General features: G+C 37.5%; 8 protein-coding genes and 1 pseudogene across 10 annotated transcripts; 7 read left to right on the plus strand and 2 right to left on the minus strand.

Moving 5' to 3' along the window:
• Nucleotides 1–4,761: 4,761 nt before the first annotated feature.
• On the minus strand, nucleotides 4,762–6,625 carry LOC126627089 (LOB domain-containing protein 15-like). Of its 2 annotated transcripts, none has more exons than XM_050296597.1 (3): nucleotides 6,205–6,625; nucleotides 5,734–5,986; nucleotides 4,762–5,411 (listed from the first exon to the last, which is right to left on the minus strand). In XM_050296597.1, exons 1-3 carry the CDS (start codon nucleotides 6,216–6,218, stop codon nucleotides 5,007–5,009), a joined length of 672 nt encoding a protein of 223 aa, XP_050152554.1. In that variant the 5' UTR covers nucleotides 6,219–6,625; the 3' UTR covers nucleotides 4,762–5,006. The 2 variants fall into 2 exon arrangements, with proteins under 2 accessions (XP_050152554.1, XP_050152497.1); XM_050296540.1 differs by having other exon boundaries at nucleotides 4,762–5,414; nucleotides 6,205–6,620.
• Nucleotides 6,626–8,939: 2,314 nt separating this feature from the next.
• Nucleotides 8,940–13,902, plus strand: LOC126614882 (TMV resistance protein N-like; annotated as a pseudogene).
• A 202-nt stretch (nucleotides 13,903–14,104) lies between these two features.
• Nucleotides 14,105–15,204, minus strand: LOC126590837 (uncharacterized). Its single transcript, XM_050256667.1, has one exon. The coding sequence runs from the start codon at nucleotides 14,998–15,000 to the stop codon at nucleotides 14,359–14,361; it is 642 nt and encodes a 213-aa protein (XP_050112624.1). The 5' UTR covers nucleotides 15,001–15,204; the 3' UTR covers nucleotides 14,105–14,358.
• Nucleotides 15,205–17,495: 2,291 nt separating this feature from the next.
• LOC126588840 (uncharacterized) lies at nucleotides 17,496–20,104 on the plus strand. Its single transcript, XM_050254016.1, has 8 exons — nucleotides 17,496–18,208; nucleotides 18,649–18,716; nucleotides 18,819–18,887; nucleotides 18,959–19,015; nucleotides 19,313–19,366; nucleotides 19,434–19,496; nucleotides 19,609–19,671; nucleotides 19,956–20,104. Exons 1-7 carry the CDS (start codon nucleotides 18,202–18,204, stop codon nucleotides 19,639–19,641), a joined length of 351 nt encoding a protein of 116 aa, XP_050109973.1. The 5' UTR covers nucleotides 17,496–18,201; the 3' UTR covers nucleotides 19,642–19,671; nucleotides 19,956–20,104.
• Nucleotides 20,105–32,522: 12,418 nt separating this feature from the next.
• Nucleotides 32,523–35,084, plus strand: LOC126587712 (WEB family protein At2g40480-like). Its single transcript, XM_050252818.1, has 2 exons — nucleotides 32,523–32,808; nucleotides 33,304–35,084. Exons 1-2 carry the CDS (start codon nucleotides 32,554–32,556, stop codon nucleotides 34,816–34,818), a joined length of 1,770 nt encoding a protein of 589 aa, XP_050108775.1. The 5' UTR covers nucleotides 32,523–32,553; the 3' UTR covers nucleotides 34,819–35,084.
• Nucleotides 35,085–38,393: 3,309 nt separating this feature from the next.
• LOC126588486 (high mobility group B protein 7-like) lies at nucleotides 38,394–40,857 on the plus strand. 2 transcript variants are annotated; one of them, XM_050253616.1, is made up of 7 exons: nucleotides 38,394–38,509; nucleotides 38,615–38,770; nucleotides 39,335–39,422; nucleotides 39,521–39,607; nucleotides 39,849–39,905; nucleotides 40,021–40,127; nucleotides 40,331–40,857. In XM_050253616.1, the coding sequence occupies exons 1-7, from the start codon at nucleotides 38,436–38,438 to the stop codon at nucleotides 40,356–40,358; spliced, it is 597 nt and encodes a 198-aa protein (XP_050109573.1). In that variant the 5' UTR covers nucleotides 38,394–38,435; the 3' UTR covers nucleotides 40,359–40,857. The 2 variants fall into 2 exon arrangements, with proteins under 2 accessions (XP_050109573.1, XP_050109631.1); XM_050253674.1 differs by having other exon boundaries at nucleotides 40,021–40,106.
• Nucleotides 40,858–41,736: 879 nt separating this feature from the next.
• On the plus strand, nucleotides 41,737–44,630 carry LOC126622211 (5-amino-6-(5-phospho-D-ribitylamino)uracil phosphatase, chloroplastic-like). Its single transcript, XM_050290887.1, has 11 exons — nucleotides 41,737–41,904; nucleotides 41,973–42,092; nucleotides 42,329–42,397; nucleotides 42,520–42,624; nucleotides 42,793–42,847; nucleotides 42,994–43,067; nucleotides 43,218–43,301; nucleotides 43,391–43,531; nucleotides 43,722–43,787; nucleotides 44,012–44,121; nucleotides 44,298–44,630. The coding sequence occupies exons 1-11, from the start codon at nucleotides 41,800–41,802 to the stop codon at nucleotides 44,464–44,466; spliced, it is 1,098 nt and encodes a 365-aa protein (XP_050146844.1). The 5' UTR covers nucleotides 41,737–41,799; the 3' UTR covers nucleotides 44,467–44,630.
• Nucleotides 44,631–45,310: 680 nt separating this feature from the next.
• LOC126622217 (uroporphyrinogen decarboxylase) lies at nucleotides 45,311–48,232 on the plus strand. Its single transcript, XM_050290899.1, has 6 exons — nucleotides 45,311–45,544; nucleotides 45,977–46,098; nucleotides 46,201–46,311; nucleotides 46,443–46,631; nucleotides 47,052–47,177; nucleotides 47,679–48,232. Exons 1-6 carry the CDS (start codon nucleotides 45,430–45,432, stop codon nucleotides 48,192–48,194), a joined length of 1,179 nt encoding a protein of 392 aa, XP_050146856.1. The 5' UTR covers nucleotides 45,311–45,429; the 3' UTR covers nucleotides 48,195–48,232.
• A 1,445-nt stretch (nucleotides 48,233–49,677) lies between these two features.
• On the plus strand, nucleotides 49,678–51,803 carry LOC126626592 (CBL-interacting protein kinase 2-like). Its single transcript, XM_050295988.1, has 2 exons — nucleotides 49,678–49,796; nucleotides 49,970–51,803. Exon 2 carries the CDS (start codon nucleotides 50,289–50,291, stop codon nucleotides 51,636–51,638), a length of 1,350 nt encoding a protein of 449 aa, XP_050151945.1. The 5' UTR covers nucleotides 49,678–49,796; nucleotides 49,970–50,288; the 3' UTR covers nucleotides 51,639–51,803.
• Nucleotides 51,804–60,948: the final 9,145 nt, after the last annotated feature.

Below are 60,948 nucleotides of genomic sequence, written 5' to 3' on the forward strand. Positions count from 1 at the left end.
CGTGTTTTTAGACTACCGATATTTCCGACATCATCGATATTTTAGACCTTGATAGGAACTCTATGTGGTACTAAGTCACTCATGTATCTTACCATGCAATATATAAAGTGTAAAATATTGTACTAATTCATTATATATAAATAATTATGGTGTGTTTAAACTTCTTTCATTAATTACTACATATTTTCTACACTCATAATGTTTGCCAGCTCGCTATATAATTAACTTAAATCAGTTAAATCCATCATGCAATGCATTTCCTTCCAATTTTTGTGATAAACTAATAGATAATTAATTAAATAAACATCCTGCAAAGTTTCAATAAAAATTTCCAAGTTTTTCTTACAATTTCCGTGGTTTTTATTCAATTTTTATCGATATCGATAATATCCCGATATTTCCATCGATATTTCCATGTTTTTGGACTACCGATATTTCTGATATCATCGATATTTTATACCTTGGTTTGAACCCATGATGCAATAAGTTAAAAAAATATAGCCCTAATGACAATTCATCACTTCAAGAAATCATTATTAAGTTTTTATAATAAAAAAAATATACATAGTCGAAGTTAATATCTTAAAAATGCTTAACATAAGAACCGTCTATTATTTTACGGCTCCGGATTTGCTGTCCCGAAAATGATATCTCCTTCTTTATTTGTTTGACAAGTGTACTACCACTGACTCTAATTTAACTCTGTTAACTTTTACTAAACTAAAAAAAAATAATAATTAGCAGAAGCAACTCCCGGTTTACAGTCCCTCTGCCCACACCCACGCCCACCCCTCCCCCTCCCTTACGCCAGCCCACAGCCAAAACCCCTTCCCCTCCCCTTCCCTTAATCGTCGTAGCCTGACCATCGTGGACTTGAAACTTGGTACGGACGACGTCAAGGCGGCGAGTCCAGCGATGGCACCGGCACCGGCGGTTTCGCACTGCCACTACGATGCCGACGAAATTTGTATTTCACGACAGATCTAGAAGATTTCAGTGAGATTGGTGTTTGAAAATTCCAGAGAGATTTGTCCCAAACCTCTCGACTCTTCGACCAATATGATTAAAAAAACTATGTGAATCTTAAGCCAAGTGAGAGAGGGGTTTTGGCTGTGGGTTAGCGTAAGGGAGGGGGAGGGGTGGGTGTGGGTGTGGTGGGCAAGGACTGGAAACTGGGGAGTTGCTTCTGCTAATATTTTTTTTTTTACTTAAATTTTTTTTTTTAATTCAGTAAAAGTTAACAGAATTAGTGGTAATACACGTGTCAAACAAATAAAGAATGAGACATGAAGGAGACATCACTTTTGGGACAACAAATCTGGAGCCTTATTTTACTAGCAAGCTATGCTGCCATTTCTGCCATTCCTCTGTGGGATTCACTCTCAACAATTCTTAAAATCTTACTCAGCAAATAGAAGCCATCCAGAATTGTCTGATGAAATATTTATGATCTGCTTCCCAATTGCTCTGCAAACTCTATTACGTTGTAACAAATTTGTGATCAAGTAGAATGGTACACAAGTTATCCAACAATAAGGAAGAACAGTGAAGCTTACCGTTTCCAGTATTCCAGTACCCATTACAATATAAGGGTAGTAAATATTAAATAACGGCAAATATTGGTAGAAACTACGTACGTATGTATACTAAGTTGCGCAGAAGTTTATAATTTACCCCTAAAATGCTAAGGATCTCAATTCACAAGCCTTTGATTGTCTCCTCCCCCCTCTTTAATATTAATTTCTTCAAATCAACAATAATTCAGGATCCTTGATTGGCATGGATTAACATGTGCAAGTGTCTGTATAGTCCATAGACATGTACTAGATCCCGCACGCGAAATAACACCATGATTAAACCCAAATCCCAACCAAACCTAACGTCAGAGAACCTTCAGCCTCAAGTTTGTCTCAGTTCAATTCGTTTTGTTGGGTTTTCTGACATTGCTTCCGTGCATTTAGAGGAGAGATTCGTAGCTATCCACAGTGTATATGCTTATTACTAATTATACGATTATAGAGATAGACAGAATGAGATATACAACATGTTATCAAGCATATTCTACATATCTTATAGTAGGGTTTCATTAAAATCTTGATCTTACTCAATTTGTAAATAACATATATAAGGATCAAATAATTCAAAAACATGTTACATGGCAGAGAGTGTTGTGCGGAAGCGTCAAATATGAAACCAATAAGCAACAATGGCAAAATATGATAAGACAAATAATCCAAATGACACAAGGATTTATACTGGTTCGGCGTAAGCCTACGTCCAGTTCCGAGACGGCGAGGAAATTCCACTAATATCAAAAGGAGATTACAAATAGAGTTTTAACTCTCAAACCCAAATCCCACATACACCCAATAGCTCTCACTCTCACAAAGAACAAATGGAGAAGATGGAAACATATACCAAATTCCTTCTCTCCCAAAAGCCACAAAATGTAGCACAAATATCTTTGATTGAGTGATTACTAACAAACGGGGATTACAAACAAATGGGAATGATAGATAACAGCAACCCTTCTCTTTCTTCTCTCAAATCTGCCGTTCCCAACTCTCTCCTTTTTAAAGGCATAACCAAATGTCTTAATATAAACAAAAGGCCACATATTCTTTGCCTTTGTAAAAGCCACAAATCAAGGGCTAGACATCATAATGATGTCCCCCTTTTCCTTATTCTATTTTATTAGCCGAAAGGTATTTTGGCTTGTTGTCCACTTGGTCACAAATCCAACAATCTCCACCTTGACCAAGTTCCGAAAGCATCACAGAGAATCGAATCAACAATCACCATAAGCACCCAAAGTACAAACTAAAGACAACAGAAACTAAATCAAATTCCCCAAACTTACCAGTGCTCATAACAATTTCCACCTCGACTCAAATTGTACCAAAGCCAACAAAAGTAGACCATTTATTTACCGTCTTCTCCAAATTGGCAAACCATAAGTGCCTTGATCAAAACAAAAGGTGATTCAAACGAAGAACTAAAATTCTTCAATATCGCCAACAAAAGATCAAGCACACCATACCAAAGTTGGACACACAACGAACTCCATCTGCTCACAAACACCATGGTCTTAAACTACACCAATAGACTCATTCACATAGCATGGCACATTCTCCAAGTCAAAACTGATTACAAATTTGGCAACAAGGTCTAACATACCACATACAAAAAATATGCCCTTCACTCAAGTTTACCATCATCACATGAGCACCAACAGGACAACCAAAATTTTAAATTCAAATAATCAGCAGGAGATCCAAAACCATACCTCAACTGGAGTCTTCAAGAAAACTAATTGCAGATGATGGAGACCAACATACCAAATAGCAGTGGCAAACAAATCCAACCAAATATCCATAGACCAAACAAAGTTAGAAAACATATAACTTGCCTTCTACAAGAGGGTTCCACACAAATGTTCCGCATTAGGTGTCTCCAAAATAGTGTGGTGTCTCACTATCCAAACTTGCAGAACTCAACAAATTGGCCCTCACAAACTCCTCCAATGTTTCCATCAACTTGCTCCAAAGGCAACTAGTGGGAGTGAAGAAAAACTTCTCTACCGTTGAAAAAATGCCAAAGAGAAGAAAACTTAACCTTAGCCTTTTTCCCTTTTCTTTCAGTCAACAACATCATTTGTCATCATGATGTCCTTCTGCCAAAACAAATGCCGAAAGAAAAAGAACCAACATTTTCTTTTCAATTTTCAACTGCTTCTACCTTTTCTCCTTCCCACTCAACTCCTCGACAACAACCCACAAACACCTCTGGTGCAACGATGACCAACGGAAAACCCACCAAAAGCAGTACACTACACCTGCAGCCATCGAACACCAACACTTCAACAACATCGACAACAACATTGCAGCAGACACGCTGTTTCTGAAACCATTCTCCAATTGACCAAATGCCAAAGTCATTCCTCTTGTCGAATTTTTTCAAAAAAACATATTTCACCGTCATTCGAAGATTTCATAGACATACTAGTACAAAGCCTCCAAGTCGAAACCCGGAGCTCTGATACCACTTGTTGTGCGGAAGCGTCAAATATGAAACCAATAAGCAACAATGGCAAAATATGATAAGACAAATAATCCAAATGACACAAGGATTTATACTGGTTCGGCGTAAGCCTACGTCCAGTTCCGAGACGGCGAGGAAATTCCACTAATATCAAAAGGAGATTACAAATAGAGTTTTAACTCTCAAACCCAAATCCCACATACACCCAATAGCTCTCACTCTCACAAAGAACAAATGGAGAAGATGGAAACATATACCAAATTCCTTCTCTCCCAAAAGCCACAAAATGTAGCACAAATATCTTTGATTGAGTGATTACTAACAAACGGGGATTACAAACAAATGGGAATGATAGATAACAGCAACCCTTCTCTTTCTTCTCTCAAATCTGCCGTTCCCAACTCTCTCCTTTTTAAAGGCATAACCAAATGTCTTAATATAAACAAAAGGCCACATATTCTTTGCCTTTGTAAAAGCCACAAATCAAGGGCTAGACATCATAATGATGTCCCCCTTTTCCTTATTCTATTTTATTAGCCGAAAGGTATTTTGGCTTGTTGTCCACTTGGTCACAAATCCAACAGAGAGGTAATACTGCATGTTCAACATATAATATCATGAATAATGTGCGACAATTGAACAAATTAACAGGTTTGGTTTTGGTGGCTAGAGCACGAGTTTTAATTTGGACATGCCTTAGTTTCGTTGAATAACTAGGAAGAAGAACAAGTGGTGGAAATTAAATTTAGCATGAGGAAAGGAACACAACAACCAACAATATCTGGCGACAAAATAAGGACCTAAAATGGATTAAGACGGTACCTAAGAAACTAAAAACCTCCCAAGAAACCGTATATCAATTATAAAACATCTCTCTGTATCATCATTTTATTCCACTTGAAGAATCATCATAATAAGAAAATTAAATGGGATCGACATCTTAATTTCAGTCTAAAAATTAAAATTTAACCAAAGAAGGAAACATTGTCACTTGAAAGGGAGGTATAGTCCACGGCACTGGTTTGTTGATTAGTGTACATAGAAGAAGAGGAAGAAGTAGGAGGTAGAGGAGGTGGCGGTGATGGTGGCGGCGGTGGTTGTGGGGTCTGCGGCAAGGAAGCAACGGAAACAGCCCCGGAAGTAGAGAACAAAGCCATATGATGATGAGAATTAGAAGGAAGGAGATTTGCTTCCCTATATTTGTATTTAAGTATCTCGCCCCTTACTGCGTTCAGCTCAGCTTGTAAAGATTGAACTTGTTGTTGCAAAGCTGAAATTACACCCATGCATCCATACACCGGATCTCTTAGCCTCACATTTGCTTCATAAACAAGACTATTTGCTGCATCTGCTCTTTGAGTCTCCGGCACCTCCTGATTAAATGTTTAATTGCACCACACACATGAAAAAATAAATCACTAATTATCAATGTAATTAAAAAACAAGATAATAAAATCCCAGTGGCTGCTACCGGGTAGAAATTAATCTACAGTGAGGGTAATGAAAGGATTAGGCTATCCCTTATCCCTCCAAACACCAACACCGGTCAATATTTATTATATAAAACCAAATGTTAACAAAATATGGACAAGATGCAGATTGATACCGGTATCAAACGCTTTCTCCGAAATTGAATGTACATAATCAATGCATAATGATGACATAAAGAATTAGGGTTTATAGTTTAATTACCATGAGCATCTTCGAGACGTTGCTGGCACCAAAGACCTTATGGACCGAGGCAAACTTCTGGGGTTCGTGGGGAGAGAAGTAAGGAGAGAAGGGGCATTCCTGTGAACACCTTCGTCTGAGGAGTTTACAGGCAGCACAAGGAGTGATGGTGTTTAGGGTTCCAGGAGGGCCCAACATGTGTCTTCTTCCCATTTGATAATGGGAAGCATCAGTTTCTCTTTTAAACTTCTTGCCTACCTCATCAAATCTCTCCCTAGAAGCAGAAATGCATAAACAAAATTGTGATGACACATATAATACAACTATAGATAGGAAGGTGATTTCCGCACAGCACTCCTTTTTATTTCCGTTCCTCGGTTCTCTTTTAATTCTTTTCATTTCAGAAGTCAGAAACAAATAGGGGATAAAAATGTGCGTGAAAATCAGTTTCGATATAGAAAACGTTGCAATTACATGAAAATTAATTATTACCTTTCTCTGGACATCCAGGCATGCTCTCCCAGGGTAAGGATGGGGAGGTGGAGTTGCTAAAGGAGAAAGACAAGGATTGAAGGAAAGAAGGAAGTATAAAATAGGGGGCTACAAATTAATAATGAGTGAACTTCAAAGGCAAGGTACACTATAAAAAAAAAAGTGGTCCACTGTTAATATAGTTTTATAAAACAAATTAGGAGACAAAAGGGGTTGGAGTGTTAGATTACAAACTATTGACTGAAATTATAAGAGAAGCAGAAAGCTAAGAACTTTTGTTTGTTGGTGATGATAAAGATTTCTTTGATTGATGTACGAGGATTTTGAAAATTATAGTTCTCCAGAAATCATCAGAGCACTCTGAGATAAAAGCACCAATGGAGAGAGACGAGAGAGACAGGGGGAAGAGAAGCATAAATGCCAACTCTCTCTCTCTCTCTCTCTCTCACACACGTGTGGTTCCTTAATATGTTTTGACTTTTTGATCAACCATTTGATTTCATGCCTGCATGCGGTTCTTTCTTCATTCTCAGGAAAGACCTAACTTATTTTGACCAAAAAAAAAAAGGTAAGACCTAACTAGTTTTATTCTTTGTTTTTTCTTTGAAAGTTGAACACGAATTATCTTATAATACACATGTTTTTTAATTAATAAAACTAAACAAACTAGTAATTAAAATGCAAAAATAGCTCAGTGTTTAGAATTAGAGAATACATCTGCTATTTGTTGATAATGAATGCGAATCTATGGTATATATGGTACATTGTATAGTTGAACACAATCACATAATTTGTTGTTCTTCTCCGCAAAGAATTTATAAGATGCAAAGCTAATTCAAACAATAAATAAATCAATTCTACTTGAACAAGCAACCCTAATTAAATAGATGTTATAAGCACAAGCAAGGTTTCTTCTTTCTATTTGTAATCTCACCAAAGGATAAGAAAACTTAATTTCCTCCTAAAGGCTATTTTTAGAAATAAATTAGAGATCTCTCACTTCTCTTTTTCATTATTTTCCAATATGGATAACAACAATGTTAATGTATCAGAAACTATAGATTAGCATGCTCGGTACCAAAATATTTTTCTCTTTCACATCATAAACTTGACAAAATAAAATATAACTTATATCAAGTGGTATTATTTCGATTGCATCAAAGTCTTTTGTAATAAAATCTCACTTGAGTTGAGTAATTTTGAGTAAAATATAATCTCTCACCTGTCTATTTCATCAATTTCTAAATATGTATAACAACACTGTTAATGATCTGGAACTATAGATTAGTATGCTTGGTACCAAACATTTTCTTCTCTTTCACATTTTATAACCGAGGAGATATATCTCCTTATTAAGTTGTAATAGGCATGTTAGTTCCTTGTCAAAATCAAGAACCCACCTGTGATGAAAAAGCCTGTATCTGTATCTTGCTCCGAAAAGGAAATTTTATATCGGTCACCGTATGAAAACCACAATTTGTACTTGAAGATGGCTAATACCAATAAACCCATATGATTTAGTCGGAACTTGAATCTGTCAAACATTGATTGTCCCTTTCTTTACAACTAGCCATACGTATGGATCATCAGCAAATTAATTCAAACACTCCCTTGTTTCCCCTTCTGGTATAGCCAGCAACTACATGTAGGTTAATTAAAGTCAATTATACATATATTTGTCTAATTTAGTAAGTCATATTTACAAGCAAAAGAAGCACACACACAACATTAAATTTTGGGATAAATCAAAAGAATAGACATTAGAAGTCATATGCAAAGTAAAATGGGACAAATGAGGTTGATTGATGGGACGAAGAACTAATTCTCGAAAGTTACTTGTACAGATTTTTTCCTTCCCCTTTTCAGTCATCTCTTAAACTTCTACTTCAAGGAATTCACTACTCTTCTATAAACTTACTCAACACATCAGTGATGTTTACAGAAAAAGACTAGGCACCCTTCAAGATAGGTTATATATAACGACAGATATATGGATAATGGATCTATATGTGCTAATTTTCTGGACAGCTTACCTACATTTTCATACAAGGAAAGCATTGTGATTAATCTATCATGGCTGTCTATTTGAACTATCCAAATGCTGCGTTGTCCATATTTTAACTAGTGCTGTCAACAGCTTCAATGATTGTATGCGTTGTTCAATGACTCATCTGGCTAGCCGCCGGCCATCAGATTTTCTTTCTTTCTTTCATTTGATTAATAATTAGCTTACGAAGAAACCCAATGGCTTAATTTCGAGTTGTGTGCCATTATAACATGGCACACTCATGCTTGACTAGAAAAATTGTGTTGAAGAACGTGAAAAAAAATCTCACATCAAAAACTTGACAAAATAAAAATATAACTTGTATCAAGTACAATACTATTTCAAATTGCATCGAAGTCTTTGTGATACAATCTAACATCAATTGGGTTGGTATATGGTTAAGTTGAAAACAATATCGGTATATAATCCATTAGTAGTGGACCATTAAATTCCCTCTGTGAAATCTTGCAAAAAATTTCAAATAGTATCTCGATTGACTCATTCTTATATTATATATATATATATATATATAGTAACTACAGCAGTAGTGCAATCTAATTAATTAAAATCATTGAATTAAATAATAAATGATAAGATTAGACGCATACTTAAGCCAAGTCTCCAATGACCTAATTACTAAGACCAGGGGAATGAGGAATACTATTAATAAATATTTGGTCAGTAGTAGATGGGCCAAATTCTTAGTTGTGAATTTGAGGAGTGTTATGTCAAAGGTTTTGAGGAGTGTTCTGTCAAAGGTGGGTGGTGAAAGGGAGTGAAAGGGAGGGAAAGGAAGAGAAATAATAGATTTTGAAGAGAAAGGAATTAGTAAGGAATTGGAGGGGATTAATATTTTAATTTATTATGATTTGTGAAATTCATATATGTGCATTGCTTAGATTGTAAGAAAATGGCACCATCTTACAATCTTGTTTGACCCGTATTTTAAGGCTCGCAAGTCGCCCCGATGTTCTCTCATCCCCAACCTACTTTCTCACACTTTCATTCTCTAATCTCTATGCACCAAAACCCAAAACTTAATTATCCGTCATTTTACAAGTGGTCTTTTATCACAGTGCTGAAAATGAGTTGTGCCCTTATATTTCGGCATGGGTTTGAATCTCGTCGGCTCTCTAATCTAACATTTAACCACTAATGCTATTGTCTTATAAAAAAAAATAAAAAATTATCTGCCATTTTTCTTATGCCAATAGGTTTGAAGGTCCTCCAAATAAAGAGTAACTCTAGTTTTTTTTTTTTTTGCCTTCGTTGTCATACATGTGAGTAAATTGTATTTTACTTGGAACAACTTCTCACGTGATATTACTATTTTACTTAATGAAATATCACATGTGTCGTCCAACCATATCATAACATGTATAGTGATAACACCACATAACGGTGTTCTGAGTCCACACAAAAAATTCCTCTATATGCAGTGCTATTTGATTTGATATGAAGCCTGGCTAAGCTACCACACATTTTCGTTTTTGTTTTCAACTCTTTATACCGAACAAACATTCGTTTCAAATTTTTAAATAATTAAGTCAACATATGTATATGGTAGCCAACTAACCATATCAAGAAATCTGTAAGTAAGCTGTGTGCATGAACTTTGGTCGTAAAACGTTGCCATCTAGTTAAATTGTCAATCTAAGATAGCATGAGATCTCTTCCACTACTCACTAATAAAAAACCTGAGACTTCTCCATCCAGGTCCTCTGCATCCTTAATATATTTCTATTTTTATTATTCTAAAAAGAAGAAATTAGATATAAGTCTAATTAATGCCCCCTTATTAGGTAGTAGTATTATTATTAATTAAAAAATATATATTCTGTGGATGGCTGGACTGTTAATGGTTAGACTTTGCCCTATCTTGGCAAATTTAAAGGAATTATTATCTTAGCCCAACCTAAACTTAGAAGGCCCAAATCGGGCGGACCTTGCCCTCAGACGATATGAATAATGAGCCGTTGAGCAATTGTATTGACTTGGCGTTGCACATGTCAAGGATAGACTCCAGTGCTCGCAACCATCATTGATTTGGCATCCTCCACGATAGGACCAAAGTCGGACAAGTTGATGGAGGCCTCTTTCAAAGCATAAATAATCTGGAGCGAGTTACTCTCAACAATCATGTAAACCCCTTTCCGCCGCCAAAACTAAACCTTCTCTTGCCGCAATAGCCTCCACGAATAAAGGAGAAAAAACATTTGCCACAGAAGCAGCAGCAGCAGCCACAAACTCTCCTTTCCCATCTCTAATAATAGCTCTGATACCTCCAACCTCGTTTATCTTAAGTCTTCCGCGCGGAGGTTTGACCCATTTGACAATGAAAAGGCGGTGTTAACAGGGATACACGTCTTCCCTTTCCATAATTGGTTGTTTCTCGAATTCACACTGCCCATCAGATCATCAAGCAAATGTCAAAATTGGAGCTACTTAGGTTGTTGGCCAGGAACGAGCCCCGTTCATTGAGACACATTTGCTGATTTCCTTTAGGAGGGTGACCAAGTGGAGAAGCCATCCAAACACAAGAAGTAGGCATCTCTCATCAAGTGAACGGCAGATTCCAAGTGGTGTTTAGTTTAGCATGAGTAGTGTTTCTAACTTCTTGAGATATTGGTTTAAATGACGAAAATACAATTTCAATTGCTAAGATGATAAATTTTTCATAATTTTGTCCATGTGTCGTCAATATGTGATTGATAATGTCATAAATACATATCCATGATTTGATTTTGATCATTTTAGCTATTGAGATACTTATTTCAACCAATTTCCCGACTTTTTACAACCATGCCTATATATCCAATAATCATAATTTTCTTTGCGAAAACAAAATTGTATCACTCTCAATTAGACGTGGTAACATGTTTTTTTTCGTGTGTCGTGTTAACCACAAATCACATTTTAACAAGTCATCCGAACTTAAACTCTTAAGCTTACTGACAACAATTGTTTAACTCGATTAAAATTATTTATTTAATGATTCATTTAACGGGTGACCCGTTAATGGAAAAACTTTATTTGAGATACATTTTAAAGTCAATGATTTTGATTTATACTCTTGAGAAGAAAATAAGTGGTTACCAAAATAATAAGATATATACCACACATGTTATAATACTTAAAGTCACGCATAATATGCTCCATTAAAAAGGTCAGGTAACAACACAAATCTTGAAGAAGGAAAAAAAAGATTCAAATTCAAATAAATGGTCTAATGAGCAATAAATCTTAAAATTTGGCATCCCGTCATGTGTGGCGAATTTTCAAGCCTAACATGCAAACAACACAAATCGGGTGACGTAGAGCACGTGTAGCCGTTGAACTTCATACGAGGGACAACCTGTTTTGATACCATGAAGAAAGTTGAGGTTCCACCATAAAATCAATTGGTAATATGAAGAGTAGCCCAACCTCTTATTAGCCTATGTAAAATCCCTCTTCTCATCAATGTATGATTCATTCTCAATAAGAACCAGCAATTGTATCTACTCTAAAATAAGAGAAGGGCGCTGACAAAAGTGAAAGTAGGTGAAGAGTTCTTTAAGCCCTAATAATATTACTTAGCTGTATTCACTTTTATGAACATGTACAGAAGCCTATTAGATAGGAGATTGAAACAACTTACTAAAATAGAGATGATTTACAAGATAAATAATTATTCATCTTCTGTCATTAGATTATCTCATGTTGTTACATCCCACATCGTTAAAGGGAGTGAATCCTCTAAGCCTTATATGTATATTCTCATCTCTACCTAGCACAAGGCCTTTTGGGAGCTCACTGGCTTCGGGTTCCATTGGAACTCTGAAGTTAAATGAGTTCGCGTGAGAGCAATCCCATGATGGGTGATCCACTGGGAATTTTTCGTGTGAGTTCCCAGAAACAAAACCGTGAGGGCGTGGTCGGGACCCAAAGCTAACAATATCATGCTACAACAGAGTCGAGCCCAGGATGTGGTGGGGGCTCGTGCCTGGATGTGATAATTTGGTATCATAGTCAATCTCTGGCCGGATGTGTGCCAACGAAGACGTCGGGCCCTTAAGGGGGGTGGATTGTTACATCCCACATCGCCCTGGGGAGTGGATCCTCTAAGCCTTATATGTATATTCTCATCTCTATCTAGCACGAGGTATTTTGGGAGTTCACTGGCTTCGGGTTCTATCGGAACTTCGAAGTTAAGTGAGTTCACGCGAGAGCAATCCCATGATGGGTGACCCACTGGGAATTTCTCGTATGAGTTCCCAGAAACAAAACCGTAAGGGCGTGGTAGGGGGCCCAAAGTGGACAATATCATGCTACAATGAGTCGAGCCCGAGAAGTGGTGGGGGCTCGGGCCGGAATGTGACAATTTGGTATCAAAGCCAATCCTGGTCGGATATGTGCCAACGAGGACGTTGGGCCCTTAAGGGAGGTGGATTGTTATATCCTTCCAGAATTTAGGGAGCAGATGAAGAATGTGTCCTGGATTTCCTTAAGTGGGACTGCGATCGAGAAAATACCTTCATCAATTGGACATCTGGTTCGCCTCAGGGAATTGCTTGTAAGGAATTGCAAAAATCTCTTGAACCTTCCAATGGCGATTTGTAATTTGAAGTCTCTTGAAGGGCTCTATGTGAGTCAATGCTCAAAGATTGACAAACTCACTAGAGACATGGATCGCTTAGAGGCGCTTCGCTGGGGACCCATTACACAGCCGCTTGTGAGTATGACAAATCTCAAAAGTCTAGTATTTAATACAAATTTTGACATAGCCACTTGTGGATCGGATGGTAAAGCAAAGGATGGGTGGGGCCTTCGCCGCTTATTTGGACTTGAAAAGAGTCGCCCTGATCCTCCTCCTTGTTGGGGTTTGGTGTTGTCTTCTCTAAATCGTTTATGCTCTTTGACATGGTTAGAGCTAGACAATTGTAATCACCAGGAGGGGGATATCCCTGATGATATTGGCTGTTTGTCCTTATTGACAATATTGTGTCTCAGCAGAAATAATTTTGTCAGTCTACCTGAAAGCATTAGACACCTTTCTAAGCTAAAGGTTCTTGAACTGGAGGGGTGTAAAAGCCTTCAAAAATTGCCACCTCTTCCATCAAACAGAGGATTAATAGTAGAGTTGGACAATTGCACTTCCATACGAAGGTTTTCAGGTGCATTCAATTTGTATAATGCTCGTGTCACTTGCCTGAATTACATTGCATTGGTTCCAGATGAAGACTTGATTAATAGGATTCTAAAATCTGTCATTCAGGTACCCTCCCTCCCTCCCTCCCTCCCTCCCTCTAAATAATTGATCTTTCTTCTGCTACAGGGATCAGATATTGTAATCCCTGGAAGTGAAATTCCAAAGTGGTTCAATAATCAAAGTGTGCGACATTCAATAAATGTGGAGCTTCCTCCACCATCATGTTCCAACTGGCTTGGGATTGCCTTCTGTGCTGTTTTTCTAGACCCATACCCTATACAAAATGTGGAGCTTCCTTATTGCTATAGTTTCATAATTCACCGTTCAGGGAAACTTGTTAGCCCTGATATACTTGGCCCAGAGAGAGCAATCACATGATGAGTGATCCACTAGAGAACAGTAGGTTCTTGTCAATAATGTGATATCTGATATCTTTAATCTTTTTTGTTTACAGTATTAATTGCAGTCAATTAATTTAAGCACCCAAAATAAACATTCTTGCAAAGCTACGTTGTGTAATATTTCTTTATAAATTATCACATAAAATAATGAGATTTATAACTCCAGCATGCAATGTTGCATCCTCATCTCACATCCACAATGAAAAGAGTTTAACTTTACAAGAAAAGGAAATCGCAGTAAAAAGTAAATATTCAATAAAATAGAAAACTGAAATTCAAATGCATTATGTTGGAATATTGATCATGAGATATGACATCAAATATGGAACCCTCCACATGATCTTGTCATTTTTTTTGGTCAACACATGTTCTTGCCATTGGTAGTCCACACACTGCATGCCCACTTACACTTCTGGAATTGATTAAAATTCTAATGCAAAACCCAAAAATAAAAAAAAGATTTAATTAACACGACCACAGAAAATTCTATTTAAGCAGCAGCACCTTGGCCAGATTCATGGTTTTACAATGGACAGACACGCAATTTTTATTTTCCTCACTGAATAGCAGCCTCGGATCCCATGAAAATTAGTAGAAATCGTACCTTTGCGTTTACCACCAGAGCATAAAGCTGAAGTAGGTGATCCAGAATTTCGATGATGATTATCATAATAATAATCTTCCTCATAATTATTCTCTAATGGCATCCTCGAAACCGAAAAACATCGATTTTTTCTACCCTTTTTGGTTCTCAAACCTGATGAAGAATTCGATGATGATGATGATAATGAATATGAGTATGATGCCGACGACGAAGATGATGCCGATGACAACGATGGATACGGTGATGGTGATAACATGTTATGTGCCTTGACCATTTTCATAAGCCTTGGGAAAATGGTGCCCAAAAACTTTGCTTTGGAGCTAGGGTTTTGCTGGATATGTTTTTTGCTGGGTGAGGTAGTGGAATAGGAAGGTGGGGGTGTGAGAGGAGGAAGAGACGACTCCGAAAACTTGTGCTTCGGTGTACCTGGCTGTGACTCCCACATGAATGGGATAGCACCAGCTTCTCCATAGTAAACCCTGCAAGAAGCGTTGGCCACGGATGATTCCTTGGTGACAGTCTTGGAGGAAAAGTGCTTGTTTTCAGTCACCATATTGAATCTGGTTTTGGGTTCTGACGGTCTCTGGCTTAGCTACTTGGCTAGCGATAGAGCAGATCTGAATTTCAAGATCCGAAGAAGAAGCAGCGAGGTAGCTGATGATATTGAATTGAATAGAATATCTTGTAGAGTACTGGTTGCAGTTGAATGTGGGTCGTCTAGTATTAATTTAAGGTTCCACACATTGTAGGGCTTATAAAATGTTAATATATACATAAAACCATACCCCACATTTGATACTGATTTGCGGAATTTGTCTCTTATATAGGACATAAATCTCATGAGCTTAAAATTAGGGAGATTATATCTCTCAAAAGAATTTGTGAGATTATAGATATTTTTCTATTTTCTAAAACTATTTTAAAAAGAGTAGGCTATTCGCACTCCAATAAAGTTATATATACTTATAAATAAAATTTTGATACTTAAGCTTTTCAAGTTTCATTTGATCAAAGTGTATTTGTATTCAAAACTTATGTTCATAAACGCTTAACTCAAAAATAAAAAACGTATTAAAAGCCTAAATACTTCTTGGATATGTTTATTAAAGACGCATCGCTAAAAGTGTTTCTATGATCTAAAAATGCATCAAGCCTTTTCAAAAACAGTCACAAGCAAACCATTAGAATGGAGAGGTGATATTACGTTCATAATTAGCAGAAGGAGTTGAGTCATTTATTTATACGTGGCATTTTTTTATACAAATGATATGTACACTAATGTGATGGAGGAATAAATTATTAGTTGCGAACTCATCATTTACGAAATTTAAACATAAAACCGTCCACAAAAAAAAATATCACCAAATTATAGTATTAAGTCAATATTTACGTGGCATCTTCAATTAAATAAATTGAAAAAAAAAATATTATTGACGCATTGCAACTACCACAATCATAAATACTTTTTGGCAAGAATAATATTTGATGTGATTACTGAGATTTAGGAGGACCATAAATAATAGCCATAAGAAAAACGGTTGAGAAAGTGTGGGATCTGGTAGCGATGAGCACTGTATCATAAATGAGAGTTTGTCGCATATCATTTACGACTCGGCCTGAGTGGTTCTTCTTTTGATGGTAGCTACAACTCTGAGGAAGCCTGATTGTGTTGGTTCAAAAACATGTTTATCGTTACAATTTTTAGGGTTTATCTTTCTTTGGGACCACTTGCCTTATGCACAATTTGATCAATTTCTCTTTGGGATGTCACACAGATAATGTGATTTATAATGATGCTAATAATTCAGGTCAGTAGACATTCTAATCCATATCAAACTACATTTGCTGGCTCTTGATGAGAAATACGTGCACGAAATGAGTTTATGTGATTTCTTTTTCATCTTGTGATTGGAGAAATAGAAATAGAATTTCATGAGCTTGTGTTATTTAAACTATCCTAATAGCATGTTTACTTACCGAGAATAATAATTGAAATTATTTTTTCTGTTGTTACTAAAATATTGGTATGAGACTTGTTTCACTTGTTAATTTTCTCATGTGTTTACTATACTAACATATATAAAATCAGAAACATATGAGTTTTTTTTTATTGAAATTTGTAATCAAATTAATACCCTAAAATATCAGGAATCATATCAACTAATTGATCTGATCATTCTGGTTCTTTACTTCACCTAATTCTAAATTCTCTGTTTAATTCCTTCTTCCGTTTCTGTTAACTAAACGTGCACTCTCTTTATATTCTTTGTGCATGTTTTGATCCTTACTCTTTACATTAACAAGTATTTCCTTTCTTGGGAACAACATTCATCAAATTTGTACAGTCAAATTGTACATGAAATGAACTTAGCTAGCAGACCTCCTAATGCGTGTAGTTACTGCTGATGTGCCCTAATTAAAATGTTCAACAACCCTACCAGATTTTGTGCCCAAAAATTATGAGTTCATGACCCACGGCTTTAAAACCAGTCTGAAGACTCTGAACCCTTTTGCCACAAAAAAAAAACAAGGGAATAAGATGCTTTGGTTTCTCTTAATTCTTTCCTGCTGACCTGATCACTACATGCATGATGAAATCATTGGCAGTTTAGTTATTATACGTTCGTGGGGCAGTTACAAAGTTATTAATTTTCTCTATGTTTAGGTACGTAATAGAATTGACGTTTGCTTGTGGTCAGGTGTGAACTCACTCATATCGATCGACCAAGAATATATATATATATATATATATATATTCAAGCAAGAAAGCAACCATGCATGTTGCAATGCGGAACCAACGGGACTTATATCATGAATCACATGTTATTTTTTTATTTTACTATTTTTGGAAACACTACAACAAAAATGGCCTTTGGGCATAAAATTATGGACACCATTGAGGGATTTGTGTGTCTTTCAACACAAAAAGATTAAAACAGTGCCCATTCAATAAAGGACACTACATATTGTGCCCAATATCAAAAAAAATGGACATAAACACATTTTCTGACAACTTTGTTTAAAAAAATGAACTCAAATATATTATTGTGCCTATATTTTACATCTAAGGGCACGGTTATTTGTTTTTTATTATTTGTCATAAACTTATGGCCCACACCCCATTTTCCCTCTCTCCCTTTAACCCACCCACACCGCACCCCTCCTTCCCGTTCTCTCATCTCTCTCTGCCTCCTTTAGACTCTCTCTCTCTCCAACCCCCTTTCTCTCACTACCTTCCCCAGATCAAATCGTGGAGGCTTTTGAGTTCCATTGTCGCCAGAAAACCTTGGTAGGAACCCTCCGCACACAATCTCCACAAGAAAGGATCTCGGATTTGGAGGATATCTCTCGAAAAGTATTTAGTGCCCATTTCGGCCAACTCTCCATCATCTTTCTTTGGCTGAGTGGCATGTATTTCCACGGTGCTCGTTTTTCCAATTATGAATGAAAAAAAAACCAATCTACTTTGATCACCTGGAAGTTCTGTTATTTAATATTTGCCTTCGGGTTGACTTCACACTTCCTCAGTAGCTGGGGCTTGACTATGAGCTGTAGTCTTTTTTATGACTTCTTTCTAGTCTTCTTTTTACGGGACTGCTTTTTGTTTGATCCTTTTAAGGGATAAAGTGCCAAGGAGTTCTTTTGGGTAACTGAAGGGTCATCGAATGGCAGTTTCTAGGGTTGGAGTGGGAGGCATTCAAACTCATCTTCATCCCAATACACAAAGCTGGTGAAGGAAGGTTTGGGAAGATGGATGCATGGTGAGTCCGAATCAGGAATCGGGTTGGGAATCGGGTCTGGTAGGGAGAGATCAGAAGGTGAGTCGGGTTAGGAAGCGGTGGTGAGGAAAAGGCGGGTGCGAGTCAAAAGAGGGAGTGAGGAGTAGTCGTCGTTGTCCTCATTATTTCGTCACCGTAGCGTTTGAATTGGGAGTTGGCGACTTGGAGGGATGAGGGAGAGAAGGAGATGTAAGAGAAGAGAAAGAGGATGATTAGTGTTTTCATCTTTATCTCCTTTCATTTTTAAAGTACGATTGTATACTTGTAAACGTGTGTTGGTTGTTCAGGTGCCATGGATATACAATATTATTTCTTTTCGTAATCGCATGTTTTTAAGAGAAGCTGTTTTCTCTTACGATTTGATGTTATTTTGAATTGTTTTGATTAGTTCTGAAAGCTTTTAAATATCTGTGGAGTTGTAGATCAGATATCCATTCATTGTGGAGTTCTGCGATCAAGGTCCTTCATGGTGTATACAACTAGACAATCTGTAATCAAGTTTAATTTTCCATGGGTGCAAAATGTCTTTGTAAAAGCAAACTTTAGTGTAATTTAATTGGCCAATTTAATCTCTCTTTCTATTCTTTTTCAGCTTCGAAAAGTAAATGATGAACAGAAGACTGGAATTCGGAAAACTGAACATGATCTTCAAGTTGCAGAGGTTTGTTGTCCGTTTATTTACTACCTGAAACTATCAATTGCTATATGGTATTAATTTTTTTGATATCTCAGGAAGAAATGGTGAAGGAGAAGTTTGGGATTTCTTCGATATTTGAAGATTTGACTGAGGTAAGGAAATGGTAATGCTATAATTTTCTAATGCCTGCTGTTGTTGGCAACGTTGTTGTTATCACTTTAGGTTTAATTCTTGTGTCTTTGCCTCTTTTAGTGAGACTAGTCAATTAGTAAATTTATCAATTGCCTAAAGGTGGACTCTGTTATGGCCCCGTCTCTTATTAATCATATGCAAACTTTTAAGCTTGAATAACAGTGAAGCGTATCATGTTCTTGTTACCATTTACAAGTACTTTAAAATTAAGTTCACCATACTGCCAATAGTTAAATCCTGATGTGACCCATGATCAGGTCCATGGAGGATGGCTTCCACATACATTTGGAGTTCATGTAGACTATTTTCAGGTAAATCCACGCAGATTAGTTGGATAACAATGTCAGTCTAATTTCATGACAAAGTATTTATGTGCAGACGTACATTGTGACTTACTGGAATGAGCTTGGAAGACCAGCCTTTAATCTGGGAATTGAAAAGGTGTGTATGTGATATTCCAAACTTTATTCGTTAAACTTCTCCAATAAAGATGTTCACTTGCCAGGTGAATAAACTGGAATAGCCAAGTATTCATTTATTTGTTTGTCCTCAGGCCTTAAAAATGAAAGCTCATGGTGAGGATTAGGCTGGGATCATCGTTGAAAGAATCAGAACTGTATGTTATCCCAAACTCTTCTTCATATAATACAAAATACAAAGTGAGACACGAGTTGCGTTTTATGGGATTAGGTGGCAAAATTTGAGTTTCAAAACTCGAGTTCTAAAGAGGAGCATAAAGCAACAAGAGCCTATCTTACTAATAAATTCTGAAGTCATTAGACTCAGCTTTGGTGTTTAACATCTTCCTTTTTCTGAACAATTAGTGTACAATCAACTTTTCCATTTGAGATATTGAACCAAGTTGGCAACCTTTCTAATTCTTCCTCTTTTAATTTGAAGAACTGGATCCCAAGGTTGAAGAAACAGTCTTTGGAATTTAAAGCCTATCTTGAACCAAACATTTGATTAGTCACTACAAAAACTGCTGATGTATATCGTTCATCAAAGAGTTCTATATGACCACTTGTTTTCAAGGCACAAAATATGGCAAATCCTTACATTCAGGTGAGCCCCTTAAGAGAAATTTTTTAAATATATGGATTTGGTGGATGGAATTCTTTCTTATGGCATTTCTGTGTTATGGCAGGAAGCTAAGAAATATACCGAGCCATACATTGATCGGGTTGCAATGGTGACAAAAACACATTTAGATAAATTACAAGAAAGAAAATGCCAATGCAGTTCTCCTTGTTGCAAGCTAGGTGAGACATATGTACATCTATCCTCTCAAAACCTTGCACATTTCTTTTTCTTTATGAAGTTTACTTTCTCTGACCACTATGAAATATGTTTGCCCTCCAACTCATGAACTTCCCATCCTTGGTGAAAATGTGACTTGGTCTGCGATCTCTTGTAGGCCAAAATGACATTATTTAGGATAATTATCAACTTTTATTGTTGTAAGTATCAACTTTTGTCTTGCTTATCCACTTACTTATGTCCAGAATTTCAAGGTACGGTGATGTTCTTATAGTGGAAAAACTTATATTTCAATTGCATATTGTTGGAGGTTCTATTCTTATGTATTAAAATTATGTTGTTTTACATTACTATAATCATTCAATAATTGAGTTTACTAATGTTGTTGTGTAGGAGGATAGGGAAAAACTATTTGAAGGAATACTTAAACATAAATGGAAGATCTTTTCTTGATGATCATCTTCATTAATTCGTTTATGGAGCAGCATAGATTCGATGAGGTGCAAGGCTTGCTGGGGAAGATGCATCTGTCCAAAAATGTCTGCTTTCAAGTTCTTTTTGCATTAGAGATTAAATATGTAACATTACAATATATGTTTGTGAGATTGAGAATGTATTGTAGGCTTTCTACATTTTATGACAAAAAAAAACCTCAATTTCAGTTTCATTTTTTCAAGTTATGATTTTTTTTTTAATATTTAATTCATGCAGACACAATTACATTTTAAGTGCCAACATGGCTAGAAATGGTAGTCTGACAACTTTGTCAGAATGTAGGCACAAAACACCCTTTATTTATGCTAACATCATGAGCATAGAACTCAGTATTGTGCCCTCTGAGCAATGGTGACGCCCATAGAGGGCACAGACACAAAGATAGTAGCTGCACTGTTGCTATTGGTCTATGAGCACAATTGTTGGTGCTTTTTGGCCTCAAAGGGCACAAATAATTTATTGTGCGCAGTGCTCATTTTTGTTGTAGTGAAAGTTGTACAAAACTTTCGCTGTATTTTATTATTAGGATTTTTCAGTATATTTTGGAGTATCTTGTACTTTCATGTTTTGATTGTTAGTGTAAAACGTGAGTCAATGTTTAGAAAGGAAAAAAAGGAATGTAAATAGGGTAAATACTAGAAATCCTTTGTTAAGTAGGATATTGTTTATACCCTTTATTATTTGTTTCCTTATAGAACAAGGATTGTGTATGTATATATTTCAAAAGACGTAATACAAGTAATTATCCCGTAAAATTCTATTTGGCACCAAAGCCTAGTTGCCGTAACCCTAGAAACTGTAAACCATATTTGTTCTTCCACTGCTGTGCTTGTCTGACGTGGTCGTCGGGCTGTGACTGGTGCACGTATTGCAACATCTTTTTTGCTGCCGTGTTTTTTTGAAACTGTTGGAAGTATTGCAGCATCTTTTACTGCCATGCCTTTTGTTTTGAAATTGCGGCAACATTCTGTCTTGTTGCAGTTGCCGTGCCTTTTGTTTTGAAATTACAACAACATTCTGTCTTGTTGCAGTTGCCGTAAGTTGGGTTTATCAAAATTGTAAGTTTCTTTACTATTTATAAGTTGAGATGGCGAATTAAGGAGACGACTTTACCTTAATGTTGGAAGGTGGTTCTCGCAAACCAACCAACAATACGGTATTGAGTCCTGTAGTCATTCAGAACGATGCATCTGCTGTACCAAATACTATGAAGTTGAATGGATCGAATTACCCTATTTGGTCCAAGGTATTGGAGATGCATATTGTTGGACGTGGTAGAAAAGGCTTCGTGACAGGGAGTACTAAGGAACCTGCTGAGGATAATGCTGAGTATGAGACGTGGGAGATAGGGAATGCAATAGTAAAAGGGTGGTTGATCAATTCCATGGAACCGGCTATCATGGGATTTTTTATTCACCCGCGTACTGCTAAAGAAGTTTGGGAGGAGGTGGCTCGGACCTATTATGATGGTTCGGATATCTCTCAAATTTATGAATTAAAGGTTAAGTCGTTCAGGCTTCATCAAGAGGGCCGCTCGGTTGGTGTGTATTACGCTGACCTTAAGTCCGTCTGGCAGAAGCTAGATCAACGGAGACCAATTAAGATGGAATGTGTTGCCGATCTCAAGACACTTCGAGAAGAAATTCAAATTGATCGTGTGTATGCCTTATTGGCGGGTTTGGATGACATCTTTGATAAAGTACGTAGTGATATTCTACGTACTCAACCGTTACCATCTGTTGAGGAAGTGTTTTCTGTTGTTAGGCATGAAGCACAACGACATGCCACCATGATGGGTGGAAGTAACAACTAAGGGGGGCTGCCGTCCATGGCCATGGTCTCTCGGCCACCTACAACTTCCCGTCCTAACAATTCTTCTAATCAATCTTTCAATTCTCGTCCCTTTACCCGAGAAAACAAAGATGATTTGAAGTGTACTTTCTGTGGTCAAACTCGCCATACTGAATATACATGTTTCACTAAGCATGGTGTACCTGATTGGTTTCCAGAATTTAAGAAAAAACTACATGCCAAGGAACTTGGAGCCGCCGGGTCCAATGGAGGCATTGCCTCCCTTGCTGCAGTTACACCAACAGCCCAAGAGGCCGGGGATAACTCAGGTGATCCTAGTCAAATTTTGTTGACTCGTACTACTCCTGGTGATTCGTCCTCCAATACAGGTACTATGGGGCATGTTCTCTTAGCCTCTGAAAGTGAGTAACATACAGGTTGGATTCTTGATTCTGGTGCAACCGATCATATGACATATGATAAAAATATGTTTCAATATATGACAATGTCTCACAGGAAAAGCATAGCAACTGCCAATGGGACTCTTGTACCCGTATGTGGCACGGGCACTGTGCAACTCTCCCCATCTCTCCCGTTACATCGTTGCTTATTTGTTCTGTCTTTGTCCCATCATTTATTATCAATACCATAAGTTACTGAACAATTGGACTGTGTTGTTCTAATGTATCGGTCCTTTTGTCTACTTCAGGATATTCAGACCAATGAGATAATTGGGCGTGACACTAAGAGAGAGGGATTGTACTATGTGGATGACGTCGTTCTTGGCATGGCTAATGCAGTTCGAGCATCACATGATAGTAATTTGCGAGAAGTATGGCTATTGCATCATCGGTTAAGGCATGCATCTTTTGGATATTTACGGCATATGTTGCCTAGTCTATTTTGTAGAATAAATGATTCAGACTTACATTGTGAAGTATGTATTCTTGCTAAAAGCCATCGTGCTTCGTTTCCTCCTAGTATGAATAAAAGGTCTTTGCCGTTTGAACTTATGCACTCTGATGTTTGGGGGCCTTATCCAGTTGTTGCTCATTCTGGCATTAAATGGTTTGTTACGTTTGTTGATGATTGTACTCGTATGACTTTGCTATATGTGTTGAAAAATAAAAGTGATGTTGGTATGGTCTTTCGTTCTTTCTCTCAGATGATTCAGACATAGTATTCGTCTGTGATTAAAGTACTTCGTTCGACAATGGTGGTGAGTACATTAATTTTGAGTTGTCGGAGTTTCTTCGTGATCGAGGCATCCTCCATGAAACGACTTGTCCTCATACCCCGCAACAAAATGAGGTTGCTGAACGTAAAAACCGCCACCTCCTAGAAACAGCTCGTGCTCTTATGATTGGCGCCTCTGTTCCTAAGGTTTTGTGGCCTGAAGCTGTTACTTATGCTGTATATGTGATTAACCGTATGCCATCTCGAGTTCTGGAATTTCAAACACCTCTTCAAGTCCTCACTTAACATGCTCTAGTGGTGTCGACTCATACTCTTGCTCCTCGAGTATTTAGGTGTGTGGTTTATGTGCATATTCAGAAAATTCATCGCACAAAGTTGGATCTGTGTGCCCTCCGGTGTGTGTTTGTGGGTTTCTCACCTCACCAAAAAGGCTATAAATGTTATCACCCTGAGACTCGACGTATGGATGTGACCTTTTTTGAATTAGAGTTTTTTTATCCTTCCGGGCATTTATCCTCAGATCACCAGAGGGAGAACGTTCTTGGTGATCTGGAGTGGTTGGATCTAGGAGGAGACACCATTTCAAATAACACTAGCACCGAACCTGCTAGTGAATCGGTTTCTGCAGAAAATGTTGAAGTTCATGCCAAACATCAAGAGGTTCCTGTCGAGGAACCGAATACCCCTGCCGAGGAACCAAATACCCAGGAGACTGCCAAATTGGCCTCTGAGCAGCCAAGACAGTGTTCTGCCGAGCCCAGTACACAGTGGCAGCAGTCACATGCCGAGTCTGCTAATGTGCCCTCCTCTCTCTCTAGCTCCAAAGTGTCGCCCAATGCATCTTCTTTGAATATAACCATGGATAATTATGTAATTAATCCAAGTGATAATGTAAATGCATATAGGTTGCCGCAAGACAAAATCGAGGTGTGCCACCTGATAGGTTTTCTCTTGAAGGGAAGGTGAAGTATCCAATAGCCAACTATGTCTCATGTAGTGGTCTTGCTCCGGATTGCCAAACCTTGGTGAACAATATGGAGTCTGTAAAAATACCAACTCGAGTGGAGGAAGCTCTAAAGGATCCAAAGTGGGCAAAAGCAATGGATGAGGAAATGTTGGCGTTAAAAAAGAATAATACATGGTAGGTGACGTGTCTACCCAAAGGAAAAAGGACAGTTGGATGCCGGTGGGTGTTTACAATTAAATTCAAAGTCAATGGATCGATATACAGGTACAAAGCAAGGTTGGTAGCTAAAGGATACACTCAAACATATGGTGTAGATTACCAAGAAACTTTCTCTCCAGTTGCCAAGATGAATACGAGGTACGTGTTCTGATTTCTTTAGTTGCCAATCTAGACTGGCCGTTAAAACAGTTTGATGTGAAAAATGCTTTTCTCCATGGAAATTTGGAGGAAGAAGTATATATGGATTTTCCTCCTGGGTATAGTGCTTCTGGGAATACTAGAGTATGTCGATTGCATAAGTCACTCTATGGACTTAAGCAATCACCTCGTGCGTGGTTTGATAGGTTTACCCAAGTTATGAAAAAGAATGGGTACTTCAGAGTTATTCTGATCACACATTGTTTGTTAAACGAAGACAAGATAAAGTGACAACCCTAATCATTTATGTAGATGACATGATTATCATTGGAGATGATCACGATGAGATTTTGAAGTTACAGAATAATCTGGCAGCCGAGTTCGAAATGAAAAACCTAGGAGACTTGAAGTATTTCCTTGGAGTTGAAGTTGCTCGCTCTTCAAAAGGTATTTTCTTGTTTCAATGTAAGTATGTTCTGGATTTATTAAAGGAATCTGGTATGCTGGGGTGTAAGCCGGTAGACACTCCTATTGTTGAAAAGCATCATCTGTGTTTGGATCCTAATCAGAAGTCAGTTGATATCCTAATCAAAAGTCAGTTGATAAAGGGAGATATCAAAGACTTGTAGGAAGACTAATTTATTTGGCTCATACACGTCCAGATATCGCCTATGCTGTAAGTGTAGTAAGTCAGTTTATGCATTCACCGAGCGTGGATCATATGGCTGCTGTTATGCGTATCCTAGCATATTTGAAATCTGCACCAGGAAAAAGAGTTCTGTATGGGAAGCACGGGCATTTGAAGATTGAGGGGTTCACAGATGCTGATTGGGCATGTAATATCAGTGATATAAGATCTACTTCTAGGTATTTTACTTTCGTATGAGGGAATTTGGTTACATGGCGAAGTAAAAAACAGAAGGTGGTATCACGGTCTTTAGCTGAGGCTGAGTACAGGGGCATGGCCCACGGCATTTGTGAAATTCTTTGGCTTCGAAAACTTCTTTGGAGTCTTGGGTTTAAAACAAATGAGACCGTGAAACTATATTGTGATAACAAGTCAGCGAGAGATATAGCTGATAATCCGGTTCAGCATGATAGGACAAAACATGTAAAGGTTGATCAACATTTCATTAAAGAGAAACTCGAGAAGAAAATTGTGTCTATACCGTTTGTGAAATCGGATGAGCAACTTGCAGATGTTCTTACTCATGCAGTGTGTAGTCGAAAGTTTGATGACTCACTTATCAAGTTGGGCATGTGTGACATCTATGCACCAACTTGAGGGGGAGTGTAAAACGTGAGTCAATGTTTAGAAAGGAAAAAAAGAAATGTAAATAGGGTAAATACTAGGAATCCTTTATTAGGTAGGATATTGTCTATACCCTTTAATATTTGTTTCCTTATAGAACAAGGATTGTGTATGTATATATTTCAAAAGAAGTAATACAAGGAATTATCCCGTAAAATTCTATTGTTAGATCTTTGGTCAAAGATACAATGATCAATCTTACTACCAAACATTTTAATATCTTGAATACTCCATAGCATATACAATTTTTTTTCATTATCTATGCTCCAAGTTGCAAGAAATTATCATTGGGGTATCAACGAAATTATGCTCTACTGTTGTTATGCAAGGGCATGCATATTGGTATATGTATCTCGTGTTCAATTGAATGTGAAGGGGAAGTGTTGATGAGAATGAATCTCACAACGTGGATGCACTTTGTATGCGTTTATAAGTAAGTTTGGTTACTTTCTATATTATCAATTGGTTTATAGTGGAACCTCAATTTTCTTCATGGTCTCAGAGCAGATTGTTTTGCATGTTGCGTTGATCATGTGTTAAGCTTAAAAACACATTACATGTGAGGAGGTGTGTCGAGAATGAATTCCACGTTGATAGAAGGAGGGACCTACATGAGCTTATAAGCAATTGAACTATTCTCTATATTGTCAATTGTTTGTATGGTAAAACCTCAACTTTTTTTAAGTTTACCAAAATTATGATTCATTGAGAGTATTGCTCATTGAGAGTATTGTGGTTTATGGATGTGGTCCATGAATTGATGAACTACACAACATTGGCCCAAAAATGGATTCATGATTAACAGAGTATAATGCTAGAAGAACTAATAGTGCATTTTTGATGATATTATGTTATGTGGTTGTTGACATGAATTAATATAATGATCCATTCGTATGGTGTAGGGTGTTAGGTTATTGCGTTTTTTGATGAAATTAATCATGTGGTTCTTGACGTGCGTGTACTAAATTGTTTATCAATTCTTGTAGACTTCCAACTCATTTGGAGCTAACACTAGAGAAATTTTTCAGTGTGACTGTTACACGAGATGGTACATTACATGCCACTAAACAAATGGTGCGATATGTGTGCTAAAAAGTTAATAACTTAAAAAATAAAATTTCTCATCATTCTTATTAAAACACGTGATGTACCACTTGTGTTCCCGTCACAACTAAAAATTTCTCACACTGAGCTAAAAGATTGGAAAGCTAGTCGCTTTTGAAGTTAACTACAGCTTCAACTTCTCTCTTTCAATTAGCTCTAGTCTTTTTATTATGAATTATTTTTACTCGCTAATATGGTTTAGCTTAGATCACAAACATACGTAGAGACGGGATCCTTATTTAAAAATAAATAAATAAATAGGGACACACTCGTAACCATTAGATTTGACTTTAATGAAATTTAGTAGTTGAGATTAAATCACGGGTCACAGAATCTCAACCACAGAATTTCATTAAAGCCAAATTTAACGGTCAAGAGGGTATCCCCAATTTTTTGAAAAATGGGGATCCCTTCCCTTAAAGACTTTATATATACATACAAGCCCTTTAAGGGAAGGGATCCCCATTTATTTTTTCAAAAAATGGGGACACCCTCTTGATCCTTAGATTTGGCTTTAATGAAATTTTGTGGTTGAGATTAAATCACAGGCCACAAAATCTCAACCACTGAATTTCATTAAAGTCAAATCTAACGGTCAAGAAGATGTCCCCATTATTAAAAAAAAATGAGGATCCCTCCCCTTAAAGGGTTCCTATATATATATATATATATATATGCACGGTCACCATTACTAGCACATCTCCTAACTATAATCTCTCGTTTATATATTAATGACTTTATGCATGCATTAAAATTCGTATTTAAATTTAATTTTCTTTTAGTTTAGCCAAAAAATAAAAGTCACAAATTCTAGAAAATAAAATTTTATCTTTATAATTTTTCTTAGTAATCTTAAATTTACTCATCTATAATTCTCTTCCCTCCTGACTAAACTTAGGTAGCCACTATCCACAAAACTATTTTAGATTGATGTAATAGTATTTTGAGACAAATTTTTTTTTTTTTCTGTAATTTTTTTAGATTAAAATAGCTAAACAAAATGACTTAAATAGCTTATTTGGAGATGATCTTAGGCTCTTGAATATGAGAACATCTATGATGCGGCAGTTTCACTACTTGACGATGCGATGATACTCACACAGGACCCCCTTGTATTTGAACTCACCCACTATAAGTTAGTTTCACCCTATTAGTTCTAATGGTATATGCGATTGATATAGGATCGGTTGGCGGTAAATTTGAAACCCTCTTACTTTAATTTGTGGTAAGTATTTATAGTGAGGGACGTAGAGCTGTCAAGGAATTCTCCCATTCGCACAGGGTCGTAAGCATGGGTTAAGTATGACTCGTATTGGCAGTCTATCAATAACATAATAAAAGTATAATAATATATATACTATCAATACGAGAGAAATATGTTGTCGATACATTGTTAACACGAATCATGCGCAACCTATGCTTACGACGGCCGGGTGCATGAGAGAATTGTGATCAAGTGGATCATTGAACTGAATGAGGTCTGAAAAGGCCCATTTCATTATGGTTTGGGCACATTGAGTTCTAATCTGACATGGGTTTTCTAAGTTCAAGTCCAAATGACTTGTTTTGAGGATTAACTTCCATTTCCATATTTAATTAGAATTACTTTTACACCATATGATTGTTAGGATAATCTTGCCATGTGCAGGAACCTTCTTTAAATCTTTTAATAAAAGGAGATACTTTTTTCTCACTTTAATCGCTTTTACCTTTACGAGAAAAGCAAATAAAAAATCACTCTCTAATCTAATTTTACAAAGAGAAATGTTAAGAAGATTTTGTTAAGCAACATATTAAGTTGCAGTAATGTAATATCACAGAGAAGATGAAGAGGTTTTAGAGATAGAAAGATAGAGAGAGAGAGAGAAATGAATTATATTTCTATACTGCAAAGTTACTGAATTACTCTACTTACAATTGTTATATAGTTATCTATATTACTTCTTCACTAAGACACCTTATCCTACTTATAACAACCATACTGATCTTATAACAACCACACTGATCTCTTGACACATGTCAATGTATCTAACCATCTATTATCTATACTGTTAACATCCTCCCTCAAGCTCAGGAGAAGGACCACGAAGCCTGAGATTGCAGCAATGAGCACGAAAAAGTGGTGCAGATAGGCCCTTTGTCAGAATATCAGCAAATTGCTCATTAGAGGAAACAAACTGCATTTGAAGTAACTGTTGGGCAACCCTGTCACGAACAAAATGGATATCAATCTCAATATGTTTGGTTCGTTGATGCATCACTGGATTACAAGTCAGAGCAATAGCCGAGAGGTTATCACAAAACATAATGGATGGAGTCGAAACTGTAATCTGCAGAAAAGTGAGAATCTGTCTTATCCAATCAAGCTCAGCTGCTGTTGTAGCAATGGCACGATACTCAGCTTCAGTAGAAGAGCGAGAGACAGTGTTCTGCTTCTTTGATGACCACGAAATGGGATTAGAACCCAAGAAAACAACCAAACCTGTTGTAGAGCGTCGATCATTCGGATCCCCTGCCCAGTCCGCATCACTAAATGCATTTAACTCCAAGTCGCCCTTTGTATATTGAAGACCATAATGTTGAGTGCCGTTAATACCGTAATATCCTTTTGACAGCCAAGTAATGAGACTCCATGAGACACTGCATGAACTGAGCAACCTGATGTACCGAAAAAGCAATATCAGGTCTTGTGAAAGTTAGATACTGTAAGGCGCCCACTATACTTCTGTACAATGGAGGATTGTCAAATGGTATGCCATCATCCTTAAGAAGGTGATGAGAAGGCAGACAAGGAGTAGCACAAGACTTGGACTGATGCATTTCTGTCTTTGTCAATAAATCGGTGACATATCTATGCTGAGACAGAAACAACCCTTCTGTATTGGTTGTGATTTGAACACCAAGGAAATAATGGAGTGGTCCCAGATCCTTGATATCAAATTCTGTAGCCAACGCAGAAATGAGCTCTGGAATTACAGAAATGGCACTGCCAGTGATGATGATATCATCCACATAGAGAAGAAGAAGTACTATTCCAGAAGAAGTATGGTTGACAAACAATGAAGTGTCGGCATAAGTTGTGTGAAATCCCAAGGAAGGCAAGAACTTAGTAAATCGCTCATTTCATGCCCGGGGAGCTTGTTTGAGACCGTATAAAGACTTGTGAAGTTTACACACTGAGGATGAATAGATAGGGTCTACAAACCCCGGAGGCTGCGCCATATACACTTCTTCTTCCAAAATACCATGCAAAAAAGCATTTTTGACATCGAGCTGCCGTAAACCCCAACCATAATGCATTTAGTGAAGATCGGAAAAAAAACCTTTCAAGCATGTAGAGCTTGATCGGCGAATGATACCATGTTAAGCAACATATTAAGTTGCAGTAATGTAATATCATAGAGAAGATGAAGAGGTTTTAGAGATAGAAAGATAGAGAGAGAGAGAGAGAAATGAATTATATTTCTGTACTGCTTGGTACTGAATTACTCTACTTACAATTGTTATATAGTTATCTATATTACTTCTTCACTAAGACACCTTATCCTACTTATAACAACCATACTGATCTTATAACAACCACACTGATCTCTTGACACATGTCAATGTATCTAACCATCTATTATCTATACTGTTAACAGATTTTTTTTAAAAGTTAGAGTTTCTATAAACTTTGTCATTCTATTTTTTACATAATATTTTATAACGTCCGTACAAAAATTAATCTTAAAAGTTTGTAAAAAAAATTTCACTTTAAAAATCTCTTTAGTGTTTCCCTTATACAAAGTTAAAAAAAAAAAATTATCAACCAAAAATAACATTTCAAGGACTTTAAAAAGTCAATCATAACATCTGCTGGGTAATGACTTTCCCAAAAACCGCAAATCACGCTCATGATCCAAAGCACAAAAACTAGACTAGTCAACAACCACATTCTCTCATCCTCATTTTACAGCATAAGCGTATGGCTATAGAAGTGTCGTGTGTGAATGATGGAGTTTTCTATAATAGTTTTCAACAAGAATGATACTATTATCATTTAGTTGTGCTATCTCTCTAATAGAGATGAGACCCACAACGTTTGATGATTCTATTTTTATTAAAGAGATATTACAAATGATGGACAACTAGTTGGTAAGTATAGCATTACTTTCTAATCAAAATGCCAATTTTTATGCGGCATAATATAGATTAACATCAAAGATGGTTCCTTTCAAATTTGACAATTACTTTAAATTTATTTTAGTGATCAGTAAATGTTTTTCCTCATTTTTATTAATTTTTTGTTTTAAAAAATAATTATTGCAATTATGAAAAGTAAATAACGTAATAAATAATAGTTTAAAATTAACATATTTGGATGGAGAAAAAAAATTTAAAAAAAAAAATCAAAGTGCCACATAAGTGTAACATCCCACATCGCTCAAGCGGACAATATCGTGCTACGGTGAAGTCAAGTCCAGGTGTGGTGGAGGCCGGGCCGGGATGTGACATAAGCCTTCAATTTAATGGATAAAATAAAATATATGATTTTTTTTTACATATTTCATTATATTGCTTGGGTCTAAATCAAAAGACCTCTTTAATTAACATTGCCATTACTCTAAAAAAATTAACTTTGTCATAATTTCAATCATTAATCTATAAGCACGATTCGTATACTTTATAAATAGCCATTAATTTACGATTAGAAGTGATGAATTTATATTGAATCATGCACATAATCTACTCAATAAATAATCATAATAATTTAATATTAAATTTGATACTCATAGAAAGTCAAACTTAAAACTTGTTAGAAACAACATTTGTCCAAAAACAATCACTGATTTTCCCTCCAATAATCTCTCGTTCGCCACGCCGTTAATAATCACCCCCATCGCTTAAACCCCACTCACACTGAAAACCAAAAAGAATGTTTTGTTTGTCCATCATGGGCTTGTCCCAAATCTCCTCTTTAAAGCCTTCGTCTTGCTGCGGAGAACTGCGCTTCAACAATTTCGGAGCTTTCTGCAATGGCTGCCGAAGCGGTTCCGGGTACACCCGGCATAAAAGAAATGAGGTCAGAAGCCGGGACGGAGTTCCGTTTTAGCAATGGTTCGGGTCATGGACATAGAGCTCCCGGGTCCCCCTGTCCGCCGGGGATAAGGAGGGTGAGTTTAAGAGCTGAGATTGATACGTCCCCGCCTTTCGGGTCGGTCGAGGAGGCTGTTACCCGTTTTGGCGGGAAGGGGTCTTGGTTACCATTCTACAAGCTCGGAGAAAACTATGTAAGTCTAGCTTCTTATCTTTCTATATTTAAATTTTGATTACATTGGGAATTTTAGCTTGACAAATTTGTGTAACATATGTTAGAAAAATAAAACAATTTCGAAGATTTTGTGCTATGAGATGTAGAAATTCTCGGTGCAAGACGTTGTTCTTTATAAAGAACATATTTTGTATTTGATAATTTTGGTATTTGTATAATAACGTACACAATGTATGTTGATGCATTTTGTAGTGACATGTAGTTTATCGAAACTGTTGCGATACTATACTAATTGTTCATCATTTAATGTTAGTAAAGAATGAACGTCTTTGTCCATACATCATGTCCAGAGAATAACTAATGAGATCTATATACGCATTTCTTCATGTCCTGCTGAATTGTGGTATTTCCACTTCTAGATCATGCTTGCTTCTTGAATTATTCAGTCGTTCAAAAGTCTTTCGGGTGTTCAGTTTGTTTTGATTCAGATTTGATATAACATTGTGATAAGCAGAATGGGGTTGAAGAGTTTGACCTAAAGAAAGTGGAGGAGCAGGCAGCAGAGCTGGAGAAGGATTTGATTGTGAAAGAACTGGAGACACTTGATGTCCTGGAGGAACTGTCAACAACGAAAAGGATCGTGGAAGAGCTAAAGCGCCAGCTGCAGAAAGAGGCGTTGAAATGCTTGACAGTCTTGCCCCCGGATTTCCATTGTGAAGAACACATTTCATCATCCCCTGCCATCAAAGAAATGGACAAGGAAAGTTATAGGACTCCGGGAAATAACCATGAACACATGATGGGAAATTCGAGTCCCTACCCGAATTCTCCTGATCTGATCTTGATGGAGTTGAAGCAAGCAAAATTGAACCTTGGTAAAACAATCAGCGATCTTGGGGTAATTCAGTCTTCTGTCGAATGTTTAAATAAGAAGATGCGAAGCGAGAAAGTGTTACTTGAAAAGACCCAGGAGAGGCTGACTTTGCAGTTTGCAGGGGTGTCGTCGCTGGAGGAGGATATGAACAACATTGAAGTGAAGGAACAAATAGGTGATGATGCAGAAACAGATACTAAGAGCGGCTTTGACAATTCAGCATTTGTTTCAAGGGAGCATATGCAGTTTAGGAATATACCGGAAACTGTGAACTTTGAAGCATCCGGGGCAATGTCTAGGAATGAGCATGCCACGAACATTATGAAGACTGCTGAAATGAGGTGGATTGCAGCTAAAAAGATGGAAGAAGCGGCAAGGGCAGCAGAGGCCGTTGCTCTTGCTGAAATCAAGGCTTTAACAAGTGGTGGGAGCTCGTCAGGATACGTCCTTCCAGAGCCCGAGAAAATGAGTTTTAGTTCTCAGATGAAATATCCTCTAAACTCGAAAGCTCAGGAAGCTAAGGGCTTGTTCAAGAAGAAGCTAGTGGATGCCATGCGCCAAATTGATGAAGCTCATACTTCTAAACTGGCTATATTGAGGAAGCTGAAAGAAGCAACAGAAGAGGTTAAACACAGTAAGCAATTCTTGGAGGAGGCTCTGAACAAAGTAGAACTTGCGAATCGAAAGCAACTCGCTGCTGAAGAGGCTCTTCAGAGTTGGGGAACCGAGCATGATCTGAAGGGACAAGCAGCAGCTTATAACATTCGCGACCTAAACAATTTCCAATCACCAGATTATAGCCTGAACTCTCAGATGAACGGGATGAACAAGTCAGCCCTACTAAATGATGGTCCGAAGCCAGTTTTAAGGTCAACATGTTCAATGCGAGATGTACTTAGCAGGAAGCAAGTTCTCCCCGAAGATGTTGTGGCAACAAAGGAAATCGATCACGGCCAGACTGAAACGCACAGAGGAGCTTTGATTGAAATGCTTCATGCTCTAAGGAAGGATGTAACATTTCCTTCGAAAGTCGAGAAGGATGGAAATGATCAGAAGCCGGTTTTAGCACATAGGAAGAAATTCGGGTTCATCCAGATTTCCCTTCCCTTGTCGAAGCCGAGTAAGAAAAAGATGCAAACTTCGAATGCAGTGTGACAACATTAGATTGATCAACAGTTTCTGTTCAGTTCTTTTGCTCTTTGAGTTATGGTTTTGCTTATGTCAATGTCTTGGAGGTGTTGTTTTATTGTTTGGCAGTCTGTATAGGTGATCTACTAATCTGTATCATGCATTGAGGCTGGATATTTGTTTTACTTTGTTTAATGCATTGGAGTGTAGTTTTTTACTAAAATATTTTGCACGTGTAATTATAGACATTTCTTCCGACCCTTGTGAAGCAGGAAGCTTTGTTGCCTTGGGAATGTGCTTTTAGGTCATACTTAAATTCACATGGACTATTGCTATAAATTCATCATTAGTTAGAGTAGTTCCACCGGGGAACTGATAGGCCAGCACCCATCTAAAAAAACCAACCCGACACCTAGGCTATCCACTCCAGCCCAGTGTTTTGACTGGCACCCAGTCCAAACTGGTCTTCAGGCCAGCCCAAAATCGACAGAGGCGTGGGCCGGCCCGTATGATGCCATGCTGACATTAGCGTGGCTTCGGAGGCAAGGGTGGAGCCATAACCGAAGGCATGAGCTGCTAGAATCTCTCCTATGGCGTCGTCGTTGTCATCATCCCTGTCCTCGATCTTGAACCAGCCGCATTGCGTTCTGCATCTCAAGCTCTAGAGCCCGTGCCGCTTCATTATGAGGTTCCTCAATTGGGGATCGAAGAAGTCCAGTTTCCAATGCTACCACCACCGCTAGAAGCTGCTGCCTCAGCTGTAAAAGAGGAGTCTTGGGCGCTGTATCTCTAGAAACTTCTCGAATTCCAACACCAATACTTCTCTCTCCAACCAGTCTGGTAGCCCCAGCCTCAGCCACTTTGTCGCTCAAGCTGCTCTCGCCGGTGCTGAAGCCCAGCCTCAGTGAGTCCACAATTCACACCCACACACAATGTCTTTCAATGTTTTTGTTAATTTTTTAGGAATTTATGCAATGATTCGAATTGGGTTGTCTTAGAGAGGCTTAAAGTAATGATCTTTGATGTACAATCTGCGAAGAGGATGGTGGCGTTGATGATGATGAAGGTGGTGTCGGTAAGGGAAGAGAAGGGTCGTTTCATCTCATAGAAAGGAATGGGGATTGACGGCATGGGTGCTCTGGTCTGCTTCATTGGAGGAGCATTTTTTGGGAGTTCAGAAACTGTAAAGTTAGAAATTAAAAATCAAATTATTAAATTTTATTATTTTATAATAAAAATTAATAAAATTTTAATAAAATTAACTAGGCTATTTAGTTTTATCCTTATTGTACATGTCATTAATAATCAAAGACGACACATCCACTATATAAGGATAAAATATGATGACACATTCTTCACAAGTTTCTCATTTGTGACGCAACACGAGTGTATAGGGATGCAAACGTATATCCTCGAAGAGCCAAGCTTTTTGGAATCCACCATAGTTTAAATAAAACCCAAAGATTGTTTGATTAATTCCGAATTGATACATTATGTTGTACCATATTAATATTATATTGGGAGTCAAATGGCTTAAATAAGCTTAATCACCCTGGGAAAACCATGAAGTCTTAGGGAATTGAAAACGAATCAAACGTAAAATGAAAAGTCCAATTTTCATTACAAACTTTAAATACTGTTTTGGAAGTTGAAACGATCTCAGATAGCTAAAATTTACCATACATCACAACATAGTTGTGTGTTTGAACAGGGACTACGCGCTCTTTTCGAAAAGGTATCATGGGCCATAAACGGAGCTTGAACGCAAAATCTGTAAACTTCTGTTACGTCCTTTTGTCTTCCTTTAGTCTAATTTGTCTTCAATTCATTCAACCATTTGTTGTACATCAATTTTGCAAGTGAAAAAACAAGTTGCTATTGTCACTTCGGACATGATCCAAGTCCAAAATTTTCAAAACGCCAATAACAAATTCATAAAAGTTTCAATTTCTTTAAAGGGTAAATTACACAAAATTACTTCAATTATGGGTCGAACCACAATCTCATACCTCATGTTTTAAAAGTTATAATGTCATACCTCATCTTACAAATTAGTTTCAATGTCAAACCTCCATTAGTTTTTCTTTCAATTTTTTCTGTTTACCAACCCATCACCCTCACATATTTTGACGCCGGGAAGGCGTTCGAACATCCATCATCAACCTCCTTCCCCTTTCCGTCCATCCCCCACCCCTTCACCAGAAAGGTGTTCAAACAAATGTGAAGGTAGAAGAACCCGAAGTTCGAATCAGAAGAGAGGAAAGAATTGAGTTTCAATCACCACATCCACATACACCATCGACCAGAAAACCACCATCGCCAGCCGACCTGTCACATCCCAACCCGGGGTCCACCACATCTCGGGCTTGCCTCCGCCGTAGCACGATATTGTCCGCTTTGGGCCCCTACCACGCCCTCTCGGTTTTGTTTCTGAGAATTCACACAAGAACTTCCCAGTGGATCACCCATCCTGGGATTGCTCTCAAGCGATCTCGCTTAACTTCGGAGTTCCTATGGAACCCGAAGCCAGTGAGTACCCAAAATGCCTCGTGTTATAGGAGATGGACATGTATATATAAGGCATATATGATTCACTCCATTGGACGATGTGGGATCTAACACGACCCTACCAGATCTCGAAATCCTTATCTTCGTCGAGTTCTTGATATACTCCGACAACGTCACAAAGAGTAGTAATTTTGAATCTAAGATGAACTCTAATCTGATTGAGTTGTAAATTTAAATTTATATTCTTTGATTCATTATTTGAAGATTTTCTAGATTTTAATGGTTTTCATGTGGTGGGTCAAGTGGAGTTTGTTGTAAAATGTTAGTTTGCTTTGTTTTTCTGAATTTTTTGGTGGTGAGTTGGGGAAGATTATTATTGTTGATCTGCGTTTAAGTTTGCAGGTCACGTTCATGTTGATTTGGGTGGTGGAGGGAGGGGACGGGAGGAAGGGAAAAGAGGACGTGGGTCCCACACTCTTTTACAAAAATATTTAAATGATTTTGTTTTTAAATTTTTAAATTTAATTATTTTTTTAATCCAATTGGATTAGGTAACGATGTTAGCTTCAAGCCACCTCAACATTTAACAGAAAAATTGACATAAAAACTAACGGAAGTCTGACATTAAAATAAATTTGTAAGATAAGATATAACATTATAATTTTTAAAATATAAGATATAAGATTATAGTTCCACTCATAATTAAAGTAATTTTGTGTAAATGACCTTTCTTTAAATTATGAAGGGAATTACGCTTTAGATTGTCACCTGTCATTAAAAATCATTGTGCGCCATGCTGTCATTTCCACTTTTGCGTGCATTCTAATGTTACAGCGGGAAAAGTGCTTTACCCTTTTAAATTTTACAGCAACCCAGCCCGCCAAAAATCCGCGCGCAAGTTAGCAATCCACATAGAACCACACTACCGTGCGCCCTAGGGACCAGACCACGTCGGCATAGTGGGGAAAAATTACGTGGATTGGCCCGCAAAATGCATAATCATGTGCGCACTTAACAACCGGCGCATCTTAGCTAGTTACACCCGTCCTTTGGTCTTCCACTAATTTACGCGAGTCCTATAAATTAGCTGCAAATTTTACGTTAAAAAAGTTGCAGAGTTGAAGAGCGGTCCTTCAATGGCGAATCCGAGGACCCGGAAGAGGGTTCGTCCAATCCCTCGAGCTCCCGACGGAAGTGCCTTTCAAAAGTGGTGTGCCATAAAATGCAATTTTTTTTTGCGTTTAATTAAATTTTGAAATTTTTTTCATAATTTAATTTGGATAATGTTTTGGGATTTTGATCATTACGTTTGTAGCAATTCCTGTGGAGCTTCAGTGCCCATTGCTTTGGCTGGGATGCACGACTGTGAAATCAACGAGAAGGTGAAGAGGTTTAAAGGCGTAAGCGTGGATGTTAAGAAGCAGAGCATTTGGGAGCAGCTCGTAGTCATTGCCCCTTTTCATTTCTTCATGTGAGTTTTTATTTTCATTTTTTTATGAAGTTGTTTAATTTCTTGATTCTGTTATTTATTCTGTCTCGGTTGATTTAGGGGTTGTTTGGAAGTGTTTTTAGTATAATTAAAAGTGGGTTTAGACAAATAAAAGTACTTATGGCAATGCTTTAAAGCAAGGTTAAAGGTATGTGATTGTTTTTGTTTATACTCTTTTGCTAGAAGTAATTTCATGTTGAAATTGGTGTCAAAATATTACGAGTGCTTCTTGACAAAGCACTTGAGTGTGTTTCGTGCTTTCTGAAAGTTGGATGTTTTTTCAGGAATTGCTTATGGTCTAGTAGCACTTTTAAATTTTCTGCCAAATGTAGCCATAAGCATTTTTGGTTGTTATATAGGACCTTTAGCACTTGCTGTGAAAAGCGCCTAGCAAGTGCTGTTTTAGGAAGCAATTTCAATTGCTTCTCTAGACACCGCTTGAACTTTTATTGAAATTGTTAATGTACTTCTATTAAATAAGTGCTTCTAGTAACAGTGCTTATGGACATAAGTGCTTTCTAAATCCTAATTTTATGAGTTTGTCAGGAAAGAATTTACCAAGACGAGCAAGGCTGAAAATTGGGTTGCCATTAATAGAGAAGGGTTCGAGGCATGGAAGAACATGTCCGAGAAGGTAAAGATCGGATCTTTAATCTTTATGAGCCATACCCAGTTGTTATGCTATGAACTTAATGTGTTTTACCATGTACATTCGGAATTTTGTTTTGTTAGGAGAGGCAACCGTATGTTGCAGAAGCTGAAAAGATTGACAAGGCTTACCAGAAAGCTTTGCTTGAAGAAGAAAATGATAAACTTGGGGTAAATCAATGTTAAATACGTATATGCCTGGTTTTTGTGTTTTGAATTCATTGATATGAAGTTTCCAACTGTTTGTGTGGAAATCGAAACCAATGGCAGTGCGTGATTGGTTCACACAATGCTACGCGAGGAAATGAAATCAATAACAATGCGTGATTGGTTTGAGATATTGCCACAATGACATTCCCGTTTTATGCGTTTGCATATCTACCTTCACTGAATGAGTAGTTTCATCTTGCAGGTAGATGATGAGGCAGATTCAGCCGCGGCCGCCGGGAACAATGGGAATGCTGGTGAGGTATGTTTGCTTCTTCAAGGCTCAGAATAAAATTGTGGTTTACTCGGTACTGGTTGGTTCGGTTAAACTTTAATCACCATCTATCTAGTTCTGATTGTTTATGGATGGGACACAGTTTTATGAAGACTACGAGAATTCTGACGGCTCTGATGTATTTTGGGATCACTCTGCTACGACTGGGTCTTGGCACACCTACCATGGGTCTCTCTCTATGTCCAAAATGTGTGTTTACGTTTGGAATTGGATAATAGTGATTTTCACACTTCGAGTTCTCTTTTGACTTATTCAAACCAAATACTGGAGAAAAAGAGAATAGTATTGGAGGAGAAATTGAGTGCGAAAATCACTTACCAATTTTATTGTTCTCTTTTCGTATTCTGTATTGCCCCTGCTAATTTCCTATCCTTATTTGCCTCTTGAAACAGGCCTATGGTGCATGAGTGCACCTCATGAAACAGGAAAATGGTGCATGGTTTTTGAGTCCGCGGGTCTGTGGTCGCCAGTAGAGGTGGAAAATTAAACCATTGAGTTGTTAATGGGTATTTGTTAAGATTTGTTTCATTTGATAATCCTATAACATAAGGGTGAGACGGATAGTGATGATGATGGTGTAAAGTGAAAGAAAATTAAATGGGTTTTAATTGGTATCTATTAACAACTTAATAGATTGATTTGACACCTTTAGTCTCGAGGACAACAAACTCTGGGCCGGTTTTTGAGGACTCTAAAGCTAAGAAATTATGTTTTTTAGCTGATCATTTTTTGGGGTAACAAAAGCATCTGGCTATTGTATAGTACCAAAAGGGTAGTTATTTTCCAATGTAAAGTTGAAAAAGTTTTACTTTATGATGTGAAATACTTGAGACCTAGGCATTTTGTGTATATATTATGGTTTAAAGAATGTTTACATTATCGTATTTACGCCTTCATTTGCTATATAATTTATGTAATATGTTGTGTTTTCTCTTTTTTTTTCTTCAACGTCGAGAGAAATAGAGACTGATATGGTATAGGTAATTTATTTTCCTTGGTGCAAAAAAAATCTTCAATTCAAGGGTTGGATTAGTTTACAATCTTTTTAGATGGAAGGGGTTTAGAAGCATGCTTTACCAAGATTCAACCTACTTCCATTCCCAACAAGCCTTGTTCTATTCTCCCACGCTATATGGTAAATATTTAACATTTCATTTTAAAATCACGCACGTAAAATTCCATTTTAATTTAATTTTTTTAACTATATTAAACTATTTTAATCTACCAAACGAAGTTTCGTAAGCAGAGGTAGTATAATTTTGATGTACTAAAAATATTGATATACTAAAAAATTGCCTATTGTATGGTTTAGCCAAATTCTATTTCATTTTAGTATAAAAATATTGATGTACTAAAAAAATAAAATTTTGGAAAAATGAGTATAAAAGAGAAGAAAATAGAAGAAAGAAAAATTAAAATGTCGTTAGAGATATTCTCTTTTGAACAGAGCTTGACGGCTGAAAAATCAGCAGCAGCTCATGCTGTAGTAAATCACAGGTGAACACGTGTCTAAATAATTGATTTTATAATCACAACTTGAACACGTGACCACTAGTGATTCCCTAGCAGCAAGGGCTGCTGTTGATTTTTTTTCAACAGTCAAGCTCCGTTCCTATGGAAAAATCAAAAATTAAATATTGGTTTTTCTGAAATCACGTGATTCCCACGGAAAGAAGCAACTTATGGTCACGTGGACTCCATATCAATCTCACACCGACCCTCCCAACAACAAAAATGATTTGTCATAATTATGCCCAAAATACAAGATAATTATATTAAATTAAATTAAAAATACTAAAATAAACAATAAAATTTGTAAGTACAGCAAAAGCTTGTACAAACGTCTCTGTATTCGTCTCTGATGGACTATGCCTGCAGCAGTTTCAGAAGCTCGTCTCTGCTCCTTCCATGGCGATCCCCGTCTCCTCACCTGCACACTTCCTTCGCTTGCAAGCTCAAATTTATGGTAAGCCCTTCTCTTTCTCTCGTAATTTTTTGCTGTATTTTTTGTTGTTAATTGCTTCAATTTCACAGAAACTGAAGCGTTTGGACATGGCGAAGCATCAAAGAGTGGTCAGGAGTTCTTGTGGGTTCAACGAAAATGGCTCCGTCAACGGGTTTCCGGTCATACCCAACAAGCTTTTCATGCAGGAGGTAATGATTTCTCATGCCCCTTTTCATATTTTCTTTATTTGTTGGGGTTTTTTGTGTTTTATGTGGGTTATAAAGCTTGAAAATTTTCGGTTTTGAATTGCAGTTTTGCTTGAATTTTCAATTTTTATGTTATTTGGAAACCAGAGCTTCTGGGTTTTGATTATTTTCCATTTTTAACAAATTTTTGGGTGGTAATTTTGATGAATTTATGTTTGTCCTCTTTTCGGTGTTTTTAGGCGATTGGAGCTGAATATGGAGAAGGTTTTGAAACTTTTAGACCAGATGGACCTCTTAAGGTTGATGTGGTAAGTAATTTATGGAGCTATATGTAAAGTACTCAAATTGTTTTTTGTGTTCTGTGAAATTTAATTTACTTGTTATACTTTCTGCTGCTAGACTTACTATTGTTAATTCTTATTCCGAGTAGGATTTTTTGAACGACAGACTGCAAGAAGGTTTTCTTAAACGAATACGATATGCCATGAAACCAGATGAAGCTTATGGTCTAATATTCTCTTTTGACAATGTCGTGGTAAGTTTCTATAACCCTCATTAGTTATACGTTTCAGGTTCTGATGTCTGGAAATGAAAATGTAATGAAGTGTGGAAAATCATATTTATGACATCTTACGGATCAAGAAAAAGCTTTAAATGTGCAATTATTGAAAAGTGATCTGATTGCGTAAAATATGTGTTTCAGGCTGATACTCGAACTTTGAAATTAAATTCTTGGAAGCAGCTTGCCTCGGAAGAGGGTACATCTCCATTTCTTCTCTTAAATAGCCCATTGCATGGCTTTCGATTGATTCTCAATATTGGATCATATGTTGAACTGGTATATGCTGATTCGTGTGCTTCTAAAACCTTTTTTTCGTTCCCTAAAATTTTGACTCTTGGTCAGGAAAGGAAATTCCCGAAGATGCAGCTTTGCAAAGACGGATGCTTTATGCAGGTGCTGATCATGTGTTGCATAAGGTTTGGGATTAGTGTACATTTCAGGAATTTTTGTTTGATTGTATTTATCTATTTCTACTCTAATAAAAATTACGATTATTTCCGATGAAATTTGAACCATCAATTCTTGACACTTATATGAATAACTCACAAGTTTCCAAAAACGTTCAGCTTTTACTCTGGGACAAAGCAGACGGAGAACTGGATAGGTTGGCTTTAAAGTTTTCACAATTATACTGTGATAATCTTCTCAGGGTGAGTGCTAAGCCACTTGTAACTTATTTGAGGGGGTTTAGTTTGTCTCATGGATGCAACAATCTTACTCGCCTTTTCTTGTTTTTCAGCTTAGTGAACCCGTGGAGGGGCTCAAAGAGTGGTTAGATGCTGTATCCACAGCTCGTATCCCTTGTGCTGTAGTTTCAAGTCTTGATAGGAGAAACATGACAGAAGCCCTAGAACGAATGGGTCTCAAGAAGTATTTTCAGGTTGGTGTGCTTTTGACTTACACTAATGTTTCTTTGAAATTTACCGTTGGGTTGAATGCTTTCATAATCATAGACCATCACACCTTTCGTTTGTTGTTTTTCATTGAGATGTAAATGATAAACTCAGAATCATTCATGTGTTTTTGTTGATTCAACTTATATCAACGATTTCCTCTTTGTGCGGATACAGGCAATTGTGACAGAGGAAGATGGAATGGATTCGATAGCTCATAGGTTTCTTTCAGCAGCCGTGAAGGTATTGTATGCAACTTGCTATTATTAATTTACAATTATGGATTGCAATTCTCACTCTTGAATTGGAAGGTTGGATCATCACTTAAGGCAAGCTTGCACGTCTGGAGTCGTTCTGTCTGTATTTATATGTTCAAATGTTATCGTGTAGGATAAAAAAATTGTGTAATCAATTTATTCTCTGGTATCATTCTCTGACTCTGACCAAATGCATTCTACTCCTTGCAGCTGGATCGGAAGCCATCCAAGTGCGTTGTGTTCGAGGATGAACCTAGGGGTATAACCGCTGCTCACAACTGTACAATGATGGCTGTGGCACTGATTGGCGCCCACCCTGCGTATGCATTCTCATCCTCTTCTCCCTTGATAGCGCTGTTTATCCTTCTGATATAAAAGTTTTATCAAATAACTCGTGCATCTAATGTGCATATATGTTAAGTACACCTTTATCTACGTTCAAAGGCATGGCACTGTATACTCTGAGATTGATTGAGATCGACGGTGGCACATGCAGGTATGACCTGGTGCAGGCTGATCTTGCAGTTGCTAGCTTTAACGAACTTTCCGTGATCAATCTTAGAAGACTATTTGCGAACAAGGGTTCTACATTCATGGACTTGCAGAAGCAGGTTATAGAGAAATCTCCACCGAAGAGGAAGCTTACTGTAGATACTATTTTCTGATTCATTTTTTCCCTTTTGTAATTCATCCTCTCTACCTCTCACCCGCTTGTAATCTAGAAGCCGATCATCTTGTTTTCCTTGGTTTGTAATTGATCTCATAAGTTTGTTTGTGTTCTTGATATACGAACTTCTTACAGTGAAAAATCAAAGAAACTCTGATCAAAGTCCCATTGTTCAAGTAGATGTTGGTTAGACCAATTGGCCATAGCAGTATGCTCGCAGCTTTGTATCCAAGTTTGAATCTTATAGATTAGATAAATCAAATCTCCAATAAAAGATGCAATTTCTAGCATAAGAGCAAACTACATGTGGTTCCCATTAAACATTGATTTGTGCCCTTGACTAATTCTATACGTAGGAGATTCCAAGTTCGATTCTCATTTTTTAATATCGGAAATGGTTTCAAGTTTTATTTGCTTTCTCCTACATATCAAAAGAAGGAGAAACAATGAAAAAAAACTTACATAGAGCATGTAAGCGGAACCGAGACATTCCGGTCTAATTATTAATGTTATATGTTAATCTTACTCCATGTTGCATTGTATTATTGGATCGGAATGCTAGTGTGTAGATATACTTGGTATCCGTAAGTTGTTCTAGAAAACAACCGTGTCTGTTGCTTGAGTTAATTGTCAATGGATAAGATTGGGGTCCCAGTCTCCCTTATCCTTTATCGAGCGTAGACAAACGGCATGTCGCAATACACATACGACAATCGTCGAAGATTTTTTAATTTCGTTACCGTTGACCGTTGAAGCACTCACCGCTGTATTGACCAAAAAAAAAAAAAAGCACTCACCGCTGTGAAATTTATTTATTTATTTTTTTTAACCGGTGTGAAATTTCCCCTTATCGTTATTGTCATCCACCTCTGACAGACTTCCTCTCCCTTCTTCTCCGCCTTCGCTGAGAGAGCTTCGGATTAGAGAGACTTCGGATTCAATTCCTCCTTCGCATCCGAACATGGCTTGCATTCACAGCTACGGCTCCATAGCTTCCATCTCTCTTCCCACCTCCCCTTCCTTCTCGCCAAGATCCAGATGCGCCTACAAGCCTCGCTTTCTCTGCGCCCTCGGAGGTATTTACAAAACGATGTCGTTGCTTAATTTGGAGCTTTCGACTATTGGATTCTGTGGGAAATGGTCTGATTGGTGTTGGGTGTTTTCTAATTTGGGGTCTTTATGTAATATACGGTGTCGTTTCTGTGCTTAATATGAACTTTGAAGCTTACCCCAACTAGGTTATGTGGGATATGGTGTAATTGATGTTGGGTTTGCTCCAATTTGGGATCTTTGTTTAATACTTAATCGTGTACTTAATATGCTTGCTAATCAAGTTTGATAGTGCCCACGTGCTTGTTTTGAAGCTACTCCAGCTGGGTTTTGTGGGATATTGTCAAATTGATGTTGAGTGTGTTCAAATTTGCGTTCTTTATTTAGCACAAATTCTGCTTAATTATTTGCTAATAAGTTTGATAATGCCCAATGTCTGATTGTGTGGTTCATTTCAGGGAGTGTGGTAGAACCCCAAGTTGCCTCCGTTGCCGAGCCGCTTTTGCTCAATGCAGTTCGCGGGGACGATGTTGAGAGACCCCCAGTTTGGCTCATGAGGCAAGCAGGGAGGTACATGAAGGCAGGTTTATGCATATATCGATTACCATCTCATTCGCTCTGAATTAGTTCTGGTTTAGTGTAAATTGGCCTACTAACTTATTTAAGCATTTTGATATGACAGAGTTACCAAACTCTCTGCGAGAGGTACCCTTCGTTTCGAGAAAGATCCGAAAATGTTGACCTCATTGTCGAAATTTCGCTACAGCCCTGGAAGGTCTTCAAGCCTGATGGTGTAAGATGTCACTCTGGGATTCAGTGTTGGTGGTTTTCCAGTTTAGCCACTTACCTGTTATAATCTTGTTATCCCTTCCGTTGGGTTGCTCGTTTCCTTTTTCTCACAAGTCTCCCCATGTGTTGTGACAGGTCATTTTGTTCTCAGATATTCTAACTCCTCTTTCCGGGATGAATATACCATTTGACATTGTAAAAGGTAAGGGTCCTGTAATATTCGATCCTCTGTATACTGCTGATGATGTTGATCAAGTAAGAGAGTTTGTTCCACAAGAATCAGTTCCATATGTTGGGGAAGCATTGACAATCTTGCGAAAAGAGGTCTAACATTTCTCTACTTATTCTGTTTCAACTTTGAATATCTTTTTCATTTCATCCTAAACTTGGAATAGTTGCATGTATAATTCGCTAAAAGTAGTACCTTGCCGCTATGGTGCCAATAATATTGCTATAAAAGGAAGCAAAAAGAGGAGAATATATCACATGAAATTTGGAAGCTAAGACCTGAATTACAAAAGTGTCAAGGGATTCATTCGAGTCCTTACGATATTATGTTAGTCTGCGGGGACCTCAGTAATATGACACTGCATACCATGGTTATGATTCCTAAATGCTATCAGCCACCTTTTGAAGCTTAATAGAGTTTGATATTGGATGTGATTTGAGAATGAATTCTCTGCTTGAGCCAGCATCATAACCTTTGGTATCCTCACTGATACGGTGATATCTTTACTTTTCCAGGTAGATAATAAGGCAGCAGTTCTAGGTTTTGTTGGGGCTCCTTTTACCCTAGCATCGTATGTAGTGGAAGGTGGTTCATCAAAGCATTTCTCAAAGATAAAGAGATTAGCCTTCTCTCAACCAAAGGTAACTCTAGTGCTGCCTATATCTGGTGTACGCAACTTTATGGGGTGTTAGTCGTAAATGCAACATTAAAAATGTGTTTCAGTGGTCTTTCATGGTGGTACAACATTGACTGGGGCTTATTGTATCGAGGGTTATCAGTGGTTGCAGCATTTTCTGTTTGGGTTGCTTTTTGTTGTGTGACTGGAGGTCTGAAATTAGATGCAAGTTGTTCCCCTATTTATTTTTCAATCTTGCCTTCTAACTTGTTAATATCATGGTTACATACATTGAGAGTGCCAATAAGTATGGTCCTTTAGCAATTGGTTGCTAGCTCCTAGGCTATTCCCACCTTCGTTTCAAACCCATTTTGCGACTTATCATTAATATATTTGATGTTTTCTGGGAGTGTTACATTGTTAACAAAGTTGTGAATATCCTTCTTATCATTCTTGTTTGGTTTTTAACGTGGGACGCTTCCTGCTGGTATATGCCAATTTTGTTGACCTTTGGTTCTTTCCGCAGGTCCTCCATGCATTACTTCAGAAATTTACAACTTCAATGACAAAGTATATTCAATACCAAGCTGATAATGGAGCTCAAGCCGTTCAGATCTTTGACTCATGGGCCACAGAACTCAGCCCTGTGGATTTTGAGGAATTCAGTCTGCCATACTTGAAGCAAATCGTGGATGCTGTGAAAGAGACCCATCCAGATCTCCCCTTAATCCTTTACGCAAGTGGATCCGGGGGTTTGCTTGAGAGGCTAGCTTTGACCGGTGTTGATGTAGTCAGCTTGGACTGGACAGTTGACATGGCGGAAGGTAGAAGGCGACTGGGACCAAATATAGCAGTTCAAGGTAATGTGGATCCCGGTGTTCTTTTTGGTTCAAAAGAATTCATCACCAGCAGAATAAACGATACGGTGAGGAAAGCCGGTAGAGGAAAACATATTTTGAATCTTGGCCACGGCATTGTAGTAGGTACACCTGAGGAGAATGTTGCCCATTTCTTTGAGGTTGCTAAAGATATCAGATATTGAAAATACATTTAGCTTGAATTGATTTCCTCTTTAGTTGAGCTCTTTCCTTTGTAATTTTTGTTCCCATTTTAGTCCTTGTTAATTATTTGCTTAATTAATACGGCTCTTTGTTTCTTCAAAAAAAATAAAAATAAATAAATACTGCTCTTTGTAATTTGTTGAGGACTTGATGGGCGAACATGGAAAGTCGATTGCGATATTTTTCTTTCTGCAACTCCTTGAGCATGTTGCTCATTTTTTACCGAAAAGTCACAGGTTCGAGTCGTAAAAACAGTCTCTTTGCAAAGCAAGAGTAAAAATGTGTATGATAAACGTTCTCTCCACTCACCCCCCACCCACAAAACCCCCGCCCACTCCCCAACTGACCCTTGCAAAGCAGAAACCTTGTTGGCTTGGCTTGCCCTTTTTAACTCCTTGAGTAGGGCCCTCAATTAGTATTTGGTCCTAAATTATGGCTTTAATAATTAGTGTAGGAAAAATCATACATTGCATTTTCAACGCATATAGGCAAGCACTCATTTTCTGGGATTCTGGATGGAGAAGATATTTTCTTATTTCGTCTGTAAGCATGTGTTCACCAACCAACCTTGTCCCAGAAAATGATGAATTTGTTCGTACATCTATTGTACAGTAAAATTAGAATAATTAGCACCTGCTTAAATTGTTTGGTGTTTTACCAACCTTTCGCTTTTCCTTTTATTTGATTAATTGGGAGAGATTCAAACATCAGGCATCTTCAATATTGGAAAGAAAAGTATCACTAGACTAAAACCTAGTTGATTTTCGTTTTTCCTTCTTAGGCTCTTGTTTTTTTTGTTGGTTAGTTGGTATGTGCTTATTTTTGAAACTATTGGAATAACTAACGAGTCACTCTTTATACAACGGTAATGAAAAAGGTAAAATCAAACACAGTATCTCCAATATAGAGTAATAAATTACTGAGACTAGCATTGCAAAATTGTCAAAGTTTGATACCATGGGGGATGAGCATGCATGCCTGTTTCTTGCTAGCTAGGTTGGTCCACGAGAATATCAACAATTAATCTTAAACCTAATTAACCATAAACCTTGCAACCATCGAATCTTACCGTCACTAGTCACTAATCACTGATCACAACTCAACATCTAATCATTACAATTTATCACCTATGGCCCGCTTCCCATCAATCTACGACTCTTCGTAATCTTAACAATTCACAAACAAACTGGCCTAGAATAAAAAACTTGTAGATCTCAAATAAAAAATTTATATCTTGAGTGTTTAAGAGCGTATATTCATGCACATGATGTTCTATGTATTAAAATCTCACCTCTCTCGACTTGCCTTGTATAAAAAGAAATAACAACCCTTGCGCCTCGACTAAACTGTTACAATTTGGTTGGTGTGTCCAACTAAGGTACAGGGGCATGCTGACAAAGGTCGATTGACCTTCCTTAACAACTAAAATTCCAATTTAGTGGAAAATAATACAAACAGCCGTAACGTACATACATATATACAACTATACACACTGCTTTCTGTATCCCTATTTCTCCTCTTATTTTCTCTCTTTTCTCCTTCCAACGTTCAGATCTTCTGGACTCTGTGTTCTCCTAAAAAAGGTAATCCCTTTACTTTACCTTTCTTTTTTTCCTTTAATTTTCTTATTTTTCTTATTTTTCTCTTTGACTGCTTTAAATTTGTAAAAATTATGTGTGACCATATTCAAATATTAACGTTGTCACATGTTCTTTGAATCAGATAGATAACAGGTTTTTTTTTTGGAAATTTTTAGCAAGATACAGCAACTGAGGATGCAAAACAGATGTGTTTTTTCTTTCATTATTCAAGCCTCTGAAGTAGAACTCAATCTGGCCTGCTTCCCTTGCAATTTGTTCTCGATGAGGCTGGATCCTAAACACACTGTGAAGTTGAGATCAGGGTCGTACAAATGCAAATTGAAGCTGCAAAAAGAATTTCTCTCCCGTTGAAAGCGCCCGAAGGACTCCTGCCCTGTGAGTAAAATTCTCATAGTAGCATAATTTCTAGCAATAAATTTAGCGTTGCTGTTGTTGTTGTTGATGTGGATTACGTTTAGGGTTTAAGATTTTAAAATGGAAAATAAGGGCAAGATTTTGATGCAAAAATATGAGGTTGGGAGAATGTTAGGGCAAGGAAACTTTGCTAAAGTTTATCATGCAAGAAACCTCCAAACTGGCCATAGCGTGGCGATTAAGGTAATTAACAAAGAAAAGGTTCTGAAAGTTGGACTAATTGATCAAACAAAAAGAGAGATTTCTGTTATGAGACTCGTTAAGCACCCGAATATAGTGCAACTTTTTGAGGTCATGGCTACGAAAACCAAGATCTATTTTGTTTTAGAGTATGTCAAAGGCGGCGAGCTTTTCCACAAGGTGTCGAAAGGGAGGCTCAAGGAGGAAATGGCAAGGAAGTACTTTCAGCAGCTGATCAGCGCTGTGGATTTCTGCCACAGCAGAGGTGTTTACCACCGCGATTTGAAGCCCGAGAACTTGCTGCTGGACGAAAATGGAACGCTGAAGGTGTCGGATTTTGGGTTGAGTGCGCTTGCGGAATCCAAGAGGCAAGATGGTCTTTTGCACACAACTTGTGGAACTCCTGCTTATGTAGCTCCTGAAGTTGTGGGGAGAAAAGCATATGATGGGGCAAAAGCTGACATTTGGTCTTGTGGTGTGATTTTGTATGTGCTTTTGGCCGGTTATCTGCCGTTTCATGGAACAAATCTGATACAAATGTATAGGAAAATTGGAAGAGCAGATTACGAATGCCCTAAGTGGTTTTCGAATGAAGCGCGACGGCTACTCTCTAAAATCCTCAACCCTAACCCTAGTAAAAGGATTTTCATTTCAAACATAATGCAAAATCCCTGGTTTAGCAAAGGGTTCAACTCCAAACCAATTGCAACTATAACAGAAGTCGGAAGCCAGGGTTTTTCGGACGTTGATCAGATTACTGAGCTGGAAAAGCAGCAAGAGTTGGCTAGACCTAGACCTACATATTTAAATGCTTTTGATATCATCTCTCTTTCTGGTGGATTTGATTTGTCTGGCTTGTTTATGGGACAAGAACAAGATGTGAAAAAAGAAGTGAAGTTCACATCTGTGCAATCTGCCTCATCAATTGTATCCAAGCTGGAGAACATTGCTCATCATTTGAAGTTGAAAGTCAAGAAAGATGGAGGGTTACTGAAATTCGAGAAATCCGATAACGGAAGGAAGGGTGCATTGGCAATAGAGGCTGAGATTTTTGAGTTCACTTCATCTTTTCATTTAGTTGAGATGAAGAAATCCAAAGGCGACACATTGGAATTTAGGAAGGTGTTGGAAGATGATATAAGACCAGCTCTCAAGGATGTTGTGTGGGCATGGCACGGTGAGCAGAAACAAGAACAAGAACAAAAACAGCATATGCATTATTCTTCCTAAGTCTGCACATCTCATACTTGAATGATCTCAAGCTTTTCTAATTTAAACTATTGTTTGATGAATTTATTCTTGTAATTATTATAAAGTTATTGTTATATCAAGGCTCAATTGGTTTTGTAAGCTTGAAGTTACATGTGATTGCATATTATGAGTGAGGTTTTCCAATCTTTTGTTCCATTTGACCCCCAAGTTTCGTTGGGCTTAGACTTTTTGGGCTCATACCATAAATTGGACTTATGATGTTCGTTACAATATCCATTTTAGTAAGGGCAGATATTTGAACCAGAAAAAGATGAAACAGGGTCGAACCAAACCAGAAAAAATCAATGAGTAAACTTAATATAAGTCCAATTTTGTGAATCAGAATTGAGTTCAGTCCACTTTGTTATGGTCCACTCACTAATTATCCATATTCAAACCGAATCAAAATCGAACAAAATTAATTATTTTATTCATTTCAATTTTATATCAAGGTGAAGTATACTTAAACTAAACAGACCATGCATACCACTACATTCTATGCATTCATCTTCTGTCAATAAAGTGCATGTATTTCATCGAGAAGCCAGTTTTTCACGCAAACCCTAATGGTATGCATTAGATATATATGCGAGTCGACTGGCCTTCACAGACGCACCAATACAGCCGGTCAGCGAACCACTCACATCTATGGGCTCGTTTGGATGTGCTTGTAAAATAACTAAAATAGCTTTTAGAGAAAATTAAAGTTTTTGGGTTCCAAAAGCACTTAAAGTTCTTGCACTTTAAGTGTTTTTATAGGGTTTACTTGCACATTTACTAAAGATTGGTTTTAAAAACATTTTCACTAAAAGTGCTTCCAGTCATTTTAAAAGCACATCCAAACGAGCTCTACATCTAATGTGCATTATTAGGGTCTACATAAGAGAATTGTCACTCAAAGGCGTCACTAGTAATAATAAAGGAAGATTAATTTTTTTGTACATTACCTTTATTAATTGACACATATTAAATTTAATTATGACAATAAAATAAAAAAAGATTAAATTTATTAACACGTATTAATCAATAATACAGGCCAAATAGAAATCATGCATAAAAAGAATGCATAAAATTAACTCTAATAAAGGTGCCTAGCTTTTATCATCATCATTTGGAGCAGCTGGCATATGACCCCATGTTAGCATATTCCAATATTGATTGCTGCATGGCACCCAAATGGAGCAAGACGCATGGAAAAAGAAATGCACAGATTAATATTGTGTGGAAGCAAATTAATCAAAAAGACTTGTAGATCTCACAACTCAAATTCCGAATCCGAATCCGAATCGTTTTGTTTAGTATTCAAATTAATCAAAAAGGTTAGGGTTGGTCGGCTCGGGGATTACAGGGGGAAAGATTATCAACAGTTAGCAATTCTAGAATTTAAGTTCGAATCACGCTATGTTAAAATAAACTTTATCGTTTCTGAAAAGATGATGCACATTTAACAACATTATTATTATTATTATTATTATGTTCATGCTCTTAAGGTTTTTCGCTTTAACGAATGTAAGTTAAAGTAGTTGATAGAGCACTGCATTTATTCCCTTGAACTTAAGTTCGAATCATCCTTCAGCAAAATTTAATAAAAAATTTCCCATTACATTAAAGGGACTAATTACAATTAGAATTAAAGGGTAATGTTGAGTGAGCCCACATGATTTCCATCATAAAAAATACCTTACAAAGTCATAGAATAAAAAACAAAAATTGGTTCTTCACTGTTGTCACATCCCGGCCCAGGTTCCCATCACATCCCGGGCTCGACTTCACCATAGCACGTTATTGTCCGCTTTGGGCCCCGACCACGATCTCACGGTTTTGTTTCTAAGAACTCACACGAGAACTTCTCAGTGGGTCACCCATTATGGGATTGCTCTCGCGCGAACTAGCTTAACTTCGGAATTCCGATGGAACACGAAACCAGTGAGCTCCCAAAAGGCCTCATACTAGGAAGAGATGTGAATATACATATAAGCCTTACAAGATCCACTCCTTTGGATAATGTGAGATGTTACAACTGTCCCATTGAAAATGGACAAAGAAGACAGGAGAAAGAGATGGTATAAATATATCATAAATCATCCTAAATTGTCTCCAACCCATGCCATGAGGGGGTTCTCCACTTGCTAAAGCTATAGTATCATTCAGTCTCTCTTCTCTTGAGTTCTAATCTTTTGATATAAATCAACCCACACACCAAATGCATTATGCTCTCCTTTTTTTTTTCAGTTTTTAATTTGGTCCATAAACATAATTTAATTTAATTTAAAGATAATTAATATTGATATAGAGGGGAGTGACCCAAAAAAATTATTCAAAGTTCGACACTAGAAATGTATAGAATCAATAGATGCATGAAACTTCACATGCTTGGTGTGAATGGGGGCTCTACCACTTTTATCTAAAATATTGAAACTTCGAGTAAGTAATTTATCTAAAAGATTGAAACTTTAAGTAATTGATTTTGTATGGTTAATTTCCTTAATTCTCAACTCAAAAATCGATGAGTTCCATCTTATAAACTCTCTTAATTATCATGTCAGACATGTAACTGTACTGTCATACTTCTATGAGATATTACCATTTTAACTGTCATATAACTCATGACAATCATAAACGTAATTACCATGCAAACGAATGCCGTCATACATTGAAGGAAGAAGTTACACCTCTTCATTTGTCTAGTTTCCTTTTAAATACCCAAAACCTAGCTTTAGCAAAAGGATAACTTAAAGCAGGGCCGGCACTAAAAATAAGTTTGTTTGAGTGGATAATAGTGGTGCTTTATTTCTTCAAAGGTCCCCACTTCGAAACAGGTTTCAATCTTGGACTCGAACCCAGCATCTGGGCGAAGAGATAAAAACCTTCCACCGCTAGCGCTGGAAGATTCATTAATGCCATCGGGCACATTTAAATATATGTTATGTAGGTGTTTACTTGTAAAGAAAATTTGGGAGCCCTTCCAAATCGGAGGTCATGTGCGGTGGCACCTTTTGCACACCCTCAGAGCCGGCATTGATAACTTATATGAGACATCTTACTTAGTTCTAAGCCTCAAGCCCTTACCCTAGAGTTAGCGAGCGGATTAGAAAGAACCGAAAAATGAGTTAGGATTACAATAATCAACGATTTGCTTGTTAAATTAACTTTGATAAAATAAAAAATGGTTTGAAGTATAAATGAATTAGTAGATACGATCCAGTATTGTTTAAAAACAAAAGTTTAGATCTTTTGGATGGTCATGGTTGGACGCAAATGGGATTGAGAGATACAAGATTGTGATATTTGAACAACTTGTACTTCAACATCAAATCACCTTTCACTAAACAAAGCAAAGCCGAAAGATATTTGTTGACATACCCCGACCCGAAATGTCTGTTAGGACTCCGAATCGAGCTGTGCAGGCCGACACCTGGAAGGTGACGAAGCCATAAAGTATAGTGATGTGGAAAATATGAATAAATTTAAACTTAAGAGTGCCTAAAGACGTGAGTGCACTGTGAGCGGGAATGAACCCATTTCACACGCGACGTCAGAGCATAAGTAAAGTACAGTAGTGTGGGTAAAGATCATTCCGGCAGAGGTAGCCACCTATTCTAAGATTCGTCAAGGATCCTCGTCGATACGAACTTTCAGTAGCTAAAACTTGGAGGGGCGCAAAACAGAAAACGTGAGTGGGCAAAAACAAAGCTTTTGAAAATGCATTTCTTTTTCTAAACATAATAACCTCTCACCGTAAAACCAGTATAATTTCCTAGAAAATCAGAATACGTACGTATATAGAAATTATGCTCGAGAGCAATGAAAACCAAGTATATGCCATGTCGAGTATCTCAGTAATATATATGTAAGCTAGGTGAAATGACTCAATGTAAAATGATATGTTAGCCGGAGTCACCTAACGTGACCTGTATGGCTAAATCTATAGCTCATAAACCAATTTCATGCACATGAGTAGGAACCACCTAATGTGGTCTGTACGACAGGGCTGAGTGTATATAAGTACGCTCAAGTGTTACGATCACGTGAAGGCTGTGCGAATAATCGCGGGTCACCTACGAGTCGGAGCCACCTATTGTGGTCTGTACGACAGGGATGTGCACCAAACTTGGATCCAAGGTGAGCGTACGGTGCGGGAGGTGAACATCACGTGAAGGATTGTGCCCTGGCCACGGGCGGGAGCACTAACACCAGGGTGCAGGATAATGAACTCTAAATGCATCTACGTATAACCATACACAATGCAACCACCATTATCATAATATACTCACCTGAAACTTACTTGAGCCTCTGCAGCATCATTCGGTAGTATGCAAAACTATTCTAATGCAAATACTAAAATATAATGCATCCTTGACATGGCATTTAAATCGTAAATTCATTTAAAAACAGTTTATGGGAATTGTAAAGCATATATACATACATATAGAAAACAAAAGCCTACTCGCCTGGATTTTGCGCTACAACTCCCTAGTACACACATCGAGGCGTCACGAACGATCGGCACCTAGAACAATTATCAAATCATGTCTCATAAATCTTATCGATAGAATACATCATTTGTATAAAACGCATCCCTACGTAATTCGATCCGAAAGATCTGCATCACGGATTACTAATCCAATACTTTTAAAGTTCCACATTATGCTTCTAGAATAACATCCTAAAGTTTCATAACGATCAAACGATCGGATCTCCGCCAATTGCCAAAACCAAATGGCGGCCGACGTTTTATTTTATGAACTTACAAATCCAATTCTGGAAGATTCGTTAGTTGGATTTGCAATCTGTAAGTTCCAACATTCTTCAAATATTATGTACTATAACATATTAAAGTTTGGTGACGATCCAACGGTCGGATCGTTGATGCATATATTGACCTATTAACCTATCATAGAGAATTTAGGTTCCAATGATCAACCTACGTCATACGATTACCAGAACTGAAATCAAGGCATCTAATTTAGCCTAAGAATAGTATCGACGGCCCCCCTAGCCATGCGCCGTCATGGGTGGCAGTCGGCCGTCCCTACTCGCCGGAAATATCTAACTATTCCAAAAAATTACCAAAATTTACAAGAATGAAGATCTCAATGAGTAGAGTAACTTTCATAGCTGTGACCAAGGCCAATTAGGCCAGGAAGAGCTCTAATTTTGCTAAAATCTGTCGGAAACCCTATAGAGGTTGCAAGTGATGGATGGGTGTGTTTCGTTGGAAAAATGGTGGAAATTGGCCGGAATTACCCCGGCCGAACGGGTTGGGCGTGTGCGGGTGCACGGGTCCAAAAAGATGAGGGTTTTAGGTTCCCTCATTTCCCCTCCTTGCTCTCTTTCTGATTGGGTCGTGACTTACCCCTCCTCTCTTTTATCTTCTTTGCTTTCCATCCTGGCCACACATGTGGCATCACCACATTTTTGCTCCAAAAATCTGGAGCCTTCCACAAAATAATTAATTTACCATTTTGTCCTCGACTTTAAACATTAATAACTTCTTCGTTATAGCTCCAAATTCGATTCTGCTTACGCTCACGCGTCCATAGCAACGAGTACTACGTGTATAGACCAATAAAATAGATTTTACGTGTCACGAATAGGTGGTCAACAAAAGTCAACGTATTTGCCTCGAAGGGCATTTTCGTAAATTCACTTATTAAAATTTTAAAAACTATAATTTTTAGGGACAGGTTGTTACAATGACTCACTTTTCTATCTTTGTTGGTTTCACAAGTGTCTTGTTGTTGAAATTCTCTGCACCCTGTGATCTAAAAGCCTTTGTTTGTGATCTAATCAAATGTGGAGATATAAGAAGATTTAAAATTAAGGCTTCACTTGATGTGTTTGAAGAGAATTCTCAGTCTAGGTGCGCCCCGCCTTAGGTTAGAGTAGAAATGATGATTGAGGAAATAAAGTCCAAACCTCCTGGACAACCACAGTTTCTTCTTTGTTTACTTTCAGAGGATGATCATTATGAGAGAGCTGCTTCTAGACTTCTATACTAGTTCAGGCAAACAGAAACCAGATTAGATTATTATCTTGACGTACTTATATTTCACCGAGCTACGCGTATCACTTCCAAGTCTTTGGAAGTCTTTTTGGAGGTTATGAGTACTAGATTTTGTTTAGTATTACTTTTCCACCCTTAGATTAACTATTAGTCTGAACGAGCTATTCGGACCTTAGTGGATGTGTTGCATTTTGTTCGTCCCACAGGTAGTATGATTGTAACATACCACTATCTCTATTTTATTGCTTGTAACTACAGCTACAATTTTGGTTTAGCTATGGTACCATTGGAACTGACATATAAAGATTTTACGCCCGGTACGTGATTGGCAGACACTTACTCTTGTCAGAATTATGTGTAACTATGGTTACATTCCTGGCTATGATCATGGCATCATTCGAGATATGGTATAAATATTTATGCATAGAATGTGATTTACAGAAGAGTATTGTGATAAGGTATTTGAATAATCGAGATTGTGTCATGGATATTTTATGAATTTGACGATGTTGCCTAAGGAGATAGTGTGTGAGCACGATCGTGGCTTTATTCAGGCGATGTAGGTGTATTTCCCAATGAGGGGTAAGATGGTAATATTGCACCCTCGGGAATTCCTTACTTGCTTGTCGAGACGATAGTGAGTTATTGGTATTGTGGGCTATAGACTGTAATATTAATGACTTATTGTGGGTTCGTTAAGCAAGTGGGCAACTAGGTCCGTTTACGAGAGCATAGATGAAATCTTTCTATGTTCGATTTTTGATTTCAGTACAATTACTTTAACTTTATGTTATTATTTAGAGCTCAGGTAAGCTTTAGTGAGTATATTATGATAATGGTGGTTGCATTGTGTATGGTTATACGTAGATGCATTTAGAGCTCATTATCCTGCACCCCGGTGTTAGTGCTCCCACCCATGGCCAGGGCACAGTCCTTCACGTGATGTTCACTCCTGCACTGCACGCTCACCTTAGATCCAAGTTTGGTGCACAGCCCTGTCGTACAGACCACAATAAGTGGTTACAACTCGTAGGCGACCCGCGATTATTCGCACAGTCTTCACGTGATCGTAGCACTTGAGCGTACTTATATACACCCAGCCCTGTCGTATAGACCACATTAAGTGGTTCATACTCGTGTGCAGGAAATTGGTTTATGAGCTATAAATTTAGTCGTATAGGTCACGTTAGGTGACTTCGGCTAACATATCATTTTACATTGAGTCATTTCACTTAGCTTACATATATATTACTGAGATACTTGACATGGCATATACCTGGTTTTCACTGCTCTTGAGCATAATTTGTATATACGTACGTATTGTTATTTTCTGGAAAATTATACGGGTTTTACGGTGAGGGGTTATTATGTTTAGAAAAAGAAATGCGTTTTCAAAAGCTTTGTTTTTGCCCACTCACGTTTTATGTTTTGCGCCCCTTCAGGTTTTAGCTACTGAAAGTTCGTATCGGCGAGGATCCTTGACAAATCTCAGAATAGGTAGCTACTGTACTTTGCCTATGCTCTGACGTCGCTTGTGAAATGGGTTCATTCCCACTCACAACGCACTCTCGTCTTTAGACACTCTTAAGTTTAAATTTATTCATATTTTCCACATCACTATACTTTATGGCTTCGTTATCTTCCAGATGTCGGCCAGCATAGCTCTATTCAGAGTTCTAGTAGACATTTCGGGTCGGGGTGTGACAATTTGGTATCGGAGCCAATCACTGGCCGAAAGTGTGTCGACGAAAACGTTGGACCCCTAAGGGGGGTGGATTGTTACATCCCACATCGCCCAGGGGAGTGGATCATGTAAGTCTTATATGTATATACCCATCTCTACCTAGCACGAGGTCTTTTGGGAACTCACTGGCTTCGGGTTCCATCGGAACTTCGAAGTTAAGTGAGATTGTAGTGAGAGCATTCCCAGGATGGGTGACTCACTAGGAAGTTCTTGTGTGAATTTCCAGAAACAAAACCGTGAGGGCGTGGTTGGGGCCCAAAACGGAAAATATCGTACTACAATAAAGTCGAGTCCAGAATGTGATGGGGCCCAGGCCGGAATGTGACATTTGTCATGCTGCATGCTTAAATGTGTATATAATAAGTAGAGTGTGGACAGTGGAGTGCCACTGATTAAAAAAAAAAAAAAAATCGAAGTCCCACACCATGGATGAATCAGAGAAAAGTGCCACTATGGAAATTGTGGGCCCAATACTAAGTGTATAAGTGCATTTCTTTTTCTTTTTGTCTAAATTGCTTGGGAATTTCAGTGAAACTCCTATGATTAGGGAATAAGAAATGTTTCTTATATTAAGCATATCTCAATTATGAGTACGAATGAACTTTACTTTGTATAATGCGATAATTGTACATATATAGTATGCAAATGCGCACATAAATTACTGTCAACAGTTAATGTATAAATGTCCAATAATTACACATCAAATAACAGTCAATGAAAGTGCAACCAACTATTAATTTAAGTTTAACAATTATATAATCAAAATAAATCACAAATGTGCAAGTACTAGATACCATGATTAGACAAGTGGGTAGAAAACTGGGGTCCAGCAAGCTAATGATAGTGTGAGATGTCATTTTTCTCAAACTAATTAACTTCATGTATTTCTCAATTGTGTTCCATCAAAGACAATTAGCAGGAAACTTTGTCTTAAATGACACAATGTATCTCGATCACTTCTTATATGAGACTTTGAAACTTTGAAAAGTTCCTCAAATGGTGGGTTGCATGGCGCCCAACCTTTCATATAAAGCAAGAAATTAATGCTTAATCTAAAATTTAATCCTATGTGCTTGTCATAATCATCTAAAGGAAATTTTACTTTACTACCATATAATTATAATTAACCCACAGAAAGTAGCAATATAATGCCATCCAGCTTAAGACGCATAACTAATCATGCTTTAATTTGCATAAACCATCTTATCATAGTTAATTACCATAGAAACAGGTAAAAATGATTTGCTTGTGGAAAGTCACGGAATAGGTAGGTCGGTTTGGCAAGGAAATAAAAAGGGTTTTTTCAACATCACTAGCTGGCAGCTTCTTATAGGGTTTCTTTAAAACAAGAGAAATTTGTATTCATACTAGAAATACAAGTCACATAGTCTATCATTCTACTTGTTGATGATAGATGACATGATTGATACTTCATATTTTTAATATATATTAATGAAAGAACAAGTTCATGTGTTACATAAAGTAGTAACGTCAATCCCAAGGAGTTGGTTTAGTGGAACAAGGAAAGACTTAATTAG

Source organism: Malus sylvestris, chromosome 1, assembly GCF_916048215.2.
Source record: "Malus sylvestris chromosome 1, drMalSylv7.2, whole genome shotgun sequence".
Lineage (NCBI taxonomy): Eukaryota > Viridiplantae > Streptophyta > Magnoliopsida > Rosales > Rosaceae > Malus > Malus sylvestris.

Bases quoted from the DNA above. Each gene is read 5' to 3' on its own strand.
- LOC126627089 (XM_050296540.1), bottom strand. The intron at 5,415-5,733 runs GTAATTAAACTA...ACATTTAATCAG, and splicing joins ACGTCTCGAAGATGCTCATG to GAGGTGCCGGAGACTCAAAG.
- LOC126590837 (XM_050256667.1), bottom strand. From the start codon at position 15,000: ATGGTGACTGAAAACAAGCACTTTTCCTCCAAGACTGTCACCAAGGAA.
- LOC126588840 (XM_050254016.1), top strand. The intron at 18,888-18,958 runs GTTTGTTGTCCG...TTGATATCTCAG, and splicing joins ATGATCTTCAAGTTGCAGAG to GAAGAAATGGTGAAGGAGAA. The intron at 19,497-19,608 runs GTGTGTATGTGA...GTTTGTCCTCAG, and splicing joins TTAATCTGGGAATTGAAAAG to GCCTTAAAAATGAAAGCTCA.
- LOC126587712 (XM_050252818.1), top strand. From the start codon at position 32,554: ATGGCTGCCGAAGCGGTTCCGGGTACACCCGGCATAAAAGAAATGAGG. The intron at 32,809-33,303 runs GTAAGTCTAGCT...TGTGATAAGCAG, and splicing joins ACAAGCTCGGAGAAAACTAT to AATGGGGTTGAAGAGTTTGA.
- LOC126588486 (XM_050253616.1), top strand. From the start codon at position 38,436: ATGGCGAATCCGAGGACCCGGAAGAGGGTTCGTCCAATCCCTCGAGCT. The intron at 39,608-39,848 runs GTAAATCAATGT...TTCATCTTGCAG, and splicing joins AAGAAAATGATAAACTTGGG to GTAGATGATGAGGCAGATTC. The intron at 39,906-40,020 runs GTATGTTTGCTT...GATGGGACACAG, and splicing joins ACAATGGGAATGCTGGTGAG to TTTTATGAAGACTACGAGAA.
- LOC126622211 (XM_050290887.1), top strand. From the start codon at position 41,800: ATGGACTATGCCTGCAGCAGTTTCAGAAGCTCGTCTCTGCTCCTTCCA. The intron at 41,905-41,972 runs GTAAGCCCTTCT...TCAATTTCACAG, and splicing joins CTTGCAAGCTCAAATTTATG to AAACTGAAGCGTTTGGACAT. The intron at 44,122-44,297 runs GTATGCATTCTC...TGGCACATGCAG, and splicing joins CTGATTGGCGCCCACCCTGC to GTATGACCTGGTGCAGGCTG.
- LOC126622217 (XM_050290899.1), top strand. From the start codon at position 45,430: ATGGCTTGCATTCACAGCTACGGCTCCATAGCTTCCATCTCTCTTCCC. The intron at 45,545-45,976 runs GTATTTACAAAA...GGTTCATTTCAG, and splicing joins CTTTCTCTGCGCCCTCGGAG to GGAGTGTGGTAGAACCCCAA. The intron at 47,178-47,678 runs GTAACTCTAGTG...TTCTTTCCGCAG, and splicing joins TAGCCTTCTCTCAACCAAAG to GTCCTCCATGCATTACTTCA.
- LOC126626592 (XM_050295988.1), top strand. From the start codon at position 50,289: ATGGAAAATAAGGGCAAGATTTTGATGCAAAAATATGAGGTTGGGAGA.